Source organism: Microcaecilia unicolor, chromosome 1, assembly GCF_901765095.1.
Source record: "Microcaecilia unicolor chromosome 1, aMicUni1.1, whole genome shotgun sequence".
NCBI lineage: Eukaryota > Metazoa > Chordata > Amphibia > Gymnophiona > Siphonopidae > Microcaecilia > Microcaecilia unicolor.
The window spans coordinates 2,802,629-2,871,998 of record NC_044031.1 but is presented as its reverse complement, the minus strand read 5'-3'; the positions used below and the strand labels follow the sequence as shown (position 1 = coordinate 2,871,998).

At 46.8% G+C, this 69,370-nt stretch overlaps 1 protein-coding gene across 2 annotated transcripts; it reads right to left on the bottom strand.

The window, feature by feature from the left end:
• Nucleotides 1-23,271: 23,271 nt before the first annotated feature.
• On the bottom strand, nucleotides 23,272-64,360 carry LOC115461889 (ankyrin repeat and SOCS box protein 10-like). 2 transcript variants are annotated; one of them, XM_030191949.1, is made up of 5 exons: nucleotides 63,602-64,360; nucleotides 42,452-42,719; nucleotides 34,489-34,993; nucleotides 24,318-24,431; nucleotides 23,272-23,703 (listed from the first exon to the last, which is right to left on the bottom strand). In XM_030191949.1, exons 1-5 carry the CDS (start codon nucleotides 63,912-63,914, stop codon nucleotides 23,518-23,520), a joined length of 1,386 nt encoding a protein of 461 aa, XP_030047809.1. In that variant the 5' UTR covers nucleotides 63,915-64,360; the 3' UTR covers nucleotides 23,272-23,517. The 2 variants fall into 2 exon arrangements, with proteins under 2 accessions (XP_030047809.1, XP_030047813.1); XM_030191953.1 differs by lacking the exon at nucleotides 63,602-64,360 and adding an exon at nucleotides 43,354-43,619.
• Nucleotides 64,361-69,370: the final 5,010 nt, after the last annotated feature.

Here is a 69,370-nt window from a genome sequence, read left to right as displayed (position 1 = left end):
ATCTCTCCCTCCCTTCCACCCTTAAAGACAACCTTTCTTCCCTCCTTTCCATGTCTCTGTTCCAGACTGCCCTCCCATCCAGCATCTCTCCCTTTCTCTTCCCTCCCTCCAGCCTATTGGTTCACCATCTCTCTCTCTCCCTCTCCTCTGTTCCAGGCCCATCACTTCTTCCCCTTTACCTCCCCCCCCAGTCTGGTATTTCCCCCTCTTTTTGAACCCCCTCACCCTGGTCTCACTCCAGGGCCCCACCATGGGCCAACATGTCTTCTCCTTTTCTCCATGGCCTCCTTAGCAGTTTCCCTCCGGTGCAGTTCACCTAGGCGGAAACAGGAAGTTGCATCCGAGGGGGAAACTGGCAGAGGGAAAGTGCTGAGGAGGCTGCAGGCAGGCATATCAGAATCCCTGCCACACTGGTGACCCCCTGCGAAGATCACTGCATTTTAAAGGTAGACTGGGAAGGTGACGGAGATGTTGGATGGAGGTGGAGAGAAGGGAAAGAAATGCCAGTTCACGAGGGCCCCCTGAAGTTGTGCTGCCCTGTTTACCCCTCCCCCCTCTCCAATGCCAGTCCTGGCTACCTAAGAGGAGCTCTTTCCTGTTTTGGGTACCCCCTTCAGATCCATTGTCTTCAGTCTTCCCATATTTATTGCTCTCAATCTGGTTTATCTGAATTGTCCCCACATTCCTTCTCTTGCAGCTTCATCCTGTCCTCCATCCCATCAGCCTCATTCATCCTCATCTTCACCCCAGAGAACCTCCTTATTACCAGACCCATCTCCCTTCTAATGATGGGGACTGGGTGCTCAAATCTCACTACCAAATCTTTTAAAATGTATATTGGTCTAGTGGGGTGGAGGAGCAGCAGGCTGAGAACCACTTCAGATCCCACTGCTGCCCCTTGTGATCTTGGGCAATCACATAACCCTTCATTGCCTCTTAGATTGCCAGTCCTCAAGGGACCGAACATTATCTACAATACATGAAGGGACAGCCATTGGGCTTTCAGGCACTAAACAAGAAATTCAAAATACAATGAGAAAGTTTGGCAAGCTAGGAAGAATTCAGCTCCCTCCAAGACATGGAGGTACCAGACCCTTCCCCTTCCAGCCTCATCCTGACTTCATGAGTCCTCAGCACAACATCTGTAATATCCTCATGGCACATCAGGCCAAGTCTCCAGCCAAAAGAGACAAGATAGGAAGAAAAAGCAGGCAAGACAATGAGAAAACGGAGATGGAGGTAAACTGGCTTGAGTTCAGCCTTCCTTTCGTGTACTCGAGATATTTTCGGAAACAAGCACCCTGACATGCTAAGAGAACTGGGAAATGTCACTGCCAGGAAGGAGACAAGCACAGGGCGACCCTAAAAGGAGAATTTAGGGATTTCCAATTTTGACTGCTTGCAAGTGAAGTTGCTTTAGCCACAGGAAAAGTTACCATTGCCAGGAGAAAGTCGAGCTTAGAAGAAAGTGAAACGAAAGGGGGCTTTGGGTGACACTAGCCGAAAATCCAGTTCAAAAATGCTTCTTGGGCTCCTAAAGTCCCGGAAACGGGGGGTGTTCTCTCTTTCTGGTGAAATGCATTTTCGTGCACTCAGGCGGGCTAATAGCAAAGACCTTTGCTTGGAGGGGGGGGGGGTCAGTCCTCTCCAACATATCTGGGCCCATATCCCCCCCCCCACCCCCGTCACACACACTTTCTCTCTGCACTAGCACAGCAAGGAGGTTCAGCGCAAGACCCACTGTGCACAGAATGCACACAAGCGGGACAATCCTTCTCCCCCTCATCTGCGTCTTTCGGACCCCTCTTACCTGCCAGGCTAGGGAAGGGGTCGGGCAAGTGCAGCTGCTCCTGGCCCTTGGGCTCCTCTCGACCGCTGGGCTCCGGGGCTGGATCCTGGGGCGAGTAGAAGGCATCCGGGGGCTCGCTGAAGCTGGGCAGAGCTGTGGTCAGGGCTACCATGGAAGGCACCCCCTGGCCCAGGCTGGCACAGAAGCTGTTGGTAAGGCGACCGGTGAAGGAGGCCAGGGGGGCCAGGGGCGGCAGCCCGGGCTGCAGAGGTCCCGGGGGCAGCACCAGGGGCCGGTAGGGCATGAACATGGGGTAACCGGTGTAGAGCAGATGCCCCGAGCGGGGCTGCGGAGTCCCGATCAGAGAATCGATGGAGAATGCGGTACCGGGACCGCTGGGTCTCTGCATGGTGCCCACGGGCCAGTCCTCCAGCTGGATCCGGATCACATGGAGCCTCAGCCTAATCCGGAGTCGAGCCCGAACAGTCTCACTCCGGATCAGAGCTCCGCCGAGCCTGACTCTGAAGTGTGACTGTCTCTCTCTCTCCTCGGGAGCAAGGGGGAGGGATGAAGGGGTGTCACCCTCCAGACTCATCCATCTTCCTCAAATTACACTCTACGCCTTCCTCCAGCCCCCTCGGCTTTTTGGCTGGGAGTGAAAGTGATGCCCCCCCCCCCCCCTGCTCCTCTCACCACACCGGTCTAATGAAGTATTAGTAATGGAGATTGATGATTAGTAATTACTGGGCTGGGGGCTGGGGTGGGCAGATGCTCTCTTTGCTTTCAGGGTCCAGAGCCCCCAGCAGCTCCCTCCTGCTCTGCAACAAGTTACTTGCAAATCGTGCTTTGCAAAAAAAAAAAAGGAAAAAAAAGTGAGTTTAGGGTCCTGAAAAGAGCTGAGCTGTCAGGGCTAATGTGCCGTGATCCTGGGAGCCTCCAGCACAGCCCCAGTCACAAATTCCTCTCGCCAATTAAGACTCTTCATTAATAAAGACTAATTAGACATGGCTGATTGTTTAACTCTTCCCTCCAGGGAAGGGGCTGCGGGTCTTTCCCCAAAGTTACTGGGAGGGTGTGTAAGAGGGATGAGGAGGGGGCAAGCAGGGTTCTCCTGGGTGGTGGAGAAACTATCAGTGTTGTTGGGGAGGGGTAAAGGGGTAGAAGAAAGCAAGAGGAGAGTATGAAAGAGGAGGGGTCTCCTATCTGAGGCAGAGGAAAGCAGGGAGGGTATCAATGTGGGAGAAATAAGGGGAGGGGTCTCCTATCTGAGGGAGAAAACAGAGGGTAGAGGAAAGCAAGGAGGGTATCAATATGGGAGAAATAAGGGGAGGGGGTTTCCTATCTGAGGAAGAGGGGGTAGAGGAAAGCAGGGAGGGCATCAGTATGGGAGAAATAAGGGGAGGGGGTCTCCTATCTGAGGAAGAGGGGGTAGAGGAAAGCAGGGAGGGTATCAGTATGTGAGAAATAAGATGAGGGGGTCTCCTATCTGAGGGAGAAAACAGGGTAGAGGAAAGCAGGGAGGGTATCAGTATGTGAGAAATAAGGGGAGGGGGTCTCCTATCTGAGGAAGAGGGGGGTAAAGGAAAGCAGGGAGGGCATCAGTAGGGGAGAAATAAGGGGGGGGTCTCCTATCTGAGGAAGAGGGGGTAAAGGAAAGCAGGGAGGGCATCAGTATGGGAGAAATAAGGGGAGGGGGTCTCCTATCTGAGGGAGAAAACAGGGTAGAGGAAAGTAGGGAGGGTATCAGTATGGGAGAAATAAGGGGAGGGGGTCTCCTATCTGAGGGAGAAAACAGGGTAGAGGAAAGCAGGGAGGGTATCAGTATGTGAGAAATAAGGGGAGGGGGCTTCCTATCTGAGGAAGAGGGGTAGAGGAAAGTAGGGAGGGCATCAGTATGGAGAAATAAGTGGAGGGGGGTCTCCTATCTGAGGAAGAGGGGGTAGAGGAAAGTAGGGAGGGCATCAGTATGGGAGAAATAAGTGGAGGGGGTCTCCTATCTGAGGAAGAGGGGTAGAGGAAAGCAGGGAGGGTATCAGTATGTGAGAAATAAGGGGAGGGGGTCTCCTATCTGAGGGAGAAAACAGAGGGTAGAGGAAAGCAAGGAGGGTATCAGTATGTGAGAAATAAGGGAGGGGGTTTCCTATCTGAGGAAGAGGGGGTAAAGCAGGGAGGGTACCAGTATGTGAGAAATAAGGGGAAGGGGTCTCCGGCAACAGCTCTCCTGTGTGTCTGTGGCGGAGGGGGGGGGGGGTGAGGGTCTCTGCTCTGCTTGAGGGATGAATATTCAGGCTCTTCTCTCCTTGCTAATTTGCCTGATTTTCAATGTTCCTATGACTGATTAGCCCTATTCAGCCCGGGGAGCAGCACTCTTGAACTGCCCTGTCTGATTGCAGGGAGGCAGAGCCTGGTTTGATTAGTGCTGAAGGGTCAGAGATGCTAATTATTCCTTTAATTGCAAATGACTCCATTGGACTCCCTTTTCTTTCATCTCCTGAAACCAGACGCTCCTTTTCCGCTTTCCAATTCCCTTCCAAACTTCCCTTAAGAGTAGGAACTAAAGAGCCCAAGGCCGGGATTCATGATCCAGGCTCCCTAGGGCAGGTGGAAACACTAGGCAAGCCAGGCTGGTTGCCTAGAGCAGCAGTTTTTGTTTGGGGGGGAGGCACAGCGGCAAAGACCAGTTCCAGTAAAAGCATAAGTGCAAACACTCATCACCTCCTTTTTCATCCCATAGGAAGGGTGGTCACTTTTTAAATAGCCCATTTAACCATATATGTAGACACAGAGACACATGACAGCAGATAAAGACCATATGAACCATCCAGTCCACTTTCCCTTGGAGATCCGGGTTTCAGTGGATGCCTGCAAAAGGCCCTGCCATAAGTTCGACCAGTTTTAATCATGACCTCAAAGAATTCCTGAATGGACCTGTGGTCTGTCTTATGTTCCTGGCCAGTCATTACGGTCAACCTCAGTCGCCAGAAAGGGGGTCAGGCTCGTCTGCAGATGACTCGCCAGAGTGCCTTTTGTGGCAGTCTCCATTTTTATGGAATGGGCTTCCTGAGGTTCTGGGGGGGGGGGGGGGAGGTGTTTTTTAAGCCAAACTTGAAGTCATATTTCTCCAGGTAGCTGACCTGGGTGGATATTATCTCAGATCTGCAGGGATGTGATGAGGTGTTTGAGGGATTGTTCTTGGAAGAATGTTTAGGGCTTTCTTTTTTTTTTTTTTATTGGTGTTTCTTTCTGACTTTATGGATATTGCATTGTGAACCACTCTGATTAATTATTTTAGAAAGCTGGTATATCAAATGAATTAAAGTGGTCTGTAATACTTTCGGGCATTCCTTTTCCTATGGATTGGCTCCCAAACTGTGGAAATGAGACACCAAACTTTTGGCAAGCTGTTACAAAATGACTCTTCCCTGGGAACTTGCTTACTTGCATCTAATCTTCAAAGCTAACATACTTACCAGTTCCCTTTGAAAATCAGCCACAGCGCATGCCTGTAGCTTGCAAATGATTGAGTTAATTGAAGCTAGCCCAGTTTATTAGTAGGTGTTTCTAAGCGTTCCTTGAAATCTGTACAAATTGTACAGGAATTATTTTTTCACTCAAAGAATACTTACGCTCTGGAACTCGTTGCCGGAGGATGTGGTAACAGCGGTTAGCATATCTGGGTTTACAAAAAGGTTTGGACAAGTTCCTGGAGGAAAAGTCCATATTCTCTTATTGAGATGGACATGGGGGAAGCCACTGCTTGCCCTGGGATTTGTAGCATGGAATGTTGCCACTAATTGGGTTTTGCCACGTACTTGTGACCTGGATTGCCACTGTTGGAAGCACGATATTGGGCTAGATGGATCATTGGTCTGACCCAGTACGGCTATTCTTATGTTCTTATGTATATAAAGACTTCAACTCGGTAAGGGGGTTAGCGTATCTGGGTTTAAAAAAGGTTTGGACAAGTTCCTGGAGGAAAAGTCCATATTCTCTTATTGAGATGGACATGGGGGAAGCCACTGCTTGCCCTGGGATTTGTAGCATGGAATGTTGCCACTAATTGGGTTTTGCCACGTACTTGTGACCTGGATTGCCACTGTTGGACGCACGATATTGGGCTAGATGGATCATTGGTCTGACCCAGTATGGCTATTCTTATGTTCTTATGTATATAAAGACTTCAACTCGGTAAGGGGGTTAGCGTATCTGGGTTTAAAAAAGGTTTGGACAAGTTCCTGGAGGAAAAGTCCATAGTCTGTAATTGAGATAGATATGGGGGAAGCCACTGCTTGCCCTGGGATTGGTAACATGGAATATTGCTACTATTTGGGTTTCTGCCAGGTACTTGTGACCTGGTTTGGCCACTGTTAGAAATAGGATACCAGGCTAGATGGACCATTGGTCTGACCCAGTACGGCTATTCTTATGTTCTTATGTATAAAACTTCAACTCGGCAAGGGGGTTAGCGTATCTGGGTTTAAAAAAGGTTTGGACAAGTTCCTGGAGGAAAAGTCCATATTCTGTTATTGAGATGGACATGGGGGAAGCCACTGCTTGCCCTGGGATTGGTATCATGGAACGTTGCTACTATTTGGGTTTCTGCCAGGTACTTGTGACCTGGTTTGGCCACTGTTAGAAATAGGATACCAGGCTAGATGGACCATTGGTCTGACCCAGTATGGCTATTCTTATGTTGATTACAGGACACTTGAGAAGGGAAGTTATTATTCCTTTTTTGATGGCATTAAATTGCTGCCAATTGAATATTGGATTTGTTATAAGATTTTACCGTTGGTGTTTAAGGTTTTGATTAACAAAATTTCTTGGGTTGTTTCTTCTACATCAACCATCACATTCCATATAATTGGCAGTTTCTAATTAAAAGGACTTACCTTTGAAAATCCGCTCCGTGAAGGACTTGAAAGTTGTTTTAAAGACCTTTCAGTTTGGCCAGGCCTTCAGTTGAAGCTTATGACTCTCAGGCCCTGACTTTGTGAATTTGTGGATCATACTAATCACTGGTTTTGACTTTTATTTGTATTGTATAGTTTGTAGGGTTTGTATGACATGTTATCAATTGTGTACTTTAGTTGTAATCTGCCTAGAATTCTAAAGACAGTGTGGAATAGAAATTTTCCTGGTAGTATACAAGGAAGTTCCTGATTCCCAGCCAGTGCCTTTGCAACAGGTCTCCTAGAGTTGTCTAGTGTGTGTTGCAGCCCTTGTTCCAGTTTTTCTCCTCTTCCTGCCTGTGTCTTGTACTAGTCCTGCTCCGTGTTCCAGCCTGCTTCATGAACTTTCTTTCTGAGAAGTTCCGAGAGAAGAGGACATTTTGTCTGGTAAGTGATTGCTATTTTGCTTTGTGCTTTGGACCTTAAAGATTGGGGTTTAAAGGAGGAATTGTAGTTTAGTGTTGGGCAAAATAAAATATAAAAAGCAAATTTTATCAACTAATCTCCATAGTCTTTTCCCCTTAGTTTTAAAAACTTTGTGCCACAGCATTAACAAATAGAATCTAGCAGGCACTGCAGGATCTAGTTTAGTCTTCCCGTCCACCCCTAGGAAAACTCTTCATTTATAGTCAGTTATTATAATTAGGATAACAAGCAAGGAGTGCTCTTACAGAGTTTTAAATACATTTCATTACCATCTAAGGAAACACTAAATAAATCGCACAATGTATCATTTAAACTAAAAGCATTTTCATATTATGCTAATATCCAAAATACTTTAGCAAGTTTTAAATTATTGAAAAACTGAAAAACACTAAGATGGAGTCAGCAGTCCAGCAGCGAGAGGGGTGCTATCCAGTCTTTTGCACTGAGTGTCACATGTATGGTTATCTCCCAGTTGGTGAGCGGTTATATGTGTGTCCGATGCAAAGAGCTCCTAGCTCTCAGAGAACGGGTCCGTCCTCTTGAGGCTTGAGTAGCAGACTTGGTGGAGCTGAGGGAGACAGAGAGGTACATAGAGGAGACCTACAGGGATGTTGTAGAGAAGTCCCACCTCCAGTCTGGTAGCCCTTGTGCTACCTTGGAGGAGGAGGTCTCCTAGAAGGAGAGCATCACCCTGGTGAAGTAGGAAGTACTCCTTTAGCCAGGACCTGCCCACCAGGGGATGTACTATCCTCTCGCACCGAGGATATGTCTCCAAGTGCTGCCCGGGAGGGAAAGGTTAGGACAGCTGTGGTGGTTGGTGATTCAATCATTAAGCATATAGATAGCTGGGTGGCTGGTGGACGTGAGGATCGCCTGGTGACTTGCCTGCCTGGTGCGAAGGTGGCGGACCTCATGCGTCACCTAGATAGGATTCTAGATAGTGCTGGGGAGGAGCCGGCTGTCTTGGTACATGTGGGTACCAGTGACATAGGAAAATGTGGGAGAGAGGTTCTGGAAGCCAAATTTAGGCTCTTAGGTAGAAAGCTCAAATCAAGAACATCTAGGGTAGCATTTTCTGAAGTGCTACCTGTTCCACGTGCAGGGCCCAAGAGACAGGCAGAGCTCCAGAGTCTCAATGCGTGGATGAGACGATGGTGCAGGGAGGAGGGTTTTAGATTTGTTAGGAACTGGGCAACATTCTGGGGAAGGGGGAGCCTATTCCGAAAGGATGGGCTCCACCTTAACCAGGGTGGGACCAGGCTGCTGGCATCGGCATTTAAAAAGGAGATAGAGCAGCTTTTAAACTAGAAATGGGGGGAAGGCCGACAGTCACTCAAAAGCGCATGGTTTGGAATAAGGTATCTTTCAAAGATATCACTAAAACAGGGAATAGGGATCCTGATAGTGAGGTTGCAAAAGAGACCGTAGTAGATCAGGTGTCCTTAAATAAAAAAAAAGCAGACAAAAGATTGCAAATTAATACTGTCAAGTACTGAGCATGATGTAAATAGGAACAACAAACATAGTTTGAAATGTCTATATGCGAATGCTAGGAGCCTAAGAAATAAGATGGGGGAGTTGGAATATATTGCACTAAATGAAAAATTAGATATAATAGGCATCTCTGAGACCTGGTGGAAGGAGGATAACCAGTGGGACACTGTCATACTGGGGTACAAATTATATCATTTTGATAGGGTGGATCGAATTGGTGGAGGGGTAGCTTTGTATGTATAAGCCTTGAATCAAATAGATTAAAAATTCTGCAGGAAACAAAACACTTCTTGGAGTCACTGTGGATTGAAATTCTATATGTAAATGGGAAAAGGAAAGCGATAGGAGTGTACTACCATCCGCCTGGCCAGGATGAACAGACAGATGCAGAAATGTTAAAGGAAATTAGGGACGCAAACAAACTGGGCAACACAATAACAATGGGTGGATCAGGTACCACATACAGTTCAAGCTTCTCCTTCTTACCTACAAATGCACTCAGTCTGCAGCCCCTCATTACCTTTCTACCCTCATCTCCCCTTACGCTCCCGCCCGTAACCTCCGCTCACAGGACAAATCCCTCCTCTCAGTACCCTTCTCCACCACCGCCAACTCCAGGCTCCGCTCATTCTGCCTCGTCTCACTCTATGCTTGGAATAAACTTCCTGAGCCCATACGCCAAGCCCCCTCCCTACCCATCTTCAAATCCTTGCTCAAAGCCCACCTCTTCAATGTTGCTTTCGGCACCTAACCTTTATACCTTTCAGGAAATCTAGACTGCCCCTATTTGACTGACTGTACATTTGTCCTTTAGATTGTAAGCTCCTTTGAGCAGGGACTGTCCTTCTATGTTAAATTGTACAGCGCTGCGTAACCCTAGTAGCGCTTTAGAAATGTTAAGTAGCAGTAGTAGAGGTGGTTTCAATTACCCCAATATTGACTGGGTAAATGTAACATTGGGGCATGCTAGGGAGGTAAAATTCCTTGACGAAATCAAGGACTGCTTTATGGAGCAGCTGGTACAGGAGCCGACGAGAGAAGGAAAAATTCTAGACCTAGTCCTTAGTGGAGCACATGATCTGGTGCGGGAGGTAATCTGGGGCCACTTGATAACAGTGATCATAATATGATCAGATTTGATATTAATTTTGGAGTAAGTATAAACAGGAAATCCAATATGTTAGCATTTAACTTTCAAAAAGGAGACTATGATAAAATGAGAAGAACGGTAAAAAAAAAAAAGCAAAGTAAAAGGAGCGTTTGTGAGGGTCAAAAATTTACATCTGGCGTGGATGCTGTTCAAAAATACCATCCAGGAAGCCCAGGCCAAATATATTCCATGTATTAAAAAAGGAGGACAGAAGACCAAACGACAGACGGCGTTGTTAAAAAGTGAGTTGAAGGAAGCTATTAGAGCTAAAAGAAAATCCTTCAGAAAATGGAAGAAGGAACCGACTGAAAATAATAAGAAACAGCATAAGGAATGTCAAGTCAAATGCAAAGTGCTGATAAGGAAAGTTAAGAGGGATTTTGAAAAAATAAATGCATTGGAGGCAAAAACATATATAGTAAAAATTTATTAGGAATATTAAAAGGAGTCAGCAAAAGAATCGGTTGGACCGCTAGATGATATGGAGGGGCATTTTCGAAAGGGACACCGACGTTTTGATTTGGACATCCTTGCAAAACGTCCCAATCCAGGGGCGGTGAAACCCGTATTTTCGAAAGAAGATGGACGTCCATCTTTCATTTCGAAAATACCATCAGGGACGTCCAAATCCTTAAATTTGGTCATCCCTACACATGGACGTTTCTGATTTTCAGCGATAATCGAAACCAAGGACGTCCATCTCAGAAACAACCAAATGCAAGCCATTTGGTCGTGGGATGAGCCAGCATTTGTAGTGCACTGGTCCCCCTGACACGCCAGGACACCAACCGGGCCCCCTAGGGGGCACTGCAGTGGACTTCATAAATTGCTCCCAGGTGCATAGATCTCTTAACTTATGTGCTGAGCCCCCCCCCCCCCAAAAAAAACCAAAACCCACTACCCACAACTGTACACCACTACCATAGCCCTTACAGGTGAAGGGGGGCACCTAGAAGTGGGTCAGTGGCGTACCAAGGGGGGGCGGTCTGCCCCGGGTGCACGCCGCTGGGGGGGGGGCCGCACGCGCCTGTCCGTCGTTAGTTACATGCTTCCTCTGCCCCGGAACAGGTTACTTCCTGTTCCGGGGCAGAGGGAGCATGGAACGAACGACGGACAGGCGCGCGGTACCCCCCCCCCCAGCGGCGTGCACCCGGGGGGGTTGTCCTTTCATGGCTCCTTCCTTCTCGTGTGCTTCAGCTGTGTCAGAAAAGCTGCCCACGTCTGCATGGTTGTTGTCCTCCCCTTTCCAAAGGACAAAGCAAAGCAGCATCCGATGGCGTGAGCTGATGTGAAGCCCCCTGAAGGGTAGCCCCCCCGTCTCCGTGCAGCAGCAGGCGGACGGTGAGCAGAACCCTGTGAAGAGGCCGGTGGTAGCTTCCGGGCTGTGGGGATTGGCCGGTTTCAGCCCTTTCCCACCCTCCGCCTGCTTTTCATTGAGCACAGCTGCAGCGGCGGGACCAGGGAGTGCAGAGGTGCTGGGGGCGGCTTGCGGACGAGGCTCGCTCGGGCGGCTGCAGAGAATGTTCAGCACGCAGAAGGGGGGCAGATCGCGCTGCACCCGGGGGGGAGGGGGCACATCGGCGATCCGCCTCGGTGTCAGCCCCCCCTAGTAACGCCACTGAAGTGGGTACAGTGGGTTTTGCAGAGCTCGCTGTTTTCTACACAAACATAACAGGTGGGGGGGGGGGGGGGATGGGGCTGGGTCCGTCTGTCTAAAGTACACTGCACCTACTAAAACTGCTCCAGGGACCTACATACTGCTGTCACGGACCTGAGTATGACATCTGAGGCTGGCATAAAATATTTTGAAAGATGCTTTTTGAGGGTGGGAGGGGTTAGTGACCACTGGGGGAGTAACGGGAGGTCATCCCCGATTCTCTCTGGTGGTCATCTGGTCATTTTGGGCACCCTTTTGTGCCTTAGTCGTAAGAAAAGCAGGTCTGGGTGAAAACGTCCAAGTGCTCGTCAGGGATGTCCTTTTTTTGATTATGGGTCAAAGACGTCCAAGTATTAGGCACGCCCAAGTCCCGCCTTTGCTACGCCTCCGACACGCCCCCGTGAACTTTGGCTGTCCCTGTGACGGAGTGCAGCTGGGGACGTCTAAAATCGGCTTTCAATTATAACGATTTGGACGTTTCTGTGAGGACGTCCGTCTTCCAATTTGTGTCAAAAGATGGATGTCCTTCTCTTTCGAAAATGAGCCCGCAAGGGGTAAAAGGGCCAATCAGGGAAGACAAAGCCATAGCAGATAGATTAAATTAATTCTTTGCTTCAGTCTTCACTGAGGAAGATTTGGGAGAGATACTGGTGCCAGAAATGGTATTCAAAGCTGACGAGTTGGAGAAACTGAATGAAATCTCTACAAACTTGGAGGATGTAATGGGGCAATCTGACAAATTGAAGAATAGCAAATCTCTTGGACCGGATGGTATTCATCCCAGAGTACTGATAGAATTGAAAAATGAACTTGCGGAACTTTTGTTAGTAATATGTAATTTATCTTTAAAATCAAGCGTGGTTTCGGAAGATTGGAGGATGGTCAATGTAATGCTGATTTTAAAAAAATGTTCCAGAGTATTTTTTATTTTTATTTATTGCATTTGTATCCCACATTTTCCCACCTCTTTGCGGGCTCAGTGTGGCTTACAATAAGATATGAATAATGGAAATACATTTGTTACAGCTTGGTTATGGGTTACATTATACAAGTTATGCGAGATCATCGAAGTATCGTTAGGAATATAACAATGGGACATCAACATTGATACATTGGAAGGAGACAATGGGAAGTATAAGGGCAGTATTAAGACACAAAGACATATGGTGTATATATTCTGTGAGTAAATGTATGAGTGATGTGGAAATACGGGGGTTGAGAGATCAGAAGTGGATGTATGATGCATTGATGAACAGTGAGTGTGGACTCTATGTGTTTTGGCTCTTTCCGTAAATTGTTTCAAATAGATGGGTCTTCAATGATTTGCGGAAGGAAGCTTATTCGTTAATCGTTCTTAAGTTGCGTGGCAGTGTATTCCAAAGCTGCATGCTCACGTGAGAAAAGGTTGACGCGTGTAGCGTCTTGTATTTCACGCCCTTGCAATTAGGGAAGTGGAGGTTGAGGTATGTTCGGGATGATCTTTTAGCATTTCTGGGTGGTAGGTCTATCAACTCGGACATGTAGGCTGGGGCTTCGCCATGAATGATCTTGTGGACTAATGTGCATACTTTAAAAATGACGCGTTCCTTAAGTGGAAGCCAGTGTAGTTTCTCTCGTAGTGGTGTTGCCCTTTCATATTTTGGTTTTCCGAAGATGAGTCTGGCTGCTGTGTTCTGGGCTGTTTGAAGTTTCCTCAGTATTTGCTCTTTGCAGCCTGCGTACAGTGAGTTGCAGTAATCCAGATGGCTGAGGACGAGGGATTGCACTAGGTTGCGAAAGACGAATCTTGGGAAGAATGGTCTTATCCTCTTCAATTTCCACATGCAGTAGAACATTTTCTTAGTTGTGTTGTTGCATGGGTTTCAAGTGTTAGGTGGCGGTCGATAGTGACTCCAAGGATTTTTAGCGTTTCTGAGATTGGAAGGTTTAGGCTTGGTGTGTTTATCGCGTTGAATTCATTTGTGTTGTATTGGGAGGTGAGTATCAGGCATTGAGTTTTTTCTGCATTTAATTTCAGACGAAATGCATCTGCCCATGTGTTCATGATGTATAGACTTTGATTGATTTCGTTGGAGATTTCTTTGATGTCTTGTTTGAAAGGGATGTATATTGTCACATCATCAGTGTATATATATATGGATTGAGGTTATGGTTTGATAGGAGTTTTGCTAAAGGGATCATCATTAGGTTGAAGATAGTTGGTGAGAGAGGTGATCCTTGTGGAACTCCACATTCAGGTGTCCATGCCTTGGACGTGGTTGAGTTTGATGTGACTTGATACGAACGCAGGGTTAGGAATCCCTTGAACCAGTTCAGGACGTTTCCTCCAATGCCAAAGTATGTGTAGTAGGATTCCGTGGTCGACCATGTCGAAGGCGCTTGACATGTCAAATTGTAGGAGGAGTATATTGTTACCAGTTGCTATTATTTATTTAAATTTGATCATAAGGGTGACTAATACTGTTTCTGTGCTATGGTTCGACCGGAATCCTGATTGGGCATCATGCAGTATTGAGTGTTTGTTTAGATAGTTTGTGAGTTGTTTAGTTACCATTCCTTCGGTTATCTTGGTTATTAGTGGTATGGATGCTACTGGTCTGTAGTTGGTTATTTCGCTCGTGTTTTTCTTTATATCTTTAGGAATTGGGGTGAGTAAGATTTTTCCTTTTTCTTTTGGGAAGAGTCCGTTTTGTAGCATATAATTTACATGGTTCGTTAGGTCTATTATGAATTGTTGAGGAGCAGATTTCATGAGGCTATTTGGGCATGTGTCTAGTTTGCAGTTAGATTTGGCATATCTTTTGAGAGTTTTAGAGATGAGGTCTTCTGATAGTAGTTCGAATTCGGTCCAGGTTCTGTCTGCTGGGTGTGTTCCTTCTTCTGGATCTAGACAGTCTAGAAGAGTGGCGTATTCTATAGGACTGGCGGGTATTTTGTGTCGTAATAGTATAATTTTCTCCTTTCATACTAGTCCTTTCATACAAGAATGTCCTCTTGAGACCTGCTCCTGCAGGGCCACAGTATGCAACTGGTATGCTGCTGGTCTCTGGTCTGGCTTTCAAGAGTTACTAGTACAATCGTTAGCAGTTCAGTGAGGCCGGCCTGCAACCAGCAGGGTCAAACGTACAAAATTCCAAGGTTCCAAGTCAAACTTGGCCTACATGACTGTAGCGATGGCAGTCCATACATAAGTGGTGGAGCGAATGCATTGGAGTCCCTCTAGGCCTTCTTAACCTGGCTGTGCTCTGGCCTTTTATATTTCCTGGATCATGCCCTCCTGCCTCCCTCCTTCCTGTGTCACTTCCCCTTGGGTAGGACTATGGGTTTTAAGGTGGCTCTGACACTGTGGGGAATATCCTTAACGGGTAGTAGCAGCATCCTAAGGACTCCTTCACATATCCTCCCCCTCTGCTCACTCATGCCCAGTTGAGTGCCTGCAATGTCAGGGTCCATCTCCCACGACAAAAAACCCATCAGCATTGGCATGATCTCAGCCTTCCCTATGTTAAACTAAAGGGCTGGAGTCTAAGAAATCACTGCATGATGCAGGTATTTGTCTCCTTGTGATGAGTCATCCACTTGAGGGGTTCGTGATTTGTGACCTGCAAGAAATGACGTCCTAGCAGATAATACTGGAACATCTCCAAGGCCCACTTGATAGCTAGGGCCTCCTTTTCAATCACTGCATAATGTCTCTCCCTAGGAAATAGCTTCTGCCTGATGAAGTCCACAGGGTGTTCTTCTTGGGGTAAGACTGCCCCAAGCTCAACCTCTGATACATCCGTCTGTACCATAAAAGACCAGCTGAAGTCTTGACTGACTAGCACTGGCTTCGAGCAAATGGTCTTCTTTAGGCTCTGGAAAGCAAGCAATGTCCGGTTCCAGCATCCAACACAACTCTCTCAAGGGACTTCTTTTGCAGGAGGTGGGCTAGTGGCTCTGACTTCTTGCCAAACCCTGGAACCCGCATTGGACCTGCTATGAGTGGGAAAGCGCGGGGTACAAATGTAGCAAAATAAAAATAATCAGTAGAACCCAATGAGCCCCAGGAAGACTCATACCTGCTTCTTGTTCTGGGGTACTGCCTTGTTCCAGTACCAAGTCTTGCCTTGCCTTTGAGTTCCAGACCTACCTTACCTCTGATTTCAGTCCTGATTTGTTTCCAAGTCCAGTCCTGTCTTGTCTTCGAGTTCCAGTTCTGCCTTGTCTCCATGTCCCAGCCTTGTCTGTCTTATCTCCTGATCCAGTCTTGTCTAGTCCTGTTTGACCTCATCCAAATCCAGTTCTTGCCCTGCCTTGCCTTGTCTGGACTCAGTTCTAGCCTTGTTTCCTAGTTTTACCCTGCCCTGTCTGGGTCCGGTTCTAGCCCCATTGCCTTGCTTTACCTTGCCTTGTCTGGATCCAGTTCCTGCCTTGCCTTGTCCAGATCCAGTTTCTAGTCTTCTGCTGGTCTTCAATCAAGCCTTGTCCTGCCTTGCCTAGTGCTGTCTAGTGCTGTGTCTAGCTCAAGGGATTCACCTGCTATTAGCTGGTCCATGGCTACGGCCCAAGGGCTCACCTCTCCTTGAACTGTGACAGGTCTATTAAAGTCTTGTTATGCCGCACATTGGAAAATATCTATGCGATACAAACTAAGTAAGGAGAAGATAGAGAGGAGAAGAATAGTTTGGGGAGGGAGGAAACAGAACTCCATTATTTGATAGAAAGTTGGGATTAGCTGGTGACAGAGAAGAGGGGAGGTAGGTCTAATTGGCTGTCAGGCCCAGTCCTAGGACAGTCTTAGAGTAGCATAAAGGCGTCCTGAAAAAGATATGTTTTAAGGTCTGTTGTGAATTTACTCAAGGAGGTCTGTGAGAGAGGTAGTGCATTCCATAGGGTGGGAACCCACAATTCACGTGATGTGCTGGAATGATGGTACAACCAGTAAGTGTTGCTGAGATGAACGAACGCAGGACACGTGGAAGAACATACGGGGTCAGTAATCTTGCCAAAAAGGGAAGGGATCTGGACTATTTAACTTTGAAGACCAGAAGAAGAATTTTATAGGTAATCCTGTGTGTAATTGGTAACCTAACCAGTGTGCATTTTTGAAGAGTGGGGTGATGTGATTGAATTCTTTTGACCCTGAGCCCCTCAGCTGTCTCGTTTCCAAGCTGAAGAGCCCTAACCTCTTTAACCTTTCCTTTATCATTTTGGTCGCTCTTCTTTGAACCTTTTCTAGTTCTGCTATATCTTTTTTTCAGATACAGCAACCAGAACTGAACGCAGTATTCTAGGTGAGGTCACACCATAGAGCAATACAGAGGCATTAAAGTATTTTTTGTCTTATTTACCATGCCTTTCCTAAGAATTCTTAGCATCCTGTTTGCTTTTTTTTTTGTCTGTTGCTGCACACTGAGCAGAAGATTTCAATGCACTTTTTCACAGAGAGGGTGCTGGATGCCTGGAATCCCCTCCCAGTGTAGGTGGTGGAGACAAATACAGTGATGGAATTCAAAAATGCATGGGATAGACACAAGGGATCCCTAAATAGAAAACTTAACACATGAGCAGCTGTATGTTCATTTATGATGGACAGGAGGGGGGCTTGAACGGCCCCTCCAGCAGTGGAGAAATGAAGCTGGATGAACTTCTACAGTCTATGTCCTGTATATGGCAAGACACAGAGAACGTCTAAATTACAAAAACGTCCAAATTCTGAACAGGAAAGAAAGTCATTTTCGAAAAAGATAGACGTCTATCTTTTATGTTCGAAAATACTATGGACGTCTTTTTTTTGGGGGGTCCATTTTCGAACAAAAAACGTCCAAATGCAATACATCCAAAACAGAGGATGAGTGGCTTAAGGGTTAGTGAAGCGGGCTTTGATCCTGGCAACATGGGTTCAATTCCCACTGCTGCTCCTTGTGACTTTGGGCAAGTCAAATGCACAAAGGGCATTTTTGGATATGACATCTAAGTATGAATTTGAACAGGAAGGTCATTTTCTACAAAAAAAAATGTCTATCTTTTCCTTTTGAAAATGCTGTGTGGAAAAATGTTTTGTGATTCGGATGTTTTATATTTTGGTACATTTTTAAACAAAAAAACGTCCAAATGCAAAATATACAAAATACAGAAGAAAATCCACAATACAGTGAAACCATTCACATGTTCTAAGTGTGGTAAAAGCTTTGGGTGTAATGTAAATCTCAAAGTGCATCAGAAAGTCCACACGGGAGAGAAACCATTTACATGTCCTGAGTGTGGTGAAAGCTTTGTTTGTAAAGAAAGCCTCACAGGGCATCAGAGAATCCACACATAGGAAAAAAAACAATTTACATGCATTGAGGAGGTAAAAGCTTCAGTTGCATTGGGACAGGTAATTAGGGAATGTACACTCTTGCTTTGAAGTATGGAAAAATAGTACTCTGGTATTTAGATATATGTAATGAGACCTCCTTTTATCTATAGATCTGAATTCAAAGCTCAAATCTACTGATAAACAATAGATACAAGGCTCAGATGTTATAAAAAAGAATAGAAAGCTTGGCATCAGGTAGAATAGTGGAAAAGTGACATCCCAGGAAAGCAATAGGGCATCCTTGGGGGCACTGCAGTGGACTTTATAAAATGCCCCCAGGTACACATCTCACCATTGCTCCCCTACCTTGTCTGCTGAGCCTCCCAAAACCCACTACCCCCAACTGTACACCATTACCATAGCCCTCACGGGTGAAGGGAGCACCAATATGTGGGTACAGTGGGTTTTTGGTGGATTTTGGAGGGCTCACAGTTTCTACCACAAGTGTAACAGGTAGGGGGAGGTAGGAGCCTGGGTCTACCTGTCTGCAATGCGCTGGACCCACCACTAGACTACTCCAGGGACCTGCATGCTATTCCAATGGACCTGAGTATAACATCTGAGGCTGGAATAGAGGCTGGCAAGTAATATTTTTAATCACATTTTTTGTGGGTGGGAGGGGGTTAGTGACCACTGGGAGAGTAAGGGGAGGTGATCCCTGATTCCCTCCAGTGGTCAACTGATCATTTGGGGCACCTCTTGTGTGGAGTAGAGGAGTAGCCTAGTGGTTATGGGGAAGTGGGTTCAATTCCCACTACAGCTGTTTGTTTTAAAAACGGGTCTTGCTCAAAAGCGCCCACCTTGAAAATGTCCCTGACACACCCCCTTGAGATCTAGACTTCAGAGAAAAACCTCTAAAAGGAGGTTTTGAAAATACTGATTTGGATGTTTTTGTGAGATAAACGTCCAAATGCAGACTTATGTCACTTTTTGGACGTTTTTCTCTTTTGAAAATGAGCCCCATAGTAACATAGAGGGCATTTTCAATAGAACATCTAAATCTGAATTTGGACGTTTTACACAAAACGTCCAAATTCTGAACAGAAAAGAAGGTCATTTTCAAAAAAGATAGACGTCTATCTTTTGTTTTCGAAAATACCATGGACGTTATGTGATGTGGACATTTTGTGATTTGGATGGTTTTTTTTGTGTGTGGGGGGGGGGGGGGCATTTTTTAAAATGAGTCTGTGAGCGGACATTGCTGCCCCAGGAGACATGGATGCAGAGGCAACCAAGGTTACCCAATGCAAGGCAGCTGCGGTGCAAGGATTTGATATTCCGGTAATATCATTGTGTGCACACAATTTTATTCCAGTAAGGAAGTCTCAGATCTGAGTACATCTACTGTGAAATACTTACCTGAGGGAAGTCTGGGTGTTCCGGAGCATGTTGGGGTTTGTAAAAAAAATTAAGATTTGGGGAATAAAGAGTCTGTTCCCTATGGGACAGAATTTGAACGACATTAAGGGAAGAAGTAGCTTTTTGTACTTATCTGATGCTGTAGTCCTGGAAAATGCTGGAATTTTAGTAGTGAAAGTGTTAAATTAGCAAAGTAACAATTGAGTTTGTGTACATTTTTGGGATGTTTTGTGTTATTGCAGAACTTGGGTTGGGGTGTTGATAACTTTAATTGTACATTTGAACACCTTCCTGCTTATTTTCGAAGAAGTAGGGCGCCCATCTTCCGACACAAATCGGGAGATGGGCATCCTTCTCCTAAGGCCGCCCAAATCAGCATAATCGAAAGCCGATTTTGGGCGTCCTCAACTGCTTTCTGTCACGGGGACGACCAAAGTTCGGTAAGGGAAGGGCTTTTTCCATTCAGTTTGTGGGACCAGTGCACTACGAATGCTGGCTCCTCCCATGACCAAATGGCTTGGATTTGGTCGTTTCTGAAATGGGTGTCTTCGCTTTCCATTATCGCCGAAAACCGTGGATGACCATCTCTAAGGTCGACCTAAATTTCATGATTTGGGTGTCCCCGACTGTACTATCGAAACAAAAGATGGACGTCCATCTTGTTTCGATAATACGGGTTGCCCCTCTCCTTTACTGGGCCGTCCTTAGAGATGGGCGCCCCCGTTCGATTATCCCCCTCCTTATTGCCTTTGTAATTTGTTGCAAAGTATTTAACACCTGGTACTATTTCTTTTTAATATCATCAAACTTTAACAATTTGTACCAACTTAAAGAAACATCTCCAAGTGTTTCCATTTATTTAATATTTAATAAAATATTTAAAGCTTTTCTTGTCAAATGCCTTGGTTGTGTGGAGTATCCAACTATGTATTTATTTATTGTAATTCTCCACTCCACCACTAGGGGGTTTACATAGTCCACGTATTAACAAAGGTGGAAAGCAAGGTTGCCAACTGGGAAAAATTTTTTCCCAGCCCAAAACCAGCCGTAAACCCACCCAAAAACCGCCTGCAGCCAACCCCCGTCTCCCGTGTCACAGAACCCCGCCCCCCGCGTCACCTAACCCCGCCTCCCGCGTCACTAACCCCCCTCCCGCATCACTAGCCCCACCCCTGATGTCACCCCTGACATCAACCCCGCCCCTGAAAGGCTTCTATTGGACCAAATTGGACCAATAGAAGCCCTGGCAGCAGGAAAACCGGCCAATCGGCGGCTGCGAAAACCCACCCAATCCCGCACCGCGGCCGCTCGAAAACCCGCCCAAATCCCCACAACCCACGTGATTAGAAAATTCCCCACAGCCATTTCCGAAAAGCCGCCCAATTCGGCGGCTTAACCGCAACCCTGGCAAGTTTGGTGGAAAGAAGAGCAAATGACAGCCAGCGTGGTTAAAAGGGGAAGTGAAAGAGGTTATTAGAGCCAAAAAAGAATGGGAAAAGGCTCTGAATGAAGAAAATAAGAAGTAACATAAGCAGTGTCAAGCTAGATGCAAAGCACTGATAAAGAAAGCTAAAAGAGAATATGAAGAAAAACTTCCTGTGGAGACAAAACTCATAGTAACACATTTTTCAGGTACATCAGAAACAGAAAGCCTGTGAGGGAATCTGTGGGGCGCTCAGGGAGGACAAGGCCATAGCGGAGAGATTGAATGAATTCTTTGCTTTGGTCTTTACGGAAGAAGATGTAAGTGATCTGCCAGTACCAGAAACGAGTTTCAAGGGTGGTAATAGCGGTTAGCGTATTTGGGTTTAAAACGGGCTTGGACAAGTTCCTGGAGGAAAAGTCCATAGTCTGTTATTGAGATAGACATGGGGGAAGCCACTGCTTGCTCTGGGATTGGTAGCATGAAATGTTGCTACTAACTGGGTTTCTGCCAGGTACTTGTGACCTGGTTTGACCACTGTTGGAAACAGGATACGGGGCAGGATGGACCAATGCTATGACCCAGTATGGCTATTCTTATGTTCTTATGAGTGCGGGTCCTGTATATCTCAGTGGAGGAGGGGAAGATATCGTGTACTGGAACTTAGTGAGTAAAATGTTGCAATAATACTGTTGGATTCTTGGTCCAATAACAATTTAATCATGACTGAGTCACAAAAAGGTGCCCTAAATGACCAGAGGATCATTGAAGGTGACCCTCAGGGGGAGGAATGCTGGCTTTGGCCTAACCCCTGGTAAGCCTTTCCTTGGCTGAGAGGTGCCCAGCTCTACCACCGGCTGCCTTCCAGGTGCTGTGGAGGACTTGCAGCTCATCTGCATATCCTCATAGCCTTCTCCGGGGTGACACCCAGGTCCACTCTGATCCACCCAGGGCCTCCGCTCTAGGTGCCCAGCACTCCCACCAGGTGCTGTGGAGGACTTGCAGCCCTTCTGCATTTCCTCACAGCTGTATCCGGGGTGACTCCAGTTCCACCCCGATCTTCCCAGGGCCTTCGCTCCAAGTGCACAGAGTTTCCAGGTGCTTTTTGGCTAGGATCAGGCAACCCTCAGGGGGAGGAATGCTGGCTTCGGCCTAACCCCTGGTAAGCCTTGCCTCAGCTGAGAGGTGCCCAGCTCTACCACCGGCTGCCTTCCAGGTGCTGTGGAGGACTTGCAGCTCATCTGCATATCCTCACAGCCTTGTCCGGGGTGACTCTCAGGTCCACCCCGATCCTCCCAGGGCCCTCGAGCATTTTCTCTATACATTTTATATTTTCTCCCAGTTACTACTTATGGCTCCAGTACACTTTCTCTTCTTGGTACCGTCCCTTCCTAGTCTGTTTTTCCATCTGAAACCACTGTACGCTGCAGGAACACATTGTCCACCCTCTGCTTTCATCATGTCACCATCGCTTTTGTCCTCTTCCTTCTCAACCTTCAACATTTCCTTTCTTTCATTCAACCATCTCCATTCTATCTGAGTACATCTTGCCTTCGTCGCTGTTGTCATGCCTCTCCTACTCTTCTCTGTACTCTCTTGCTCCTTCTCCTGTTCTCCACTGGGGAAATCAATCCCAATCCTGGTTCTCCACATCAACTCTCATTATATTCGTGCAGGGAAAATCCACTGCTTATTTCTGGGATAAGCAGCATAAAATGTATTGAACTTTTTGGGGATCTTGCCAGGTATTCGTGACCTGGATTGGCCACTGTTGGAAACAGGATGCTGGGCTTGATGGATCTTTGGTCTGTTCCAGTGTGGAAATACTTATGTACTTTTGGTTTCCTATATACCAGCTCGGACTCTTAGGTCCTGTTCTCAGAACCTGTTGACTGTCGCTTCGCCCTGGGAACTACCTCTACCGACTATTAGATGTCGCTTGTTTATGGTCTCTAGACCTATGCTCTGGAACAGTTTACCGATGAATAATTGGCAGGAACTGACTGTGCCCTTTTAAGAAACAACTGAAGACTTTTTTCTCTTCAGTGGCTTTTGATTCCTGACTTGAGAGCTTGCTTCGCCTCCTCTGTTTCACTGTGTCCAGGAGTGACTTATTGGGGACCTCCAAGATCTGCTGGATTTATTGTGTACATATCTGAGTGTTTGCTGTGGTTCTTTGTTTCCTTACTCCTTTACTGTTCACTCCAGCATTCTTTTCTTATTTTATAATATTTTAATGTTGTAATCCGCCTAGATTTTGCTTGAGCGGTCTATCAAATTTTAATAAACTTGGGTATTAGTGCTTCTTATAGCCATCCTACCAATCAAACTGAGCTTCGCAACTCCTGCTCTGCTCCTCACACCCTGAATCAGGAAACAGCCCCCCCCCCCCCCCCGCATTCAATACAAGATCAGTTCTCCTTTTTATTTATTTAACAAAGTCCATATGGCCTATGCTAAAGTACACAACTCAAACCAAAAACAATTAACCATGAAATCACTTCTCCTCACCCTCCCACTCGCCTTTTAATTTAATTTTCGCATTTATGATCCACTTAACCATCAAAGTTCAAAGAGGAGAACAATCACACTTTACATGCAGGTTCTATCTTTGTCCCTAGAGGGCTCATAATCTCAGATTTTGTACCTGAGGCTATGGAGGGTTAAGTGATTTGCCCAAGGTCATAAGGAGTGACAGTGGGAATTGAACCCAGTACACTGGGATCAAAGCCCACTGCACTTACCATTATGCCACTCCTCACTCAACCAAAAGCTAGTTTGTCCCATCTGTGAGCAACCCAACGCCAATGCTCCTTCCAAATTCCCCCGTACACATTGAGAAGACAGCTTCCTCTTCCAACCCAGAGTTAAGGAAGATGGGAGGATGGAGTAAAGTTGGAGAGAGGACACGGTATTATGTTAGTCTAGTAGAGAATGTCTTCAAAGCTGAGCATCAGGAACTGAAGAAGGGCAGGTGGCAAGGGAAGTTTAGGCAGGACCAAGTGAAGCCGCCCTTCCAGATAATTCCTAATAGCACATCGGGTGAGGTGTTGCAGGGACCGAGGCTTCTGGGACAAGCAGAAGAGAGACTGGTAAAAATCCAAGTGTTTCTGCAAAAAGGGAAGACAAGAGAAGAAAAGGATGATGGGTGAGAAAAGAAAAGTTAAAAAGAGAATAAGATGTAGATAAGAACACTGAGGCCCATTGAGTCTGTCCTAGTTCATTCTCACTGCAGTTAACCTCTGGATCCCTCCTGGCTTCTTTGCAACCAGGGATAATCTGTACTTATCCTAGGTTTTCTTGAATTATGTTACTGTTTTTGTCTTCAACACAAGCTCTGTATGGCCATCCCATGGACCCATCACTCCTTCAGTGAAGAAATATTTTCATTCTGCCCCTCGGACTCTTAGGTCATGTTCATTAGCCATCACCCTGAGAAAGAGGTTTCCTTTTGCACTAATACTTTTAGGGTATGTGAATGTCTATCACTCTACTGACTCTCTTCCTTTTAAAGTGCAATTATTTAGGTCCTTATGTATCATTTTGTTGGCAGACCCTGTACCATTGGAATAGCACTTCCCTGGACTTCATCTACACTAGTCTATATGGAAAATACAGGGAGACTCCATGGAGACAGAAGTGATGTGTCCACAATACAGATTCCATGCAGACAGCTGTGATGAGCATGTAATACCATTGCGGTCCGATTCTGATTGCTACTCACCTGAACAATTTCTGGGGAAACAGCATCTACCCAGCTGTCACTGACACGAACACGATCATACGAGTTGATTAAGGCTTCGATTGTCCGGGGTGATGAGCTGCAGTACTTCAGCACCTGGGAGGAGAAGATCAGAGCAGGTGACACTTCCATCATGTGACCTGAGCTTCGACTTAAGCATGAAGATGTTAACCTAATCGTTGATCTAGCAGCGACAGTCATTTCTTTGTATATCTAAGTGTCTCCTTGGGTTGTGGGGAAAGATACAGTCACTTCTAGCGCCTCCTTGTGGCTGATCTGTACACCAGAATACTCTTGCTGTACTCTCCACTGCTGTGGCCTGAAACCATCCTCAACAATGATCTGAGAGAATTCTTGTCTTTTTTTTATTAACGCAACATAAATGATCAATCCCATACTGAGTATTGTCTGAATATGTCCCAATGTGTGTCTGTTGTATGTGTGTTTATTTTTATTAGCTCAATATGAATGATGACTTGTACTGAGTATTGTCTGAATACATTCCAGAGTGTGTCTATTGTATGTGTGTGGCACAGTGGCGTAGCCACAGGTGGGCCTGGGTGGGCAGGGGCCCACCCACTTAGGGCTCAGGCCCATCCAACAGTAGCACATGGTAATGAAAATGCTGCTCTCCACAATACTGACACCTTCTCATGCTCACTTTTCAGCGCATGCCTGCTGCAGACTACCAAGGTGGAGACTGGAGAGAAGCATTTTCCCACCAGCTGAGATATTTTTTTGATGTGGGAGTGGGGGAGAGAACATTTGGTGCCCACCCACTTCTTGCCTAGGCCCACCCAAAATCTGCTGTCTGGCTACGCCCCTGGTGTGGCAACATTGACATAATGGGTACTTTCAATTACCCCAATATTGACTGGTTACATGCAACATCAGGAGTGCTAGGGAGGTAAAATTGCTAGGCATAATAAATGACCGCTTCTTGGAGCCACTGGTATTGGGTCTCCTGGATACAGTGATCATAACATGATCAAACCTGACTGAATAACTGGAGTGTAGTCGCTAGGGAAATCTACAGTAGCAGCTTTCAATTTTTGAAAGGGTAGGACTTTAAATCAAAAATGGACATTGTTGAAAAATCTAAATACGGGTAATAATTTTGCTCCTAAAATTGAGCAAAGAGATGCTACGATAGAGTTTCTTAATATTAAACAACTTGAGCCTCAACTACCCTGGGACAACCCCATACGGTCCTTCTCATCAGCTCGATGACAAACCAAAAAAAACCCAACTCCTTTTTCTAGGAGAAAAAAACAGTACAAAAAAACAGCTACCAATGTTAAACTCTAAAATCTAGCACTAATTTTACTCAATTTTAATCGAAAAATTGATGCCAAACAGTATACATCACTGAAGAACTTATCAACATGCTTTTTGTCTTCAATACTTAACCGGAAAAAAAACCCAGACCTTCCCAATGGCAGAGCAGAAGTCCACTTATTAATAAAGGTGGAAAGAAGAGCAACATCAGCCATCATGGTTAAAGGGAGAAGTGAAAGAGACTATTAGAACCAAAAGAACATCTTTCAGATCCAAATGAAAAAATCTAGAAGCAATATGAGCCCTGGAAAGTTAGATGCAAAGCATTAATAAAGAAAGCCAAAAGAGAATATGAAGAGAAACTTGCCTAAGAGGCAAAAACTCATAGTAACAACTTTTTTCAGGTACATCAGAAGCAGAAAGACTGTGAGGGAATCTATGGGACCCGTTAGATCATGAAGGAGTAAATGGATCACTCAGGGAGGACGGGGCCATAGTAGAGGAGATTGAATGCTTTGCTTCGGTCTTTATGGAAGAAGATTTAAGAGATCTACCTGTGCCAGAGACGGTTTTCAAGGGCGATGATGCGGAAGAACTGAAAGAATTCTAGGTGAAACTGGAAGATGTACTTAGCCAAATCAACAAACTAAAATCACCTGGACCAGATGGTAGACACCCCACAGTACTGAAAGAATTCAAATATGAATGCAGATCTGCTCTTACTTATCTGTAACCTGTCATTAAAATTGTCCATAGTATCTGAAGATTGAAGGGTGGCCAACATAACACCTATTTTTAAAAAGTGATCCAGGGGTGATCCAGTAAATTACAGACCGGTAAGCCTGATGCAGTGCTGGGAAAAATAGTGAAAACTATTATAAAGAATGAAATCACTGAAACACATAGACAAACATGGTTTAACAGGACAGAGTCAGCATGGGTTCAGCCAAGGGAAATCTTGCTTTACCAGTTTGCTTCATTTCTTTGAAGCTGTGAATAAACATGTGGATAAAGGTGAGCCAGTTGATGTAGTGTATCTAGATTTTCAGAAAGCTTTTGACAAAGTGCCTCATGAGAGACTCCTGAGAAAATTAAAAGTCATGGGATAGGAGGCAATGTTCTTCTGTGGATTAGGAATTGGTTATTGGACAGAAAACAAAGGGTAGGGTAAATAGTTATTTCTCTCAATGGAGGAGGGTGAATAGTGGAGTGCCCTAGGGATCTATACTGGGACCAGTGCTATTTAATATACTTATTATTGACCTGGTAATGGGAATGATGAGTGAGATGTTCAAATTTGTTACACTGCATGTCAACTGTGAAAAATTGCAGGAAGACCTTAGAAAGTTGGAAGACTCGGCTTCAAAATGGCAGATGAGATTTAATGTGGACAAATGCAAGATGATGCACATTGGGAAGAAAAATCCAATCATAGTTACTTGATGCTAGGGTCCATTTTGGGAGTCAGGCACCCAAGAAAAAGATCTAGGTGTTGATGTAGATATACGCTGAAATCTTCTGCTCAGCGTGTGACTGTGGCCAAAAAAGCAAACAGGATGCTAGGAATTATTAAGAAAAGAATGATGAATAATACTTAATAATACTCCTAAGATGGCCGCCGTAGGGAGATTCACGGTTTAGCTAACTCCGCGGATCTACTACAAGAATCGACTCTAATTGGCCATAATTCAACCCGCTTTTCATTGTGATCTCATCGAGAAGTTCTCCTTCAGAAGCGACTGATTGTACACTGCTCTCATCCGATTGTCCTGTAAAAGAACTTTGTGAAATCCTTATCGAGCCTTTAACGAGTGCCTTGATCTCAACCACGCTGCTTAGTGGCCCACCCGACGGTTACCTGACTCCACTCCCTCCCGACATAGACAAGATTCTCTAGTGCCCACTTTTTCGCACAATTTTAACTATCGACGTAACTCACTTGATCCGAATGTTATTCAACAGTTGGATCCAGCTTATGGCTATAATAAATTCCCGACCCACCTCAGGCTCCTTTGCTGATTTGTTGGTGCTGAAAGTTGGCGGGAAGTGCCAGTTAATAAGAAACGGAGGGGCAGACGAGACGGGAGAGAGCATGCCGCGTGCGGAGAAGCTGGGAATCGGTTTTCCAGCTTTTGGGCTATAATAAATTCCCGACCTATCTCAGGCTCCTTTGCTGATTTGTCGGTGCTGAAAGTTGACAGGACGTGCCGGTTAACGAGAAATGGAGGGGCAGACGAGAGGGGAGAGAGCAGCCGTGTGCGGGAGAAGCTGGAATTGGCGATTGACAAACGGTACTTCCAGACAATAACCCCAGACAATCAAGAAATGTATTAAGTTATGTCCAATAAAAAAGGTATCATCTTATTTTCTTTTCCATGTTTTATTTTGTTTGATTTCTATTGATAACAATGATGAACTAAAAAAACTCAAAACACAAACCAGGAAACTTGAAAGAGCATGGAGAAAGCTAAAGGATGAGTACTCACTCAACGCTTGGAAACATACATAAAAAATATAAATATGCAATAAGACAATCCAAAAGATCTTATTACAAATCCAAAATAGGTCGTGAACAAGCTCTTAGACACCACTCCAATTATCGCCAACAATTCAGACACGCCATCTGCAGACAGTCTCGCTAAATACTTCTGTGACAAAATAATAAAATTACGCAATACACTTCCTCAGCATGACAATGACATTGAAAATTTCATTAATAATCTGGACTCAAAATCTGGCAAATGCCCAGCTGACCGTAGTTGGTTAAAATTTCCCCCTCTCGCCATCGACTCAGTAACTCTAGCTCTTCTCAGATTCTCCAACAAACACTGCAAATTGGACACCTGCCCCAGCTACCTTCTCAAATTTGCTCCCAAACACTTCTTAGAAGACCTCTCATCGTACTTAAAACTACATGCTCCAACAAGGTTATTTTCCTGAAGAATATGGCAACAATCTACTCACCCCTATACCAAAGGACGCAAAGAAAAAAATGACATCACCAATTATCGCCCAGTTGCATCTATCCCCACTTATAGTTAAACTGATGGAGAGCTTGGTGAGCAAACAGCTCACTGACTATTTGGGACAAATTCTCTTTACTACATGAATCTCAATCTGGTTTCCGCCCTTCCCACAGTACCAAAAACTGTGCTGGTCACTCTACTGGCCAAATTCAAGAGTGAAATAGCCTTAGGTAATAGCATACTCCTTCTCCAATTTGACATGTCAAGTGCATTCAATATGCATAGTATACTTCTTTGATTTCTAGATCATTTTGGAATTGGTGGAAATGTACTTGATTGGTTCAAAGGCTTTCTGACCACCAGGTCATACCAAGTTAAATCTAATACATATATCATCAACATGGAAATCAGACTGCGGAGTTCCTCAGGTTCACCTCTATCACCAATACTCTTCAACATATTAATGATCCCATTGGTCAAGTCCCTATCAAATCAAGGTCTCCAAAAGTTCATCTATGCTGATGATGTTACAGTCTGCATCCCTTTTAGACATGATTTATCAGAAATCTTCAACGATATCAAGAGTGGATTAAACATCATGCACTCATGGGCAAACTCATTTCAATTGAAGCTGAACACCGACAAAACGCATTGCCTTATCCTCTCATCCCAGTACAACAATTACAAACCCACAACCTTATTCACTTCAGATCATTCCGTTCCCATCTCTGATAGTCTCAAAATACTAGGTGTTACTATTGATCGAAATCTTACACTTGAGTCCCAAGTCAATTACACCGTAAAGAAAATGTTTCATTCAATGTGGAAACTCAAGCGTATAAAACCTTTCTTCCCAAGGGATGTTTTTCGTAATTTAATTCAATCAATGGTATTAAGCCACGTTGATTACTGCAATGGAATCTATGTGGGATGTAAAGAACAACTCACAAAGAAATTCCAGATGGCCCAAAACACGGCAGCCAGATTTATATTTGGTAAGACACGATTCCAAAGCACCACACCACTCCGTGAAAAACTGCACTGGCTTCCTATCAGAGAACGTATCTCTTTCAAAATCTGCACCTTAGTCCATAAGATTATCTACGGTGAAGTGCCAGGTTACATGATACCTAATCAATCTCCCAATCAGAAATAGTACCAGTTCATCGCGGTCCTACCTGAATCTCCACTACCCAAATTGCAAAGGACTAAAATCCAAGACAACCCATGCATCCAACTTCTCTTACATAAGCACGCGCCTGTGGAATGCACTGTCACAAGTGGTGAAAACAACTTACGATCACCTAAAATTCAGAAAATTATTAAAGACTCACCTATTCGGAAAGGCATATCTGACTGACCCAACTTAAATGCCTCAACCCTGCAACACTTCATTATTAAGATCGTACTGGACATTAACAAACCCTTTTACCTCAAATCCAACATGATTGAATCTGATCTTCCCTATCCCACTATAACATTTTGTACTTATCCCCTACCAGACTTGGCGAATGCCTTTACGGCATTATGTAAGCCACATTGAGCCTGCAAATATGTGAGAAAATGTGGGATACAAATGTAACAAATAAATAATAATAATAATAAAATACTATAATGCCTCTGTATCACTCCATGATAAGTCTACGCCTTGAGTATTGCGTTCAGTTCTGGTTACCGTATCTCAAAAAAGATATAGCGAAATTAGAAAAGGTTCAAAGAAGAGCGACCAAATGATAAAGGGGATGGAACTCCTCTCGTATACGGAAAGGCTAAAGAGGCTAGGGCTCTTCAGCTTGGAAAAGAGACGGATGGGGGGGGGGGGGGGGGGGATGTGATTGAGGTCTGTAAAATCCTGAGTGGTATAGAACAGGTAAACATATATAAATATTTTCCTCTTTCAAAAAGTATAAAGATTAGGGGACACTCAAGGAAGTTAAATGGTAATACTTTTAAAATGAATAGGAGGAAATATTTAAAGAATTATTGAGTTTACTGATGTGTTTGTACGGTGAAAGAACCATGTAATCTTGCTGATTAGGAGATTTGCTAAACAGATACTTTTGTTCTGTTTTCACAGAAGAAAATCCTGGAGAAGGACCGCGATTGACTGACAAGTACATATGAAAATGGAGTGGATATAGCACCGTTCACGGAAGAGAGTGTGTATGAACAACTTCAAAATCTAAAGGTGGACAAAGCCATGGGACCGGACGGGATCCACCCCAGGATATTGAAGGAGCTCAGAGAGATTCTGGTGGGTCCTATTAAAGATTTGTTTAATAAATCCTTAGAGACGGGAGAGGTTCCTTCGGAATGGAGAATGGCGGATGTGGTCCCTCTTCACAAAAGTAGTGATAGGGAAGAAGCTGGAAACTACAGGCCGGTAAGCCTCACTTCGGTTATTGGAAAAGTAATGGAAGCGATGCTGAGGGAAAGGATAGTGAATTTCCTGGAAACCAATAAGTTGCAAGATCCGAGACAACATGGTTTTACCAAACGGAAATCGTGCCAAACGAATCTCATTGAATTCTTTGGGTGACCGGACAATTGAATCAAGGACGTGCTATGGACGTAATCTACTTAGATTTCAGCAAAGCTTTTGACATGGTTCCCCACAGGAGGCTCTTGAATAAACTAGACGGGCTGAAGATAGGACCCAAAGTGGTGAACCGGATTAGGAACTGGTTGACGTACAGACGCCAGAGGGTGGTGATTGATGGAATTCGCTCGGATGAGGGAAAGGTGAGTACTGGAGTGCCTCAGGGATTGGTGCTGGGGCCAGTTCTGTTCAATATATTTGTGAGTGACATTGCTGAAGGGTTAGAAGGTAAAGTTTGCCTTTTTGCAGATGATACTAAGATTTGTAACAGAGTGGACATCTGGGAGGGCGTGGAAAACATGAAAAAGGATCTGAGGAAGCTAGAAGAATGGTCTAAGGTTTGGCAATTAAAATTCAATGTGAAGAAATGCAAAGTGATTCACTTAGGGAGTAGAAATCCACGGGAGATGTATGTGTTACGCGGTGAGAGTCTGATATGTACGGACGGGGAGAGGGATCTTGGGGTGATAGTATCTGAGGATCTGAAGGCGACGAAACAGTGTGACAAGGCAGTGGCCGCAGCTAGAAGGTTGATAGGCTATATAGAGAGAGGTGTGACCAGCAGAAGAAAGGGGGTGTTGATGCCCCTGTATAAGTCGTTGGTGAGGCCCCACCTGGAGTATTGTGTTCAGTTTTGGAGGCCGTATCTTGTTAAGGATGTAAAAAGAATAGAAGCGGTGCAAAGAAAAGCTACGAGAATGGTATGGGATTTGGGTTACAAGACGTATGAGGAGAGACTTGCTGACCTGAACATGTATACTCTGGAGGAAAGGAGAAACAGGGGTGATATGATACAGACGTTCAAATATTTGAAAGGCATAAATCCGCAAACGAACCTTTTCCAGAGATGGGAAGGTGGTAGAACGAGAGGACATGAAATGAGATTGAAGGGGGGCAGACTCAGGAAGTATTTTTTCACGGAGAGTGTGGTAGGTAATTGGAATGCCCTCCCATGGGAGGTGGTAGAGATGAAAATTGTAACAGAATTCAAAAATGCGTGGGATAAACATAAAGGAATCCTGTTCAGAAGGAAGGGCTCCTCAGAAGCTTAGCCGAGATTGGGTGACAGAGCCAGTGGGGGGAGGCGGGGCTAGTGGTTGGGCAGACTTATACGGTCTGTGCCCTGACAATGGCAGATACAAATCAAGGTAAGGTACACACAAAAAGTAGCACATATGAGTTTATCTTGTTGGGCAGACTGGATGGACCGTGCAGGTCTTTTTCTACCATCATCTACTATGTTACTCTGTTACTTAATGAATAGTTAAACCCTGGAACTCATTGCCGGAGGATATGGTAACAGCGGGTTATGTATCTGGGTTAAAAAAGGTTTGGACAAGTTCCTGGAGGAAAAGTCCACTGCTTGCCCCAGGATTGGTAGCATGAAATGTTGCTACCATTGGGTTTCTGGCAGGTACTTTTGACCTGGATTGGCCGCTGTTGGATACTGGGTTAGATGGACCATTGGTCTGACCCAGTATGGCTATTTTTACGTTTCTGTATTCCTGGAGCTCCCTTCCTGTTTCAAAGTGCTGAGGCTCCTCCCCCTTCACCCCCTCCATTACCCTACGTGTTCTAGGCTGAAGTATAAGACCATGTATGCTTCCACCTTTACCTACGTCAGCACTCACTTGTGGAATACCCTGCCAAAATCAGTGAGAACGGTTCCGGATTACCTGGCTTTTAGTAGAGGAGTGTGGTAGCCGTGTTAGTCCACTCTTAAGGTTATCAATAGAAATCAAACAAAATAAAACATGGAAAAGAAAATAAGATGATACCTTTTTTTATTGGACATAACTTAATACATTTCTTGATTAGCTTTCGAAGGTTGCCCTTCTTCTGGCTTTTAGAAAATTGCTTAAGACCTTTTTCTTTGAGCAAGCCTACCCCAAAGATCCTTTTTGCCCTCGTTAATCTCAGGAAGCCACCAGTATGGACTGACACTGCTATCCTGGACTGACCCATCTATTTTTCTCTAACTTACTGTCCTGCTTACCCCTTTCCGTTTATTGTACCCTGTCTGTTTGTTATTCAATTGTTGTAAGCCACATTGAGCCTGCCAGAGGTGGGAAATTGTGGGATATAAGCACAGTAAAATAAAATAAGAAGGGCTGGCCAAGCCCCCCTTTCCCACTCCCGTAGGCCACACTCAGGCTTACCTTTTCGAGTCCTAGTGGTCTAGTGGGGTCTTAAAGGCAGGGGAGATGTCCACTTGTTCCTGCCCACTTCAGCTCCTTTAACAAAATGGCTGCCTCGAGCTCTAGCGGCAGTCTTGCACAAGAAATCCAATATATTAGCATTTCTCTTTCAAAAGGAGACTATGATAAAATAAGGAAAATGCTCACCCCCCCCCCCCCCCCCCGGGGAGGAGCCCAGGGAGCAGCTGAGAAGGTCAAAAATGTACATCAGGTATAGATGTTGTTCAAAAATGCCAACCTGGAATTCCAGACAGATATATTCCATATATTAAAAAACGTGAAAGGAAGGCCAAACAACAGCCAGCATGGTTTAAAAGTGAGATGAAAGAGGCAATTAGAGCTAAAAGAAAATCCTTCAGAAAATGGAAGAAGGATCTGACTGAAGATAATGGGAAACAACATAATTATTGCCAATTAAAATACAAAGGTCTGATAAGGATTTTGAAAAGAAGCTTGATTTGGAGGTAAAAACATATAATAACATTTTTTTAGGTAGATGTGAAGCAAAAAGGCAGTAACAGAATTAGTTGGAACTTTTGATGACAGAGGGGTAAAAGAGGCAATCAGGGAAGACAAGACCATAATGGAGAGACAAAATGAATTAATTGTTTTGGTCTTCACCGAGGAAGGTATAGGGGAGATACCCATGCCCGAAATTAAGTTAGAGGAACGGAGCCAAATCTCTGTAAACTTGAAGGATGTAATGGGACAATTTGACAAATAAGAGTAGCAAATCACCTGGACCAGATGGTATACATCCCGGAGTACTGATAGAACTAAAACAAATGAGCTTGTAGAACTTTATTAGTAAGTTTATCTTTAAAATCAAGGATTGTACTGGAAGATTGGAAGGTGGCCAATGTATCACCAATTTTTACTCTTTTGGGATCTTGTCTTGGACTTGGACTTGCATTGGCCACTGTTGGAAGTAGGATACTGGCCTTGATGGACCTTCGGTCTGTCCCAGTTTGGCGACACATATTGTCATGTAGTGATGCAGTGTGGTATCTGATACTCATTCCATGCTATAACCTGTTTAATGCCACATGTCCTGTACTATACCCTTTTCCATATTCCATGCTTTAGTGGAACATATACTAACTAGGCCTTACCTTGGTTAAAGCCCCAGGCCAGATGCGCACGGAGCCATGGTTCAGAAGTGCCCGAACAATGACCTCTGGCTGATGGTCCGGCTTATAGGCCACCACTTGTAGTACATTCTGCATGGCTGTGTTCCCGCTGTAGTTCATAATGTTCACATTGGCCCCATGAGCCAAAAGCAGCTCCACCACTTTAGGATTGGCGTTCTTGCAGGCCAGGTGCAGTGGTCGCTGCTGATCCCGGTCCAAGGTGTGGATGTTGGCACCATTCTCGATAAGCTGTTTGCAGACGCTGTAATAATGGTCGATATCTTCTGGGTGGTGGGACTGGTTGCAGGCAGCGTTGAGAGGAGTGTGACCTTCATCATTCTGCTTCTCCAAGGAGGCCCCGTAGTCCAGGAAGAGGTTCACGTGCTCCTCCAGACCCTGCCTTGCAGCTATATGAAGGGGCGTATCGTCCTCTTCCTCCGTCTCAACGTTTACATGAGCACCATACTGTAACAAGAGCTTGGCACATCTACAGAGACAAATCAAAGGGAAAGTATGTTAATTATCTTGAAGTCCCACCTCAGCTTCTCTTCATCTGCCCTTTTCTTGTTCCATCATATCTCCTCACACTGCCCAATGTCTCCCAGTGGCTAAGAAAGCAAATAGAAGGATAGGTATTATTAGGAAAGGATTGGAAAACAAAAATGAGGATGTTATAATGCCTTTGTATCGCTCCATGGTGCGACCGCACCTCGAATATTGTGTTCAATTCTGGTCGCCGCATCTCAAAAAAGATATAGTGGAATTAGAAAAGGTGCAGAGAAGGGTGACGAAAATGATAGAGGGGATGGGACGACTTCCCTATGAGGAAAGGCTGAAGCGGCTAGGGCTCTTCAGCTTGGAGAAAAGGCGGCTGAGGGGAGATATGATAGAGGTCTATAAAATAATGAGTGGAGTGATATGGGTAGACGTGAATCATTTGTTTGCTCTTTTCAAATATACTAGGATTAGGGGGCATGCAATGAAACAGGATTCTGGGCTTGATGGACATTCAGTCTGTCCCAGTATGGCAACACTTTTGTACTTATGGAGAGGTAAAGAGAAAGACTCCAGAGGATGGAGAGAGAGAGAGAGAGAGAGACAGAGAGAGAGAGAGACACTGCTGGGGATGGTGAAGGGGTTTGAAAGAGAAACAAGAGAGGCTACTGGGGATGATGAGAGAGAGACAGAGACAGAGACACAGAGAGAGAGAGTGCTGGGGATCATGAGAGGGAGAGAAAAAGACTGCTGGGGATAATGATATGGATTGTGAGGTAGAGGTGGAGAGAGAGACTGCAGGGGATAGATAGATAGATAGATAGATAGATAGATAGATAGATAGATAGATAGATAGATAGATAGATAGATAGATAGAGAGAGAGAGACAGAGAGACAGAGAGAGAGAGAGAGAGAGAGAGAGAGAGACACTGCTGGGGATGGTGAAGGGGTTTGAAAGAGAAACAAGAGAGGCTACTGGGGATGATGAGAGAGAGAGAGAGACAGAGACACACAGAGAGAGAGTGCTGGGGATCATGAGAGGGAGAGAAAAAGACTGCTGGGGATAATGATATGGATTGTGAGGTAGAGGTGGAGAGAGAGACTGCAGGGGATAGATAGATAGATAGATAGATAGATAGATAGATAGATAGATAGATAGAGAGACAGAGAGAGAGAGAGAGAGAGAGAGAGAGACACTGCTGGGGATGGTGAAGGGGTTTGAAAGGGAAACAAGAGAGGCTACTGGGGATGATGAGAGAGAGAGAGAGAGACAGAGACAGAGACACAGAGAGAGAGAGTGCTGGGGATCATGAGAGGGAGAGAAAAAGACTAATGGGGATAATGATATGGATTGTGAGGTAGAGGTGGAGAGAGAGACTGCAAGGGATAGATAGATAGATAGAGAGAGAGAGAGAGAGAGAGAGAGAGAGTGTGCTACTGATGATGAGGGGTTTGAGAGAAAGAGTATTAAGGCATGTAAAGAATAGATTCCACCTAAAAATACATGTGTAGCATGAAACCACAAATAATCCGGTAAACCGAGAATTTTAGCTGACAACTGGCTTGAAAATGACCCCTTTATTCATAGTGTATAACACTGGGATCAGGTGGCTTAGATATAACGGGGTCTCACGGTGACGGACCCTTTCCTCAGAGTATATGAGGTACAGTAGGAGTGGACGTGAACAGAGAGGCTGTTCCTTGGGGTTTTAGCTGGCAGGAGGTCGCTTGCATTTCTCGTACACTCAAGGTCAGAGTGCAATAAAAGCTCCTAAGTACACGGCCAATGAGGCAGGTTGATCAAAATGTTCCCCCAATGTGTTTTCAACTGCGAGGAATAGTAACAGCCAGTAAAGATTGGAGAATACGGCAGAGAATGTATGATTGGAGACTTTGTCTATCCTCAGGATGGTGCCCCAGTGGGCCAGTGGCATAGCTTGGGTGACTTACAGATAGCTTGGGTAGGCCCTTCCAACCCCCCTCCCCCCCACTTAGCTCAGCATTTACTCTGTCCTTCCCAATCCACCCCCCCCCCCCACCCACAAAGTCTAGCATCTTCCCCCTCTCTGAATCTCTCCACCCCTCCCAGGTGTGCCTCAGCTGCGTCCCGCTGGCTGCAGTGATTCATCTTTTCAGCCTGTGCTAGCCCTCGCGGGCTTCCTTTTGCCGCGTCCTGCCCTCGCTGATGCCCCTTCCTGTTCCCTCACCGGCGGGATGCAGCAAAGCGAAGCCTGTGGGGACCAGCTCAGGCAGCGAAGATAAATTGCTGTGATGCCTCTGAGATAGACCAGGGAGGCACAGCAGGATTTAGAGAGGGGTAGATGCTGGACCGCTGGAGGAGGAGTGGAAGAGAGGAGATGAGTGGATCTGTGCCCACCCAGGCCCACCCGCAGCTACACCACTGCAGTGCGCTAAAACAATGCAGTTACTGCCCTAATAAGGAACAGAGAAGGGGAGAGAGAGAGGCGTGTAAATTAAGGGATTCGTAAGCACATAGCACAAGAGGGTTTTCATGTGGAAACAGCAGTCCAGTCTGCTGTGTCTTAGTTTTCATAGTAATTGGAACTAGAAGACTATCAGTGCGATTTTTAAACTGTGCAGTCAGCATTTAAGTGTTTAAACAAATACCCAAATATTAAATGCCGGATAATACCTAGTTCTCAATCCTCTTGTCTAGAAAATGACTGATAACATTCTGATAATTTTTATGTTTGGGAAGCTGCCAGGTGCCCTTGGCCTGGATTGGCCGCTGTCGTGGACAAGATGCTGGGCTCGATGGACCCTTGATCTTTTCCCAGTGTGGCATTACTTATGTACTTAATTTAGGACAACTTTCCTATGTTATCCAGATCACGTCACTGAATATTAGTTCCCCCCCCCCCCCCGGTATCCACATAGCGCTAGGGTATCTGTAATTTATTCCCGCCGGGTAATTCTGCTGAAAATCACTGACTAGCCCCCTCCACCAGCATTCATCTGAGTAGTGGAGGTTAAACTATCGGCCCCTATGTGTTCCTGCTATTACCAGAGCACAGGCTTCATTGAAGGGGCCACAAAAATTGGTAAATTCTCTCTTCTGGAAGGGCAGCTGCCAACAACACTAAAAAGAGCTCTGGTGTGCCCCCTACTGGAAAAGAGCTGCCTTGACCAGAACAAACTCGATAACTAGTGACCAATCCCTAACTGGGCCACCGAGGGGGGGCGGGGGGGGGGGCAAAATTCCCCGGTGCCAGGATCAGGCCGCCGACGCTGCAGTCCCCAGTCTTACCTGCCTACCTCCTCGGCTCTGGGCCCCCTGCATTCAAAGCGGCAGTCGCAGATTGCCTCTCTTCTGGCCTTCCCTCCCTGTGTCCCGCCCTCGCGGAAACCGGAAGTTACATCAGACGAGAGCGGGACACAGGGAGGGAAGACCAGAAGAGACGCGATCTGCGACTGCCGCTTTGAATTAAGGGGGCCCGGAGCCGTGGAGGCAGGCAGGTGAGACCGCGGACTACAGTGGCGGGGGGGAGCGGCAGGCGGAGCGATGAGGGCGGCAGGGGGGTGGAGGCGGAGCAGCAGGAGGGGCGGAGGCGGGGCAGCCTTGCCCCGGGCCCAGCCTAGTCTCTCTGTGGCCCTGATCTCTAACATTCCTTTCCTGGTTAAATTTATAGATCAGTCTGCCCTCAACTCAACAACTGGCCAATTGGAAGTAATGGGCTTGACCTATGTGAATCTGGCTTTAGATCTGGGAATGGAACAGAGACAGTTCTTGTGTTTAGAGCTTTTACTTCAAATTGGTGGGGGTGGAACGGTTGGATACCAAAAAGTTATTTTCATTTAAGAGAATTAACATAATTTGTATTGAAATTGTAATTGGCCATCAGCTCTAGAGTTAGCATTATATTTTGAGGATAAGGTTCATCAGAGTAGAACCCAACTGCCTGATAACACTAGTTGTTTTCCTGAGGATATACCAGCCGACAGATTATTAGTGAAATTTGACGATATCACATATCTGTCTCAATAACAGATTATGGACTTTTCCTCCAGGAAATTGTCCAAACTTTTTAAAAACCCAGATACGCTAACCGCTGTTACCACATCCTCCGGCAAAGAGTTCCAGAGCTTAACTATTCACTGTATGAAAAATTTGTTTTAAAAGTATTTCCATGTAACTTCATTGAGTATCACTCTCTGTCCCCTCATCAAAAGAAATTGTACAATGTGATACACACCAGCAGCCTTCTCAGGCGTAGCCCCCACGCTCTGGAATTTACTCCCAGAGGAGCAACGTATAATTGAAGCCTACCTCAACTTCAGGAAGCAGGTAAAAGCCTGGCTCTTCTCCTAAGCTTTAATACATAGGATGACCAACTATACACTCATTCTGCACCTGGACTAGCTTGCTACACACACTGTAACTTAGACCACTTCCTTATATCTTGATTAACTGTACAAAGAACTTGCCATGAGTATAACTAACCATCAAATTATCCCAATTGACTCTGTACTATCCTTCTTGTCCCCATCTATATATATGCACTTGGTATCTCAACAAGATAGAAAAATATAAACATTATATCTATGTTATTTGAATGTTCTAATGCTTATTAGGTGTTTCATTGTTATTATTCTGACTTGTATTACATCACTTGACCCTACTTGTCCCTCCAACTACCGCCCCATCTCCCTCCTACCCTTCCTCTCCAAGATACTTGAACACGCCGTTCACAGCAGTTGCCTTGATTTTCTCTCCTCTCATGCCATCCTCGATCCGCTTCAATCCGGCTTTCGCCCCCTACACTCGACAGAAACGGCACTATCTAAAGTCTGCAATGACCTGTTCCTTGCCAAATCCAAAGGTCACTACTCCATCCTCATCCTCCTCGACCTACCCACCGCTTTTGACACTGTCAATCACAACTTACTTCTTGACACACTGTCCTCTTTTGGGTTCCAGGGCTCTGTCCTCTCCTGGTTCTCCTCTTATCTCTCCCACTGTACCTTCAGAGTACATTCTCATGGTTCTTCCTTCACCCCCATCCCGCTCTCTGTTGGAGTTCCTCAGGGATCTGTCCTTGGACCCCTCCTTTTTTCAATCTACACCTCTTCCCTGGGCTCCCTAATCTCCTCTCATGGTTTCCAATATCATCTTTATGCTGATGACACCCAGCTTTATCTCTCCACACCAGACATCACTGCAGAAACCCAGGCCAAAGTATCGGCCTGCTTATCCGACATTGCTGCCTGGATGTCCAACCGCCACTTGAAACTGAACATGGCCAAGACCAAGCTTATTGTCTTCCCTCCCAAACCCACTTCTCCTCTCCCTCCACTCCCTATCTCAGTTGATAACACCCTCATCGTTCCTATCTCATCTGCCCGCAACCTCGGAGTCATCTTCGACTCCTCCCTCTCCTTCTCTGCGCATATCCAGCAGATTGCCAAGACCTGTCGCTTCTTCCTCTATAACATTAGCAAAATTTGCCCTTTCCTCTCTGAACACACCACCCGAACTCTCATCCACTCTCTCATTACCTCTCGCCTTGACTACTGCAACCTACTCCTCACTGGCCTCCCACTTTGCCATCTATCCCCCCTTCAATCTGTTCAGAACTCTGCTGCACGTCTTATATTCCGCCAGAACCGATATACTCATATCACCCCTCTCCTCAAGTCACTTCACTGGCTTCCAATCAGGTACCGCATACAGTTACTACTACTACTACTAACTAGCATTTCTAAAGCGCTACTAGGGTTACGCAGCGCTGTACAATTTAGACATAGAAGGACGGTCCCTGCTCAAAGAGCTCACAATCTAAAAGACAAGAGAACAATCTAAAGACAAGTGAACAATCTAGAGGACGAGTGAACAGTTAATCTGATAGAGTGGATAGATAGGGGCATTCTGTCTATCTAGAGCGGTTAGGCGCCGAAGGCAGCATAGAAGAGGTGAGTTTTAAGCAGAGATTTGAAGATGGGTAGGGAGGGGGCATGGCGTATGGGTAAAGGAAGATTGTTCCAGGCATAGGGTGAAGCAAGGCAGAATGAGCGGAGCCTGGAGTTGGCAGTGGTGGAGAAGGGTACTGAGAGAAGGGCTTTGTCCTGTGAGCGGAGGTTACGGGCGGGAACATAGGGGGGAGATGAGGGTGGAGAGGTAGTGAGGAGCCGCAGACTGAGTGCACTTGTAGGTAAGGAGGAGGAGCTTGAATTGTATGCGATATCTGATTGGAAGCCAATGAAGTGATTTGAGGAGAGGGGTGATATGAGTATATCGGTTTTGGCGGAATATAAGACGTGCAGCAGCGTACTGAACTGATTGAAGGGGGAATAGATGGCTGAGTGGGAGGCCGGTGAGGAGTAAGTTGCAGTAATCAAGGCGAGAGGTAATGAGAGCGTGGACGAGAGTTCTGGTGGTGTGCTCAGAGAGGAAAGGGCGAATTTTGCTGATGTTGAAGAGGAAGAAGCGACAGTTCAAGCTTCTCCTATTAACCTACAAATGCACTCGATCTCCAGCCCCTCCTTACCTCTCTACCATCATCTCCCCTTACGTCCCTACCCGTAACCTCCGCTCTCAAGACAAATCCCTCCTTTCAGTACCCTTCTCCACCACCGCCAACTCCAGGCTCCGCCCTTTCTGCCTCGCCTCACCCCATGCTTGGAATAAACTCCCTGAGCCCATTCGCCAGGCCCCCTCCCTGCCCATCTTCAAAGCCTTGCTCAAAGCCCACCTCTTCAATGTCGCCTTTGGCACCTAACCACTATACCTCTATTCAAGAAATCTAGACTGCCCCAACTTGACATTTCGTCCTTTAGATTGTAAGCTCTTTTGAGCAGGGACTGTTCTTTTGTTAAACTGTACAGCGCTGCGTAACCCTAGTAGTGCTCTAGAAATGTTAAGTAGTAGTAGTAGATATTTTATTAGTATTATATTATATCTATGTTATTTGAATGTTCTAATGCTTATTAGGTGTTTCATTGTTATTATTCTGACATTGTATTATATCTATGTTATTTGTATATTCTTCCATGTTCTGTATTATGCTACTACTGTTTGTATTGCACTGACATCACATTTGCAAGTTTACCTCATTTATTTTATTTATGTTTATATTTGGTCGTTTTACTATTGTTACGATGTTAACAAAATTGTAAGTTTTATGTTAAACTTGACCTGCTGTACACCGCTTTGGGTGGATCTGTTTATAAAGGCAATTTAAAAAAATTCCAATACATAGTAGATGATGATGACGGCAGAAAAAGACCTGCATGGTCCATCCAGTCTGCCCAACAAGATAAACTCATATGTGCTACTTCTTGTGTATACCTTACCTTGATTTGTACCTGTCCTTTTCAGGGCACAGACCACAGAAGTCTTGCCCAGCACTAGCCCCGCCTCCCAAAAACCAGCCCTGCCTCCCCTCCCCCACCTTCCTGTATCCTCTACCTGTCGCTCCCACATGAGACTTACTGGATGGAGTTGGTGGTTTTGCAACAATGAAGGGGGCAGTAGCCGTCTTCAGACACCGCATTAGGGTTTGCTCCGTGGGACAGGAGCAATTGGACACTCTCAGTGCAGCTGTTCTCACAGGCTTCATGCAAGGGGGTCTGTCCGCCAGGAGAAAAATCCACATCTGCCCCCCTAAGAAGCAGGTGTCGGAGGCAGTCTGTGTAGCCACGGCTAGCAGTGATGTGAAGAGGTGTCGTCAGTTCCTGCTCATATGTTAGAGACCAAAGTCCTGGGAAAATACAGAGAGGAGAGAAATAAGGACCAACCCTGGGGCCAATACCCAACCTTTATGCCATATATCCCAATCATCCCAATAACTCAGGGATCAGAAAAAAAGCCCCATTCAATCCTTAATGGTTAGCGACTTTTCTCCTCACCTAATAACCAGCGACCTGCCCTCAGTTCCTTATTCCCCAGTGGTCAGTGATTTGGCACCTCCCCATTTAAATCAGGGGTCAGGGACCAGTCCAATCTGCCAATCCCAATGGTCAATGACATTTCCCTTCCCTTTATAACTCAGGGATGAGAGACCAATTCCAGTCCTTTATACCCCAATGGTCTGTGATCTGCCCCCTCCCTTTATTCCCCAATGATAAGAGATTAGCCCCGATTTCTTGTAATGTAGCAGTTAATGACCCACCCCAGCATTTCTACTACAGGTCTCTGCCACCTACCCTAATCGTTTATCCTGTAGGGTCAGTATCCTGCCCTCCTCCCTCTTATCCTAGGGGTGAGGACCCCTTGTCTTCCCCTACACTCCATTTTCCTCGTTTCTTCTCTCTTACTCTCTGCCTATTCCTGACTTTTCTTTCACTCTGTGCTACTTCAGTCGCAACCCCTCCCTCTCCCAAACCCTCTTGTACTCAGCCGTCTGATGTTGAAGCGGTAATTTTTCCACTCCTCCAGATCGCTGGTGTCAAATACGGTGTTAGGGTGCAGGGAACTGTGGGGGTCTCTGGTGATACGGGTCACTGTGTTCATGTCCCCTTGCAGCAGAGCCTGCCAAAACTCCAGCGCTGGCCCCTCTGCCTTCCTGGTCATTATAGCTCCTGTGTACATGACTGTGATGAACCCAGAGCTCCTGAGCCAGTGACTGCTCCCATAGGGCTATGTCTCTTCTCTCAACAGCTCCTGGCTCCTATCTGTGCCTGTTCAGAGGTTCACTTCAAAATTAATGTCCAGTCTATTTCTGGGAGATCATGTGCTTGCAGTGTCTGGTTGGCAGGCTGTGCAGAAACTTTCTACAGATACTTAGCAAGAGGAGTCTTGTATGCTGTTACCTGATGGGGCTGGAGAATGCATGAGCACGTGAGAATCTAGGAGTGCATTTAAGTGTGGATACATACAGGAACATGCACATCCCATGGTACGAATGCCTATGTTAAGGGATGTTAATGAATGCATGTGAAAGGGCTGGGATTTAAGGGGTTTATATGCACACAGGTAAAAGGTTCAGGGTTCCAAGAAGAGCAGAATGCAGCAGTTACAACAAGACATGTCTAACAGGGTCAAAGGTGTGTGTGGAGTCAGGGCTGGAGTTTGGGAGGTGCAGGGTTACAGGTGTGTGTGTGTAGTCAGGGCTAGAGTTTGGGAGGTGTAGGGTTACAGGTGTGTGTGTGTGTGTAGTCAGGGCTAAACTGTGGGAGGTGTAGGGTTACAGGTATGTGTGTGTGTGTAGTCAGGGCTAGAGTGTGGGAGGTGCAGGGTTTTTTTTTTTTTTTTGTTACATTTGTACCCCGCACTTTCCCACTCATGGCAGGCTCAATGCGGCGGGCAATGGAGGGTTAAGTGACTTGCCCAGAGTCACAAGGAGCTGCCTGTGCCGGGAATCGAACTCAGTTCCTCTCTTCCCCAGGACCAAAGTCCACCACCCTAACCACTAGGCCACTCCTCCACTCTGTTAAAGGTTACAGGTGTGTGTGTCTGTGTGTAGTCTGGGCTAGAGTGTAGGAGGTGCAGGGTTACAGGTGTGTGTGTGTGTAGTCAGGGCTAGAGTGTGGATGGAGCAGGGCTACAGGTGTGTGTGTGTGTGTGTAGTCAGGGTTAGAGTGTGGATGGAGCAGGGCTACAGGTGTGTGTGTGGGAGGTGCAGGGTTACAGGTGTGTGTGTGGTCAGGGCTAGAGTGTTGGAGGTGTAGGGTTACAGGTGTGTGTGTGTAATCAGGGCTAGAGTTTGGGAGGTGTAGGGTTACAGGTGTGTGTGTGTAGTCAGGGCTAGAGTGTGGGAGGTGCAGGGTTACAGGTGTGTGTGTGTGTGTAGTCAGGGCTAGAGTGTGGGAGGTGCAGGGTTACAGGTGTGTGTGTGTGTGTGTAGTCAGGGCTAGAGTTTGGGAGGTGTAGGGTTACAGGTGTGTGTGTGTGTGTGTGTAGTCAGGGCCAGAGTGTGGGAGGTGCAGGGTTACAGGTGTGTGTGTAGTCAGGGCTAGAGTGTGGGAGGAGCAGGGTTACAGGTGTGTGTGTGTGTAGTCAGGGCTAGAGTGTGGATGGAGCAGGGCTACAGGTGTGTGTGTGTGTGTAGTCAGGGTTAGAGTGTGGATGGAGCAGGGCTACAGGTGTGTGTGTGGGAGGTGCAGGGTTACAGGTGTGTGTGTGGTCAGGGCTAGAGTGTTGGAGGTGTAGGGTTACAGGTGTGTGTGTGTAATCAGGGCTAGAGTGTGGGAGGTGCAGGGTTACAGGTGTGTGTGTGTGTGTGTAGTCAGGGCTAGAGTGTGGGAGGTGCAGGGTTACAGGTGTGTGTGTAGTCAGGGCTAGAGTGTGGGAGGAGCAGGGTTACAGGTGTGTGTGTGTGTGTGTGTGTGTGTGTGTAGTCAGGGATAGAGTGTGGATGGAGCAGGGCTACAGGTGTGTGTGTGTAGTCAGGGCTAGACTGTGGGAGGTGCAGGGTTACAGGTGTGTGTGTGGTCAGGGCTAGAGTGTGGGAGGTGTAGGGTTACAGGTGTGTGTGTGTAATCAGGGCTAGAGTTTGGGAGGTGTAGGGTTACAGGTGTGTGTGTGTGTAGTCAGGGCTAGAGTGTGGGAGGTGCAGGGTTACAGGTGTGTGTGTGTGTGTAGTCAGGGCTAGAGTTTGGGAGGTGTAGGGTTACAGGTGTGTGTGTGTGTGTGTGTGTGTAGTCAGGGCTAGAGTGTGGGAGGTGCAGGGTTACAGGTGTGTGTGTAGTCAGGGCTAGAGTGTGGGAGGAGCAGGGTTACAGGTGTGTGTGTGTGTGTGTGTGTGTGTAGTCAGGGCTAGAGTGTGGGAGGTGCAGGGTTACAGGTGTGTGTGTGTGTGTAGTCAGGGATAGAGTGTGCATGGTGCAGGGTTATAGGTGTGTGTGTGTGTAGTCAGGGCTAGAGTGTGGATGGAGCAGGGTTACAGGTGTGTGTGTAGTCAGGGCTAGAGTGTGGATGGAGCAGGGTTACAGGTGTGTGTGTGTGTGTAGTCAGGGATAGAGTGTGCATGGTGCAGGGTTATAGGTGTGTGTGTGTGTAGTCAGGGCTAGAGTGTGGATGGAGCAGGGTTATAGGTGTGTGTGTAGTCAGGGCTAGAGTGTGGATGGAGCAGGGTTACAGGTGTGTGTGTAGTCAGAGCTAGAGTGTGGGAGGAGCAGGGTTACAGGTGTGTGTGTGTGTATTCAGGGCTAGAGTGTGGGAGGTACAGGGTTACAGGTGTGTGTGTGTGTAGTCAGGGATAGAGTGTGCATGGTGCAGGGTTATAGGTGTGTGTGTGTGTAGTCAGGGCTAGAGTGTGGATGGAGCAGGGTTACAGGTGTGTGTGTAGTCAGGGCTAGACTGTGGGAGGTGCAGGGTTACAGGTGTGTGTGTGTGTGTAGTTAAGGATAGGGTGTGGATGGAGCAGGGTTACAGGTGTGTGTGTGTAGTTAGGGATAGAGTGTGGATGGTGCAGGGTTACAGGTGTGTGTGTGTAGTTAGGGATAGGGTGTGGATGGTGCAGGGTTACAAGTGTGTGTGTTTGTAGTCAGGGCTAGAGTTTGGGAGGTGTAGGGTTACAGGTGTGTGTGTGTGTAGTCAGGGCTAGACTGTGGGAGGTGCAGGGTTACAGGTGTGTGTGTGTAGTTAGGGATAGGGTGTGGATGGAGCAGGGTTACAGGTGTGTGTGTGTAGTTAGGGATAGAGTGTGGATGGTGCAGGGTTACAGGTGTGTGTGTGTAGTTAGGGATAGGGTGTGGATGGAGCAGGGTTACAGGTGTGTGTGTGTAGTCAGGGCTAGAGTGTGTATGGAGCAGGGTTACAGGTGTGTGTGTAGTCAGGGCTAGAGTTTGGGAGGTTAAGGGTTACAGGTGTGTGTGTGTGTAGTCAGGGCTAGACTGTGGGAGGTGCAGGGTTACAGGTGTGTGTGTGTAGTCAGGGCTAGAGTGTGTATGGAGCAGGGTTACAGGTATGTGTGTAGTCAGGGCTAGAGTGTGGGAGGTGCAGGGTTACAGGTGTGTGTGTGTGTGTGTATGTAGTCAGGGCTAGAGTTTGGGAGGTGTAGGGTTACAGGTGTGTGTTTGTGTGTAGTCAGGGCTAGAGTTTGGGAGGTGTAGGGTTACAGGTGTGTGTTTGTGTAGTCAGGGCTAGAGTGTGGGAGGTGCAGGGTTACAGGTGTGTGTGTGTATAGTCAGTGCTAGAGTGTGGGAGGTGCAGGGTTACAGGTGTGTGTGTGTAGTTAGGGATAGAGTGTGTATGGAGCAGGGTTACAGGTGTGTGTGTGTAGTTAGGAATAGAGTGTGGATGGAGCAGGGTTACAGGTGTGTGTGTGTAGTCAGGGCTAGAGTTTGGGAGGTGTAGGGTTACAGGTGTGTGTGTGTAGTCAGGGCTAGAGTGTGGGAGGTGTAGGGTTACAGGTGTGTGTGTGTAGTCAGGGCTAGAGTGTGTATGGAGCAGGGTTACAGGTGTGTGTGTGTAGTTAGGGATAGAGTGTGTATGGAGCAGGGTTACAGGTGTGTGTGTGTGTAGTTAGGGATAGAGTGTGGATGGAGCAGGGTTACAGGTGTGTGTGTATAGTCAGGGCTAGAATGTGGGAGGTGTAGGGTTACAGGTGTGTGTGTGTGTAGTCAGGGCTAGAGTGTGGGAGGTGTAAGGTTACAGGTGTGTGTGTGTAGTCAGGGCTAGAGTTTGGGAGGTGTAGGGTTACAGGTGTGTGTGTGTAGTCAGGGATAGAGTGTGGATGGAGCAGGGTTACAGGTGTGTGTGTGTGTGTAGTTAGGGCTAGAGTGTGGATGGTGCAGGGTTACAGGTTTGTTTGTGTGTAGTCAGGGTTAGAGTGTGGATGGAGCAGGGCTACAGGTGTGTGTGTGGGAGGTGCAGGGTTACAGGTGTGTGTGTGGTCAGGGCTAGAGTGTTGGAGGTGTAGGGTTACAGGTGTGTGTGTGTAATCAGGGCTAGAGTTTGGGAGGTGTAGGGTTACAGGTGTGTGTGTGTAGTCAGGGCTAGAGTGTGGGAGGTACAGGGTTACAGGTGTGTGTGTGTGTAGTCAGGGATAGAGTGTGCATGGTGCAGGGTTATAGGTGTGTGTGTGTGTAGTCAGGGCTAGAGTGTGGATGGAGCAGGGTTACAGGTGTGTGTGTAGTCAGGGCTAGACTGTGGGAGGTGCAGGGTTACAGGTGTGTGTGTGTAGTTAGGGATAGGGTGTGGATGGAGCAGGGTTACAGGTGTGTGTGTGTAGTTAGGGATAGAGTGTGGATGGTGCAGGGTTACAGGTGTGTGTGTGTAGTTAGGGATAGGGTGTGGATGGTGCAGGGTTACAAGTGTGTGTGTTTGTAGTCAGGGCTAGAGTTTGGGAGGTGTAGGGTTACAGGTGTGTGTGTGTGTAGTCAGGGCTAGACTGTGGGAGGTGCAGGGTTACAGGTGTGTGTGTGTAGTTAGGGATAGGGTGTGGATGGAGCAGGGTTACAGGTGTGTGTGTGTAGTTAGGGATAGAGTGTGGATGGTGCAGGGTTACAGGTGTGTGTGTGTAGTCAGGGCTAGAGTGTGTATGGAGCAGGGTTACAGGTGTGTGTGTAGTCAGGGCTAGAGTTTGGGAGGTTAAGGGTTACAGGTGTGTGTGTGTGTAGTCAGGGCTAGACTGTGGGAGGTGCAGGGTTACAGGTGTGTGTGTGTAGTCAGGGCTAGAGTGTGTATGGAGCAGGGTTACAGGTATGTGTGTAGTCAGGGCTAGAGTGTGGGAGGTGCAGGGTTACAGGTGTGTGTGTGTGTGTGTATGTAGTCAGGGTTAGAGTTTGGGAGGTGTAGGGTTACAGGTGTGTGTTTGTGTGTAGTCAGGGCTAGAGTTTGGGAGGTGTAGGGTTACAGGTGTGTGTTTGTGTAGTCAGGGCTAGAGTGTGGGAGGTGCAGGGTTACAGGTGTGTGTGTGTATAGTCAGTGCTAGAGTGTGGGAGGTGCAGGGATACAGGTGTGTGTGTGTAGTTAGGGATAGAGTGTGTATGGAGCAGGGTTACAGGTGTGTGTGTGTAGTTAGGAATAGGGTGTGGATGGAGCAGGGTTACAGGTGTGTGTGTGTAGTCAGGGCTAGAGTTTGGGAGGTGTAGGGTTACAGGTGTGTGTGTGTAGTCAGGGCTAGAGTGTGGGAGGTGCAGGGTTACAGGTGTGTGTGTGTAGTCAGGGCTAGAGTGTGTATGGAGCAGGGTTACAGGTGTGTGTGTGTAGTTAGGGATAGAGTGTGTATGGAGCAGGGTTACAGGTGTGTGTGTGTGTAGTTAGGGATAGAGTGTGGATGGAGCAGGGTTACAGGTGTGTGTGTATAGTCAGGGCTAGAATGTGGGAGGTGTAGGGTTACAGGTGTGTGTGTGTGTAGTCAGGGCTAGAGTGTGGGAGGTGTAAGGTTACAGGTGTGTGTGTGTAGTCAGGGCTAGAGTTTGGGAGGTGTAGGGTTACAGGTGTGTGTGTGTAGTCAGGGATAGAGTGTGGATGGAGCAGGGTTACAGGTGTGTGTGTGTGTGTAGTTAGGGCTAGAGTGTGGATGGTGCAGGGTTACAGGTTTGTTTGTGTGTAGTCAGGGTTAGAGTGTGGATGGAGCAGGGTTGCAGGTGTGTGTGTGTAGTCAGGGCTAGAGTTTGGGAGGTGTAGGGTTACAGGTGTCTGTGTGTGTAGTCAGGGCTAGAGTGTGGGAGGTGTAGGGTTACAGGTGTGTGTGTGTGTGTGTGTAGTCAGGGCTAGAGTGTGGGAGGTGTAGGGTTACAGGTGTGTGTGTGTGTAAGGGCTAGAGTTTGGGAGGTGTAGGGTTACAGGTGTGTGTGTGTAGTCAGGGATAGAGTGTGGATGGAGCAGGGTTGCAGGTGTGTGTGTGTAGTCAGGGCTAGAGTTTGGGAGGTGTAGGGTTACAGGTGTGTGTGTGTAGTCAGGGCTAGAGTTTGGGAGGTGTAGGGTTACAGGTGTGTGTAGTTAGGGATAGAGTGTGGATGGAGCAGGGTTACAGGTGTGTGTGTGTGTAGTCAGGGCTAGAATTTGGGAGGTGTAGGGTTACAGGTGTGTATGTGTAGTCAGGGCTAGAGTGTGGGAGGTGTAGGGTTACAGGTGTGTATGTGTGTAGTCAGGGCTAGAGTGTGGGATGTGTAGGGCTACAGGTGTGTGTGTAGTCAGGGCTAGAGTGTGGGAGGTGTAGGGTTACAGGTGTGTGTGTGTAGTCAGGGCTAGAGTTTGGGAGGTGCAGGGTTACAGGTGTGTGTGTGTAGTCAGGGCTAGACTGTGGAAGGTGCAGGGTTACAGGTGTGTGTGTGTAGTCAGGGCTAGAGTGTGTATGGAGCAGGGTTACAGGTGTGTGTGTAGTCAGGGCTAGAGTGTGGGAGGTGTAGGGTTACAGGTGTGTGTGTGTAGTCAGGGCTAGAGTGTGGGAGGTGTAGGGTTACAGGTGTGTGTGTGTAGTTAGGGCTAGAGTGTGGATGGTGCAGGGTTACAGGTGTGTGTGTGTGTAGTCAGGGCCAGAGTGTGGGAGGTGCAGGGTTACAGGTGTGTGTGTGTAGTCAGGGCTAGAGTGTGTATGGAGCAGGGTTACAGGTGTGTGTGTAGTCAGGGCTAGAGTGTGGGAGGTGTAGGGTTACAGGTGTGTGTGTGTAGTCAGGGCTAGAGTTTGGGAGGTGTAGGGTTACAGGTGTGTGTGTGTGTAGTCAGGGCTAGAGTTTGGGAGGTGTAGGGTTACAGGTGTGTGTGTGTAGTTAGGGCTAGAGTGTGGATGGTGCAGGGTTACAGGTGTGTATGTGTAGTCAGGGATAGACTGTGGGAGGTCCATGGTTACAGGTGTGTGTGTGTAGTCAGGGCTAGAGTTTGGGAGGTGTAGGGTTACAGGTGTTTGTGTGTAGTCAGGGCTAGACTGTGGAAGGTGCAGGGTTACAGGTGTGTGTGTGTAGTCAGGGCTAGAGTGTGGGAGGTGCAGGGTTACAGGTGTGTGTGTGTGTATAGTCAGGGCTAGAATGTGGGAGGTGCAGGGCTACAGGTGTGTGTGGTTTCAGATATAGAGTATGGGAAGTACACGGTTACATGTTTGTGATGTGTTATGGGGGACAGAGTGTGGGAGGTCCATGGTTACAGGTGTGTGTGTGTAGTCAGGGCTAGACTGTGGAAGGTGCAGGGTTACAGGTGTGTGTGTGTAGTCAGGGCTAGAGTGTGGGAGGTGTAGGGTTACAGGTGTGTGTGTAGTCAGGGCTAGAGTGTGGGAGGTGTAGGGTTACAGGTGTGTGTGTGTAGTTAGGGCTAGAGTGTGGATGGTGCAGAGTTACAGGTGTGTGTGTGTGTGTAGTCAGGGCCAGAGTGTGGGAGATGCAGGGTTACAGGTGTGTGTGTGTAGTCAGGGCTAGAGTTTGGGAGGTGTAGGGTTACAGGTGTGTGTGTGTAGTCAGGGCTAGAGTTTGGGAGGTGTAGGGTTACAGGTGTGTGTGTGTAGTTAGGGCTAGAGTGTGGATGGTGCAGGGTTACAGGTGTGTATGTGTAGTCAGGGCTAGACTGTGGAAGGTGCAGGGTTACAGGTGTGTGTGTGTAGTCAGGGCTAGAGTGTGGGAGGTGCAGGGTTACCAGTGTGTGTGTGTGTATAGTCAGGGCTAGAGTGTGGGAGGTGCAGGGCTACAGGTGTGTGTGGTTTCAGATATAGAGTATGGGAAGTACACGGTTACATGTTTGTGATGTGTTATGGGGGACAGAGTGTGGGAGGTCCATGGTTACAGGTGTGTGTGTGTAGTCAGGGCTAGACTGTGGAAGGTGCAGGGTTACAGGTGTGTGTGTGTGTAGTCAGGGCTAGAGTGTGTATGGAGCAGGGTTACAGGTGTGTGTGTAGTCAGGGCTAGAGTGTGGGAGGTGTAGGGTTACAGGTGTGTGTGTGTAGTCAGGGCTAGGGTGTGGGAGGTGTAGGGTTACAGGTGTGAGTGTGTAGTCAGGGCTAGAGTTTGGGAGGTGTAGGGTTACAGTTGTGTGTGTGTGTAGTCAGGGATAGAGTGTGGATGGAGCAGGGTTACAGGTGTGTGTGTGTGTAGTTAGGGCTAGAGTGTGGATGGTGCAGGGTTACAGGTGTGTGTGTGTGTAGTCAGGGCTAGAGTGTGGGAGGTGTAGGGTTACAGGTGTGTGTGTGTAGTCAGGGCTAGAGTTTGGGAGGTGTAGGGTTACAGGTGTGTGTGTAGTGAGGGATAGAGTGTGGATGGTGCAGGGTTACAGGTGTGTGTGTGTAGTCAGGGATAGAGTGTGGATGGTGCAGGGTTACAGGTGTGTGTGTGTAGTCAGGGCTAGAGTTTGGGAGGTGTAGGGTTACAGGTGTGTGTGTGTAGTTAGGGCTAGAGTGTGGATGGTGCAGGGTTACAGGTGTGTGTGTGTGTGTAGTCAGGGCTAGAGTGTGGGAGGTGCAGGGTTACAGGTGTGTGTGTGTAGTCAGGGCTAGAGGTTGGGAGGTGTAGGGTTACAGGTGTGTGTGTGTAGTCAGCGATAGACTGTGGGAAGTCCATGGTTACAGGTGTGTGTGTGTAGTCAGGGCTAGAGTTTGGGAGGTGTAGGGTTACAGGTGTGTGTGTGTAGTCAGGGATAGAGTGTGGATGGAACAGGGATACAGGTGTGTGTGTAGTTAGGGCTAGAGTGTGGATGGTGCAGGGTTACAGGTGTGTGTGTGTGTAGTCAGGGCTAGAGTGTGGGAGGTGTAGGGTTACAGGTGTGTGTGTGTGGTCAGGGATAGAGTGTGGATGGTGCAGGGTTACAGGTGTGTGTGTGTAGTCAGGGCTAGAGTTTGGGAGGTGTAGGGTTACAGGTGTGTGTGTGTGTAGTCAGGGCTAGAGTTTGGGAGGTGTAGGGTTACAGGTGTGTGTGTGTGGTCAGGGATAGAGTGTGGATGGTGCAGGGTTACAGGTGTGTGTGTGTAGTCAGGGATAGAGTGTGGGAGGTCCATGGTTACAGGTGTGTGTGTGTAGTCAGGGCTAGAGTTTGGGAGGTGTAGGGTTACAGGTGTGTGTGTGTGGTCAGGGATAGAGTGTGGATGGTGCAGGGTTACAGGTGTGTGTGTGTAGTCAGGGCTAGAGTTTGGGAGGTGTAGGGTTACAGGTGTGTGTGTGTGTAGTCAGGGCTAGAGTTTGGGAGGTGTAGGGTTACAGTTGTGTGTGTGTGTAGTCAGGGCTAGAGTGTGGATGGAGCAGGGTTACAGGTGTGTATGTGTAGTCAGGGATAGACTGTGGGAGGTCCATGGTTACAGGTGTGTGTGTGTGTAGTCAGGGCTAGAGTGTGGGAGGTGCAGGGTTACAGGTGTGTGTGTGTAGTCAGGGCTAGAGGTTGGGAGGTGTAGGGTTACAGGTGTGTGTGTGTAGTCAGCGATAGACTGTGGGAAGTCCATGGTTACAGGTGTGTGTGTGTAGTCAGGGCTAGAGTTTGGGAGGTGTAGGGTTACAGGTGTGTGTGTGTAGTCAGGGATAGAGTGTGGATGGAACAGGGATACAGGTGTGTGTGTAGTTAGGGCTAGAGTGTGGATGGTGCAGGGTTACAGGTGTGTGTGTGTGTAGTCAGGGCTAGAGTGTGGGAGGTGTAGGGTTACAGGTGTGTGTGTGTGGTCAGGGATAGAGTGTGGATGGTGCAGGGTTACAGGTGTGTGTGTGTAGTCAGGGCTAGAGTTTGGGAGGTGTAGGGTTACAGGTGTGTGTGTGTGTAGTCAGGGCTAGAGTTTGGGAGGTGTAGGGTTACAGGTGTGTGTGTGTGGTCAGGGATAGAGTGTGGATGGTGCAGGGTTACAGGTGTGTGTGTGTAGTCAGGGATAGAGTGTGGGAGGTCCATGGTTACAGGTGTGTGTGTGTAGTCAGGGCTAGAGTTTGGGAGGTGTAGGGTTACAGGTGTGTGTGTGTGGTCAGGGATAGAGTGTGGATGGTGCAGGGTTACAGGTGTGTGTGTGTAGTCAGGGCTAGAGTTTGGGAGGTGTAGGGTTACAGGTGTGTGTGTGTGTAGTCAGGGCTAGAGTTTGGGAGGTGTAGGGTTACAGTTGTGTGTGTGTGTAGTCAGGGCTAGAGTGTGGATGGAGCAGGGTTACAGGTGTGTATGTGTAGTCAGGGATAGACTGTGGGAGGTCCATGGTTACAGGTGTGTGTGTGTGTAGTCAGGGCTAGAGTTTGGGAGGTGTAGGGTTACAGGTGTGTGTGTGTGGTCAGGGATAGAGTGTGGATGGTGCAGGGTTACAGGTGTGTGTGTGTAGTCAGGGCTAGAGTTTGGGAGGTGTAGGGTTACAGGTGTGTGTGTGTAGTCAGGGATAGAGTGTGGATGGTGCAGGGTTACAGGTGTGTGTGTGTAGTCAGGGCTAGAGTTTGGGAGGTGTAGGGTTACAGGTGTGTGTGTGTAGTCAGGGATAGAGTGTGGATGGTGCAGGGTTACAGGTGTGTGTGTGTAGTCAGGGATAGAGTTTGGGAGGTGTAGGGTTACAGGTGTGTGTGTGTGTAGTCAGGGCTAGAGTTTGGGAGGTGTAGGGTTACAGGTGTGTGTGTGTGGTCAGGGATAGAGTGTGGATGGTGCAGGGTTACAGGTGTGTGTGTGTAGTCAGGGATAGAGTGTGGGAGGTCCATGGTTACAGGTGTGTGTGTGTAGTCAGGGCTAGAGTTTGGGAGGTGTAGGGTTACAGGTGTGTGTGTGTGGTCAGGGATAGAGTGTGGATGGTGCAGGGTTACAGGTGTGTGTGTGTAGTCAGGGCTAGAGTTTGGGAGGTGTAGGGTTACAGGTGTGTGTGTGTGGTCAGGGATAGAGTGTGGATGGTGCAGGGTTACAGGTGTGTGTGTGTAGTCAGGGCTAGAGTTTGGGAGGTGTAGGGTTACAGGTGTGTGTGTGTGGTCAGGGATAGAGTGTGGATGGTGCAGGGTTACAGGTGTGTGTGTGTAGTCAGGGATAGAGTGTGGGAGGTCCATGGTTACAGGTGTGTATGTGTAGTCAGGGATAGACTGTGGGAGGTCCATGGTTACAGGTGTGTGTGTGTAGTCAGGGCTAGAGTTTGGGAGGTGTAGGGTTACAGTTGTGTGTGTGTGTAGTCAGGGCTAGAGTGTGGATGGAGCAGGGTTACAGGTGTGTATGTGTAGTCAGGGATAGACTGTGGGAGGTCCATGGTTACAGGTGTGTGTGTGTGTAGTCAGGGCTAGAGTTTGGGAGGTGTAGGGTTACAGGTGTGTGTGTAGTCAGGGATAGAGTGTGGATGGTGCAGGGTTACAGGTGTGTGTGTGTAGTCAGGGCTAGAGTTTGGGAGGTGTAGGGTTACAGGTGTGTGTGTGTAGTCAGGGATAGAGTGTGGGAGGTGCAGAGTTAAAGTGGCCAATCCAGGTCACAAGTTCCTGACAAGATCCCAAAACAGTGCAATACATTTTATGTTGCTTATCCTAGAAGTAAGCAGTGGATTTCCCCCAAGTCCATTTTAATAATGGCCTATGAACTCTTCCTTTTGGAAGCCATCCAAACCTTTTTTTAAACCCAGCTAAGCTAAGCTAAGCGCTTTTACCACATTATCTTGCAATGAATTTCAGAGTTTGTTTACACGCTGAGAGAAGAAATATTTTGTCCAATTCATTTTAAATTTCCTTTTTTTAGCTTTATTATGTAACATAGTAACATGGAGGGACATAATCGAACATCGCTGGCGAAATAGATCGCCGGCGATCTATTTTGGCGGTGGTGCTACAGCTGGCCGGAATCGTATTATGAAAAAAGATGGCCGGCCATCTTGTTTTCGATAATATGGTTTAGCCCGGCCAAATGCCAGAGTTCGCCGGGGTTGAGATTCCTGGTTTTGTTTTTCAGTGATAATGGAATAAAATGCCGGCCACCTCCAACCTGGCGACATCCAAGCCCTTTGGTCGTTGGAGGAGCCAGCATTTGTAGTGCACTGGTCCCCCTCACATGCCAGGACACCAACCGGGCACCCTAGGGGTCAGTGCGGTGGACATCAGGAAAGGCTCCCACATGCATAGCTCCCTTACTTTGGGTGTGCTGAGCCCCCCCCCCCCCCCCAAGACCCACTACCCACACATGTACAACACTACCCTAGCTCTTAGGGGTGAAGGGGGCAACTACATGTGGGTACAGTGGGTTTTGGAGGGCTCCCATTACCAGCAGAAGTGTTACAGTTGGGGGAGGGGGGCATGGGTGCACCTGCCTTAAGTGCACTGTGGTACCCACTAAAAGTGCTCCAGGGACCTGCATACATGCAGGCCTCTAGGACTTGTTGCTTCTGTATAACCTTGGCACACCAGTTGACACCTGAAGACTAATCTCTCCGAAAACGTCCTTTATTGGAATAAGCACGTTTACTCACAGTTAACTGCAGATCAGAGGTTGTGTCCCACTGGCAACGAGCCTCCCTGGTACTGAGATTAGCAGTAGGTCTGAGCTGGCAGAATGCTGTACAATGCCCTCTTTCAGCCACATTCAAGGTAAGAACTAAGTTCTGTAACGTAGCTAACACGTGAAAGAGATCTAAATCTGGCTTACAAAAATGGCCACTACCTCATGGACTACCGGAAACAAAACAGGGCACGCTCTGACCCAGTAAGCAGGGGGAAAAGCACCATGGGAGTAGAGCCTACCAACTACCAACATCGTGAGCATTTGCCACAAGCTAGTGGAATCACGGAGCCCAATACCCTACCCCCACCACAATGCATTGCTGATGTGACTCTGCAGTGCACATAACAGAAAAGGTGTCACACCCAGCCGAGAGCCACATCAGAACCAGGGAAAGGCTGTCACAGGATAGAACGCATTCTGCTGAGGAAGGAGATACGCCACTTATCATTGGTGGAGACTTCAACACAATTTTAAATCCTGAATTAGATAGGAAATCAAGTTTCCCTTTTAAAAAAACTAAAGCATGGTTTGTTCTGAATGATTTAATTCACCACCTCAAATTATGTGATGTCTGGAGAATTTTACATAATAATGAGAAAGACTATACTTTTCACTCTTTACCACACAATTCCTACTCCCGAATAGACTACTTCTTAGTTTCTGAATCAATATTAAGTAAAGTAATTGATACACACATTGATAATATCAAATTATCAGACCATGCACACATATCCATACAACTATCTGATCTATCAATCAAAGCACAGACAAAATCTTGGAGATTTAATGCTAGTGTATTATCACACCCTGAATTTAAAGAAGAGATTATGAATGACATAATAGAATACTTCAAGTTCAATACACTTAAAGAAACAAACTGGATAACAAGATGGGATGCTTTTAAAGCTTTTATCCGAGGCTCAATCATACGTTTTACAGCCAAAAAAAAAAAACAGCAAATGTTTGAAATCACAGAACTAGAAAAATCAATAACCCACCTTGAAAATCTACACCAACAATCCCCATCTAATATGGACATTTTAAGCAAACTACGGAAAGATAGATACAAATACAACATATTATTAGCCAACACTGCAAATAAAGAGATATTTATGAAATCAGCACAATTTTACGCCAGCAATAATAAATCTGGACATCTACTTGCCAGCTACCTAAAGACTAGAGCCGAAAAAAATGATATCTCTCATATTAAAGATTCTAATGATATAGTAGAATTGGAAAAGGTACAGCGAAGGGCGACGAAAATGATAGTGGGGATGGGACGACTTTCCTATGAAGAGAGGCTGAGAAGGCTAGGGCTTTTTAGCTTGGAGAAGAGACGGCTGAGGGGAGATATGATAGAAGTGTATAAAATAATGAGTGGAATGGATCGGGTGGATGTGAAGCGACTGTTCACGCTATCCAAAAATACTAGGACTAGAGGGCATGAGTTGAAGCTACAGTGTGGTAAATTTAAAACGAATCGGAGAAAATTTTTCTTCACCCAACGTGTAATTAGACTCTGGAATTCATTGCCGGAGAACGTGGTACGGGCGGTTAGCTTGACGGAGTTTAAAAAGGGGTTAGATAGATTCCTAAAGGACAAGTCCATAGACCGCTATTAAATGGACTGGAAAAATTCCTCATTTTTAGGTATAACTTGTCTGGAATGTTTTTACGTTTGGGGAGCGTGCCAGGTGCCCTTGACCTGGATTGGCCACTGTCGGTGACAGGATGCTGGGCTAGATGGACCTTTGGTCTTTCCCAGTATGGCACTACTTATGTACTTATGTACTTATGTAAATATTATCAGCCTTCCAAAAATTCTACGATGAATTATATAAATCAGAATCTAATACAGATCAAATTGATACATCCTTTTTTGATAACATAAATCATAACACCATCGACTACGATGACAATTTATTATTCTCATCACCCATAACTGACCAGGAGATAAAATCTGCTATAAAGTCCATGGCAAAAAAAAAAAGCCCCCGGTCCAGATGGATTTACTTTAGAATTTTATCTTACTTTTCAAGAAATACTTACCCCTTTATTAAGTTCCTTCTTTAATTATTTAATCTCCTCAGGGGAAGTTTCTGGTTCCTTTACCGAAGCTACAACTATAGTGCTCCCAAAACCTGGTAAGGATCCCCAAAGAATACAAAACTACCGCCCTTTATCTCTTATAAATATTGATGCCAAAATTTATGCTAAAATCATAGCAGAAAGACTACAAACTATATTAACCAAAATCATAAATATTAATCAGACTGGCTTTATGCATGGAAGACATTCTTATGACAATACCAGATTATTTACTAACATACTTATACAAACACAAAAATCAAACACTCCATATGTGGCCATAGGTCTTGACGCTGAAAAGGCTTTCGACCGCGTAGAATGGCTATATATGTTTCAAACCTTAAAGTGGTTTGGTTTCACACAAAACGCAATTAATTTGATAAAAGTATTATATACCTGTCCATCTAACAAATTGTTTATTAATGGTCAATATTCCCCTCCTTTTTGGCCGACAAGAGGTACAAGACAAGGATGCCCTCTTTCCCCATTACTATTTAATATTGCTCTAGAACCTTTACTTTTAACTATCTTACAGTCTGATCATATTAAAGGTGTAGAATTGGAAAATATTACAGCCAAACTTTCTGCATATGCTGACGATGTATTAATATATACTACTCCTTCATCCATCCCTCACATCCTAGATGTAATTAACAAATACTCACGAATATCTGGATACAAACTAAACCCCACTAAAACAGAAATGTTACCATTAAACACGGCCTCTAGATCATACCAATTCACAATGTCCCATTTTAAATGGTCGCCCACGTGCCTGAAATATCTGGGTGTATTATTTGGATCCAATATTAATGAAACTATCAACCTCAACTCTACATACCTTTTGAATTGTGTGAAGGATATGACTAATAAATGGTCTCCACTTAAACTTCTTGGTGGGGTAGATTAGACACCATAAAGATGATGATAGCACCGAAAGTGAATTATATTTTAAGTATGTTACCGGTTATGTTACATGCCAGTACTTATAAAAATATGGAAAAAATATTGTCAAAGTTTTTGTGGTCTAATAAACCTCCTCGTATTGCACTGAAATATCTTAAACTCCCCAAACACAATGGTGGTGTTAATTTTCCTAATTTTTTGGACTACCATAAGGCTTTCTTACTAAGACAAAGTTCTTTATGGATAACCTCAAATGAAGAACATACTGACCCACTTTGGATAAAATGGGAAGCAAAGATCTTTAAAGCAACCCCAACACCTCTCTTACCATGGTCTTCAGTACACAATTCGGATTATAATCCCATCATATTCGCTTCTCAATCATCTTTCAACACATTGGACTCATGCGTTAAAATCTCTATCCATTCGACCACTAAGATACAACTTTGGAATAATCCAAAACTAAAAATTAATGGAATGTGTTTTGCTTGGCCTAAATGGATTGAAGCAAAAATATGGTTTCTACATCAACTATTGGATAATCACAAGTGGCTACCTTTTTCTACACTACAGGCAAAGTATAATTTACCTAACCACTGCTACTTTCAATGGCTACAACTAAAACACTGCATTTCTGCAAACTTCGATATTAACTCATTAAAGGACGAAACTCCAAGTTGTCTAACATTATGTCATCAATTGTCTAATGGGAAGAAAACGGCATCTAAATGGTACAAAATCTTCCAAGAACACTCTTCTCACTCTCCTTCAGCCTTACAAAACATTTGGAACAAAGAACTCAATTCTCAAATAACTGCAGAACAATGGGAAAAAATCTGGACATTACTATATAAATCCTCAAAATCATCTGCTCTTACCCAATCATCATTCTACATCTTGCATAGAGCTACAGTGGGGGAAATAAGTATTTGATCCCTTGCTGATTTTGTAAGTTTGCCCACTGACAAAGACATGAGCAGCCCATAATTGAAGGGTAGGTTATTGGTAACAGTGAGAGATAGCACATCACAAATTAAATCCGGAAAATCACATTGTGGAAAGTATATGAATTTATTTGCATTCTGCAGAGGGAAATAAGTATTTGATCCCCCACCAACCAGTAAGAGATCTGGCCCCTACAGACCAGGTAGATGCTCCAAATCAACTCGTTACCTGCATGACAGACAGCTGTCGGCAATGGTCACCTGTATGAAAGACACCTGTCCACAGACTCAGTGAATCAGTCAGACTCTAACCTCTACAAAATGGCCAAGAGCAAGGAGCTGTCTAAGGATGTCAGGGACAAGATCATACACCTGCACAAGGCTGGAATGGGCTACAAAACCATCAGTAAGACGCTGGGCGAGAAGGAGACAACTGTTGGTGCCATAGTAAGAAAATGGAAGAAGTACAAAATGACTGTCAATCGACAAAGATCTGGGGCTCCACGCAAAATCTCACCTCGTGGGGTATCCTTGATCATGAGGAAGGTTAGAAATCAGCCTACAACTACAAGGGGGGAACTTGTCAATGATCTCAAGGCAGCTGGGACCACTGTCACCACGAAAACCATTGGTAACACATTACGACATAACGGATTGCAATCCTGCAGTGCCCGCAAGGTCCCCCTGCTCCGGAAGGCACATGTGACGGCCCGTCTGAAGTTTGCCAGTGAACACCTGGATGATGCCGAGAGTGATTGGGAGAAGGTGCTGTGGTCAGATGAGACAAAAATTGAGCTCTTTGGCATGAACTCAACTCGCCGTGTTGGAGGAAGAGAAATGCTGCCTATGACCCAAAGAACACCATCCCCACTGTCAAGCATGGAGGTGGAAATGTTATGTTTTGGGGGTGTTTCTCTGCTAAGGGCACAGGACTACTTCACCGCATCAATGGGAGAATGGATGGGGCCATGTACCGTACAATTCTGAGTGACAACCTCCTTCCCTCCGCCAGGGCCTTAAAAATGGGTCGTGGCTGGGTCTTCCAGCACGACAATGACACAAAACATACAGCCAAGGCAACAAAGGAGTGGCTCAGGAAGAAGCACATTAGGGTCATGGAGTGGCCTAGCCAGTCACCAGACCTTAATCCCATTGAAAACTTATGGAGGGAGCTGAAGCTGCGAGTTGCCAAGCGACAGCCCAGAACTCTTAATGATTTAGAGATGATCTGCAAAGAGGAGTGGACCAAAATTCCTCCTGACATGTGTGCAAACCTCATCATCAACTACAGAAGACGTCTGACCGCTGTGCTTGCCAACAAGGGTTTTGCCACCAAGTATTAGGTCTTGTTTGCCAGAGGGATTAAATACTTATTTCCCTCTGCAGAATGCAAATAAATTCATATACTTTCCACAATGTGATTTTCCGGATTTAATTTGTGATGTGCTATCTCTCACTGTTACCAATAACCTACCCTTCAATTATGGGCTGCTCATGTCTTTGTCAGTGGGCAAACTTACAAAATCAGCAAGGGATCAAATACTTATTTCCCCCACTGTATGTGGACACCTTACAAACTTTCCAAATATCTAAAGAAGTCTCAAATAGATGCTGGTCTTGTAACAACCATGTAGGTACTTTAGACCACTTAATTTACAATTGTCCTATACTGGATGAGTATTGGTCTCGTATAGAGGACACTATTTCCCATATTCTAGATTTTAAGATCTCTCTAACATACAAAATCATAATCACGGGAGAATTTGGTTTAGACACGGTAATACAACCACACATAGCCAAATTATTACGTATATTGATTCAAGTTGCTTTAAAACTGATATGTCAAAATTGGAAGGACTTTACGAAGTTATCTTATGATATGTGGTGGAATACAGTATGTCTTTACGCTAAATATGAAAAAGCTGCTGCAGAGAAATGCGGCTCCCTTTTAGCATTCAATAAAACCTGGTCTCCTATACTCGATTACTCATCCAGTTAATATTAATTATTATAATCTATGCAAATATAAATGGGTACTAATTACATATATATGTATAGTTTCTTGTCTTCACCTCTAACATTTAGTAATATGCTTATTCCTATAGATATACAATACCTGTAATGAAACAGAATCAGGGATCCTAGAGTTGATGTAAACAATGTCTATAATTCTTCTACAAGTCAGTGTACATAATCAAACTTGTTAAACTATTATTAAGTCTCTGGTACTTAATTTCCTTTCTTTTTGTTATTTAAAAATTAATAAAAATGATTGAACAAAAAAAAAAAAGAACCAGGGAAAGGCTGTCACAGGATAGAACACATTCTGCTGTCATGGAGGTGGGTACGGCATTTGAGGCTGGCATAGAGGCTGGCAAAAAAGGTTTTTATTTTTATTTTTTTAGTGTGAGAGGGGGTTGGTGACCACTGGGGGCGTATGGGGCGGTCATCCCCGATTCCTTCCGGTGGTCATCTGGTCAGTTGGGGCACCTTTTTGAGGCTTGGTCGTGAAACTAAAAGGACCATGTAAACCTGGCGAAATACTGCTTAACGCCGCTTTTTTTTCCATTATGGGCGAAAGCCAGCCATCTGGCAGCCACGCCCATACCCACCCATGTCCCGCCTTCGCTAAGCTACTGACACGCCCCCTTGAACCTTCGCTGGCGAAGGGATGGGAAAGCGGCGGTGCTGTCAAAAATGCCGTTTTCAATTATACCGATTTTGCCGCTTTTAAGAAATCGCCGGCCATCTCCCGATTTATGTCTGGAAATGGCCGGCGATCACTTTTGAAAATAAGCTGGATAGTAACATAGTAGATGATGGCAGAAAAAGACCTGCATGGTCCATCCAGTCTGCCCAACAAGATAAACTCATATGTGCTACTTTTTGTGTATACTTTACCTTGATTTGTACCTGTCCTTTTCAGGGCACAGACCGTATAAGTCTGGCCAGCACTATCCCTGCCTCCCAACCACCAGACCCCCCCCCCCTCCCACCACCGGCTCTGGCACAGACCGTATAAATCTGCCCAGCACTATCCCTGCCTCCCAACCAGCCCCCCCTCCCACCACCGGCTCTGGCACAGACCGTATAAGTCTGGCCAGCACTATCCCTGCCTCCCAACCCCGGCTCTGGCACAGACCCTACAAGTCTGCCCAGCACTATCCCTGCCTCCCAACCACCAGACCCCCCCCCCCTCCCACCACCGGCTCTGGCACAGACCGTATAAATCTGCCCAGCACTATCCCTGCCTCCCAACCAGCCCCCCCTCCCACCACCGGCTCTGGCACAGACCGTATAAGTCTGCCCAGCACTATCCCTGCCTCCCAACCCCGGCTCTGGCACAGACCCTACAAGTCTGCCCAGCATTATCCCCGCCTCCCAACCAGCCCCCCCTCCCACCACTGGTTCTGCCCCCTGTTTCTACCTTGCTTCCTGCAGATCCAGCGCATCTCCTCCCCTCGTGATTCAATCACTAAGTTAGTGGCTGCATGCTTAGTGAAGTGCTGCTGGACACGCTCCAGGTCACCTGTGAACAGGGCATTGTGTATGAGCATGTCTCGGCACACCACTGGCGTCTCACTGTAGCTCCGTATCCCATTCTCCCTTCCCGATGTTCTTCTTTCGGGCAGGTACCTCAGGACTGTACTATTGTCATGCCTGAAGTCCTGGGACCGCTCTGCTTCTAAACGAATAGAGCGCAGAGCCGAGGAGGAGAAGGCAAAAGTGTTTCCATACATGATTACAAGTTTTTCACTTTCTACCGGTCAGTGCTGGTCAGCAGAGGCTTATCCTGACCGTCACAGCTCTTTATGCTTTCCAAGGTGTCTCTCTGCTGGCATCAGAGCTCTGAACTATCTCCCCGATGTGTAGGGTCTCACAATTCTCTTAGATTGATTTTTCCACAGTATACTGGGATCACAGTTCTTGGCTTTCTTTTGAGTTTCTCTATTTTGGCTGTATCTGCCCTTGCTTTGTACCTCTGAGTACCCAAAACTCTCTGCTGGGCGTTTTTTCTCTTCTTTGGGTGTGCTACAGTCTCTCTGTTGGGTGTCTCTGTTCCTTTTCTATTTGTTCTCAGTGGGCTGTCATCTCTCTGTTGACTGTCTCTGCTTCTTTTCTAGTTGCTCTAGTCTGGGTGGGCTGCTGTCTCTCTTTGCTGTCTCTGCTGCTCTTCTAGTTGCTCTGGGTGGGCTGCTGTCTCTCTGTTGACTGTCTCTGCCGCTTTTGTAGTTGCTCTGGGTGGACTGCCATCTCTCTGTTGACTGTCTCTGCTGCTGTTCTAGTTGTTCTGGGTGGGCTGCTGTCTCTCTGTTGACTGTCTCTGCTGCTTTTGTAGTTGCTCTGGGTGGGCTGCCGTCTCTCTGTTGACTGTCTCTGCTTCTTTTCTAGTTGCTCTAGTCTGGGTGGGCTGCTGTCTCTCTTTGCTGTCTCTGCTGCTTTTGTAGTTGCTCTGGTTGGGCTGCCGTCTCTCTGTTGACTGTCTCTGCTTCTTTTCTAGTTGCTGTAGTCTGGGTGGGCTGCTGTCTCTCTTTACTGTCTCTGCTGATTTTCTAGTTGCTCTGGGTGAGCTGCTGTCTCTCCGTTAGCTGTCTTCTACTTTTCTAGTTGCTCTGGATGGGCTGCTGTCTCTCTGTTGGCTGTCTCTGCTGCTTTTCTAGATGCTCTAGGTGGGCTGCCGTCTCTCTGTTGACTATCTCTGCTGCTTTTGTAGTTGCTCTGGGTGGGCTGCCGTCTCTCTGTTGGCTGTCTCTGCTGCTTTTGTAGTTGCTCTGGGTGGGCTGCTGTCTCTCTGTTAACTGTCTCTGCTGCTTTTCTAGTTGCTCTGGGTGGGCTGCCGTCTCTCTGTTGGCTGTCTCTGCTGCTTTTGCAGTTGCTCAGGGTGGGCTGCCGTCTCTCTGCTGCTCTTCTAGTTGCTCTGGGTGGGCTGCTGTCTCTGTTGACTGTCTCTGCTGCTGTTCTAGTTGTTCAGGGTGGGCTGCTGTGTCTGTTAACTGTCTCTGCTGCTTTTGCAGTTGCTCAGGGTGGGCTGCCGTCTCTCTGTTGGCTGTCTCTGCTGCTTTTGTAGTTGCTCTGGGTGGGCTGCCGTCTCTCTGCTGACTGTCTCTGCTGCTGTTCTAGTTGCTCTGGGTGGGCTGCTGTCTCTCTGTTGACTGTCTCTGCCGCTTTTGTAGTTGCTCTGGGTGGGCTGCCGTCTCTCTGCTGACTGTCTCTGCTGCTGTTCTAGTTGCTCTGGGTGGGCTGCTGTCTCTCTGTTGACTGTCTCTGCTGCTTTTGTAGTTGCTCTGGGTGGGCTGCCGTCTCTCTGTTGGCTGTCTCTGCTGCTTTTGTAGTTGCTCTGGGTGGGCTGCTGTCTCTCTGTTAACTGTCTCTGCTGCTTTTCTAGTTGCTCTGGGTGGGCTGCCGTCTCTCTGTTGGCTGTCTCTGCTGCTTTTGTAGTTGCTCTGGGTGGGCTGCCATCTCTCTGTTAACTGTCTCTGCTGCTTTTCTAGTTGCTCTGGGTGGGCTGCTGTCTCCCTGTTAACTGTCTCTGCTGCTTTTCTAGTTGCTCTGGGTGGGCTGCCGTCTCTCTGTTGGCTGTCTCTGCTGCTTTTGTAGTTGCTCAGGGTGGGCTGCCGTCTCTCTGTTGGCTGTCTCTGCTGCTTTTGTAGTTGCTCTGGGTGGGCTGCCGTCTCTCTGTTAACTGTCTCTGCTGCTTTTCTAGTTGCTCTGGGTGGGCTGCCGTCTCTCTGTTAGCTGTCTCTGCTGCTTTTGTAGTTGCTCTGGGTGGGCTGCCGTCTCTCTGTTGGCTGTCTCTGCTGCTTTTGTAGTTGCTCTGGGTGGGCTGCCGTCTCTCTGTTGGCTGTCTCTGCTGCTTTTGTAGTTGCTCAGGGTGGGCTGCTGTCTCTCTGTTGGCTGTCTCTGCTGCTTTTGTAGTTGCTCTGGGTGGGCTGCCGTCTCTCTGTTAACTGTCTCTGCTGCTTTTCTAGTTGCTCTGGGTGGGCTGCCGTCTCTCTGTTAGCTGTCTCTGCTGCTTTTGTAGTTGCTCTGGGTGGGCTGCCGTCTCTCTGTTGGCTGTCTCTGCTGCTTTTGTAGTTGCTCTGGGTGGGCTGCCGTCTCTCTGTTGGCTGTCTCTGCTGCTTTTGTAGTTGCTCAGGATGGGCTGCCGTCTCTCTGTTGGCTGTCTCTGCTGCTTTTCTAGTTGCTCTGGGTGGGCTGCTGTCTCTCTGTTAACTGTCTCTGCTGCTTTTCTAGTTGCTCTGGGTGGGCTGCCGTCTCTCTGTTAACTGTCTCTGCTGCTTTTGTAGTTGTTCTGGGTGGGCTGCCGTCTCTCTGTTGGCTGTCTCTGCTGCTTTTCTAGTTGCTCTGGGTGTGTTGCTGTCTCTCTGTTAGCTGTCTCTGCTGTTTTTGTAGTTGCTCTGTGTGGGCTGCCGTCTCTCTGTTAGCTGTCTCTGCTGCTTTTGTAGTTGCTCTGGGTGGGCTGCCGTCTCTCCGTTAGCTGTCTCTGCTGCTTTTGTAGGTGCTCTGGGTGTGCTGCTGTCTCTCTGTTGGCTGTCTCTGCTGCTTTTGTAGTTGCTCTGGGTGGGCTGCCGTCTCTCTGTTGGCTGTCTCTGCTGCTTTTGTAGTTGCTCAGGATGGGCTGCCGTCTCTCTGTTGGCTGTCTCTGCTGCTTTTCTAGTTGCTCTGGGTGGGCTGCTGTCTCTCTGTTAACTGTCTCTGCTGCTTTTCTAGTTGCTCTGGGTGGGCTGCCGTCTCTCTGTTAACTGTCTCTGCTGCTTTTGTAGTTGTTCTGGGTGGGCTGCCGTCTCTCTGTTGGCTGTCTCTGCTGCTTTTCTAGTTGCTCTGGGTGTGTTGCTGTCTCTCTGTTAGCTGTCTCTGCTGTTTTTGTAGTTGCTCTGTGTGGGCTGCCGTCTCTCTGTTAGCTGTCTCTGCTGCTTTTGTAGTTGCTCTGGGTGGGCTGCCGTCTCTCCGTTAGCTGTCTCTGCTGCTTTTGTAGGTGCTCTGGGTGTGTTGCTGTCTCTCTGTTAGCTGTCTCTGCTGTTTTTGTAGTTGCTCTGTGTGGGCTGCCGTCTCTCTGTTAGCTGTCTCTGCTGCTTTTCTAGTTGCTCTGGGTGGGCTGCCGTCTCTCTGTTGGCTGTCTCTGCTGCTTTTCTAGTTGCTCTGGGTGTGCTGCCGTCTCTCTGTTAACTGTCTCTGCTGCTTTTGTAGTTGTTCTGGGTGGGCTGCCGTCTCTCTGTTGGCTGTCTCTGCTGCTTTTCTAGTTGCTCTGGGTGTGTTGCTGTCTCTCTGTTAGCTGTCTCTGCTGTTTTTGTAGTTGCTCTGTGTGGGCTGCCGTCTCTCTGTTAGCTGTCTCTGCTGCTTTTGTAGTTGCTCTGGGTGGGCTGCCGTCTCTCCGTTAGCTGTCTCTGCTGCTTTTGTAGGTGCTCTGGGTGTGTTGCTGTCTCTCTGTTAGCTGTCTCTGCTGTTTTTGTAGTTGCTCTGTGTGGGCTGCCGTCTCTCTGTTAGCTGTCTCTGCTGCTTTTCTAGTTGCTCTGGGTGGGCTGCCGTCTCTCTGTTGGCTGTCTCTGCTGCTTTTCTAGTTGCTCTGGGTGTGCTGCCGTCTCTCTGTTAACTGTCTCTGCTGCTTTTGTAGTTGTTCTGGGTGGGCTGCCGTCTCTCTGTTGGCTGTCTCTGCTGCTTTTCTAGTTGCTCTGGGTGTGTTGCTGTCTCTCTGTTAGCTGTCTCTGCTGTTTTTGTAGTTGCTCTGTGTGGGCTGCCATCTCTCTGTTAGCTGTCTCTGCTGCTTTTGTAGTTGCTCTGGGTGGGCTGCCGTCTCTCCGTTAGCTGTCTCTGCTGCTTTTGTAGGTGCTCTGGGTGTGCTGCTGTCTCTCTGCCCTTTCCTGAGCAATTCTCCCCTTGCCTCTCTCTAGCCTGGTCCTGGATCTATTTATAAAGCCTCCTCTGAGAAAGGCATTTTGTTTATCAGGGGCCGGCCTGAGGCTGTGAAGTGCAGGAGCCACAGAAAGGAACTGGGGAAATATTAGGTTACCAGCAAATCTTTTTCCCATGGTACCAGTTGCAAGCGAGTGAGCAGTTTATTAAAGGGAGCATCCACTGGAGGAAATGGTGCAATTTAATTTCAGAGCCCCTGATTTCCACATACCTTAGAGGCATATTTTTTAAAAATTATTTTGAATGCCACAAAATATGAGGGTCCTTGTGCACTCTCCTCTCTGCTTAATACAGTAAAGGTAACATGCTGGAAAATTGTGAATCAGCCAAAATGTGTAAATTCTGTGCAAGAAATCCAGGCAGACGCCGTAGTCCCAGTGAAGTCCTGGGAGATTTCCTGCTGAGCCGCTTATTAATGTGCACTTTTACCCAATAAAACATTTTCCAGCCTTTGGAGGCTCTGACTTTTTCTGGCTCTTTTCTCTCTTTCATCTCTTTCTGGTGACTTTGTTTTCCTTCCCTGTTTTACCTGTCGCTCTCTCTCCTCCAGCATGATTTCCTCTTTTATCTCATTTTCTCTCTCTTTCTTTACCTTCATCCTCTATCTAATTTTCCCAATAGAAGGAACGGGCTAAAAGTAAAGGGTGCCAAGGCAAATCCTGAGCTCCCTCCCGCTGGCCACAATCCAGCATCGCTCCCTACTTTTCCCTCACTAAAGTCTGGAATCTGCCGCTTCCTCCTTCTTCCCCCCGCCATTGCTGTACTGCTTGCAGCTTACGTTTTTAGGCTGTGTGCGATTCACACAGGCGCTGCAGGGACTTCCAGATCACAGATGGCTGGACGCGGCAGAGGGAAGGCCCTGGAGTGCCTGTGTGAATCTCGGACAGCTCGAAAATGTAAGGTGCAAGCACTACAGCGGCAGCGGGGGGGAAGGAGAAGGAAGCAACAGTGATCCTGGACCTGCGGGAGGGAAGGTAGTGAGCGATGCTGGATTTGGGGAAGGCAGAGGTGTGCTGGACTTATGGGAGGGGGCTGCAGGGAAGGGAGAGATGTGCTGGACTTTCTGGGAGGAGGGGGTCTGCAGGGAATGGAGAAGTATGTTGGACTGATGGGAGGAGGAGGTCTGCAGGGAATGGAGAGGTATTCTGGAGTGAGAGGAGAGCGGTGGAGAGCTATGAGGCTGGGGGTGGGGGTGGGGATGTGGAGACCTATGTGACTGGGGGGTGGCGGGGTGCCGCAAAAAATCGCTCGGACACTAGGAGTGCCATGAACCGAAAACGTTTGG

Bases quoted from the DNA above. Each gene is read 5' to 3' on its own strand.
- LOC115461889 (XM_030191949.1), bottom strand. From the start codon at position 63,914: ATGTATGGAAACACTTTTGCCTTCTCCTCCTCGGCTCTGCGCTCTATT. The intron at 42,720-63,601 runs GTAGAAACAGGG...GTATTTTCCCAG, and splicing joins CTGGATCTGCAGGAAGCAAG to GACTTTGGTCTCTAACATAT. The intron at 34,994-42,451 runs GTAAGTCTCATG...TTGTCTCTGTAG, and splicing joins AAAACCACCAACTCCATCCA to ATGTGCCAAGCTCTTGTTAC.